The sequence below is a fragment of the Mytilus californianus genome, unplaced genomic scaffold (assembly GCF_021869535.1).
Source record: "Mytilus californianus isolate M0D057914Y unplaced genomic scaffold, xbMytCali1.0.p SCAF_3, whole genome shotgun sequence".
In the NCBI taxonomy this organism is placed as follows: domain Eukaryota; kingdom Metazoa; phylum Mollusca; class Bivalvia; order Mytilida; family Mytilidae; genus Mytilus; species Mytilus californianus.
In genome coordinates this window covers 14107162-14179250 of record NW_026262679.1, presented here as the reverse complement: position 1 = coordinate 14179250, position 72089 = coordinate 14107162, and the positions used below count along the sequence as shown (strand labels likewise).

Here is a 72089-nt window from a genome sequence, read left to right as displayed (position 1 = left end):
TTGTTCATCCCAAGCGCAATCAAGTCCTCATTATACAAAACTTATTAATTGTGAAATTGAAATCTTTACAAACAGTGTTAGCTTAATTTTTTCTCTCCGGTTTAATGTCCAGTCTTTATTTATATGTTCATGTTTTCTCAATACTTTTCAATATATAATTATAGGTATACTAACATCTTATCGAAAATGGCCGTAATCTTATGCATATCCGTACCGGTTACGGAACACGGTTTCGTAAATCGTCAACTTTATACCGATTTAACTTGAGTATTTTAATAAAAATTAATATTTTTTTAGGGAGAAATGCCTTTCCCCCATTTAATAAACAATTTCAGGTCCTTTGTGCACTTATCATACTCCTGTGTGGTCCTTTGTGCTCCTTTGTGCACAAAGGAGGTCCTGTGCGGTGTTTTTAGAGACCGATACAAAACATTTATTGGAGGCGGTTGTTTTAGTGATCAAGTGTTGACACCTATAGCATACTTGACCAGGTGAAAGGTAAGAAGGCACCTGTAGTGTGATTTAGTCACGTGTTATGTTATTTACCTTTAAAAATCACACATTTCTAGAAAAACTATCTTATGTTGAAATAATTAATATAGTTATACTACACGTCTAAAGTTTGCTATTCCATCCAGACCCTTATAAATCTAACTTCAAATTTAAGGAATTACACAAAATAAATTCAAATTCACTTATTTCCACCCTCTCTTCCAAATATCATTTAGCAATCAATTTGTTTATTGCTACCAGCAAAACGCTTGAGTCCAGGAAAATATTCGCAACACATAATGTTCTTTTCCAAAATATTTTTTCTAAAAGGGGTCATTTGAATAAATGTTAGATTTTCAATCGGACTGAGCAGGAATATGCTTACATGTAACATACTTCAGTCTTCCAGAACATGAGTTGTGTATTAGCTGTACTTGGCTTTGATCTAGCTAACAGTATTTATGCGTTGTCTCTATTGTTTTAACGTTAGTGGTTTCTCTACTTCGTACCGATCTTTTGCGTTAGACTGGCTTTTATAGTTCTTATGTACTGCTGTAATACCACTGTCACACGTTAGGAGGGGGAGAGGGTACCGTGGGCGCTCACAAACATATACCACCGACACATTTTGAATGTGCCTGTCTTAAATCAGGAGCATATAGATCAGTTGTTGTCGTTGATTCATGTCTGTCAATTTTTTTCTACGGAAATTATTTTTTTATAAATAAGTTAGTTTTCTCGTAAAAATTGTTTCACATTTTCACGTTGAGAACTTTTATAGCCGAATATACGGTATGGGGTTTTCTCATTATTGGAGGCCGTACGGTAAACGACAATTTCTTCATTTATTATAAAGTTTCCATTTTAAAAAGAAATGTTTTTCATCATCTGAATCTTTACCAACTAAATAGTTGTCAATAATTATATTCGAGGTTCAATATAATAAAATTGAGAATGGAAATAGGGAATGTGTCAGAAAAAGTCTGTAAAAGACTTATGATTCACATTCTCGTATCATTTCCTTGTTTGCTTTTTATGCTTTATGTCTAACAATTTCTAATGAAGTTATAGACTTGCAAGCATACAAGAATATTACTTTTCCATCTCAAGAAGTCAATTAAAAAATGCATCTGTTATAAACCTTTTTACATCTGCATATTCTTAAAAGCCATAAAAATAAGATCTATATACAGGTTGTCTATTAGTTATCAACACGGGTTAGGGTATTTAATTGGTGGTTCATAGGGTATTGTATGGTCGTACTACAGGTATTCATTAAACATATATGATCAGGTAGTTGTACCCGCTTTCTGTACATAACAATAATATATTACAATCTCACTTGTGCCCTCGGCAAAACCAACATCCAGGATGTACACAAAGAGCTTATGAAGTAATATTGCGTAATTACTATATGTCTTTATCAATCCCCCATTTGGAGTGACACTTGAAGTTTGCAAATTCAAACGAGACCTGAAATTGCGAAACTCAATCATCTGTACCGTACACCTGTGACCTATGATGAACTCATGGCATGGCACCCGAGACCCCAACTCTGGAATCCTAATGAAAGTGGGCGAAAAGAAGTGTATTTTGGGCTTGTTAAAAAGTCCCATCTTTACACCTTCTAAGTCTGCGTGTCATTCAAAAATTTGAAAATATCATGTCAATATTCTTTTTAATTATATTGTTGAATCCATCGGCATCACACATAATCATTGTTTATCACTGTCATGCGTTTTGTTGGATAATAATCGAAACTAAATTTGTGCTGTAACCATATGTCAATATGAATGAATGTAACCACTGACGTAGTATTCTCGTTCTGAGTGACTTCCGGGATGGAAATATGCATATTTGACAGGTCGATAAATCGTTGCACTAAAATCTCATTAAAATACATATTTTCCTAAATAGTTGACACTTATATTGCTATCGATGTATTTTTGGGGAAAGTTAAGTATAAATAAACATTTTGAAACACAAATTGAAAATCGTGTCATGTCTCCTTTAAAATATATATAAAATAGCATATAAAAAAAATGACACCTTTGTTTTGTTAAACCAAGAATTTAATATAATCATGATAATAGAATTTCCATAGTAATCCTGTAATAAACTTTTAAAAAAGGAAATGTGTTCCAAAGTTACAGTGAAAATTTATTTCAATTAAATTTAAATAATTTTTGTCAAAATTAAAGACATGGCATACAAGAAGCACTTTAATAAGTTTTAAATACCACAGTACATGTGTGTTTTACAGGTAAAAGGAAAGCCATATTTTTCTTAAACTCGTGTATTACTTATCTAGTGAATTCAAAAGGCCTTGCGATTTAAGTTTCACAGGATGTTGCAATTTTGAATGAATGTTATTTAGAATTTAATACTCTCTGACCAGGTGTGATCGTTTCATGAGTTTGCCCCAAGCAGGAGGTATTACTTTATACTTCACCACTAATCAGAAGAACAATTTTATTAATTTCTTTAATTTTTATCCCTTTTTGATATATATTGGATATAATATATCCCAAATTATAATAATAGATATATTTCTAAAATAAGGTTAAACAATTTCAGTGATTTTGTTGGCTGTTGTTACCTCATTAAAAAGATAATTATATAACTATTGTACATTTTTTGTATGTAACCATGAAACCTATGTAGTTTTTATTTAGGAATTTAGAAAATTATTTAAAAAAAAAACACATGCCAAACAAGAAGCACCTTAATAAGGTTTAATTACCCTCAGTATAGGTGTGGTTTTTTAGGTAAAAGAAAATCTTTTTTCAACAAAACTCTAAAACTTTAAAATTAATTTAATTAAATTATTAGATAAGATAATTTGATTTAACTATCTCTATTCGATAAATCTGAGAATCATGTAAGAATGTAAAAAAAATCTGTTTTTATAATATATCTTTATTTTATTGTGGCTGTTGTCATGTCAGTTAAAAAGAAATTTATTTTAACAGTTAAAATTCAGAAAAAGTAGAGGTTATTTGGTCAAGTATGGTTCAGACTGGTCGAGTATTGTTCAGACCTTTGGTCGAATATGGTTTAGACTGAAAAAAAATAGGTCGAGTACAGGTCGAGAATGGGTTAAGACTGTTTCAGACTGGTCGAGTAATAGTTCAGACTATTTTCAATGGCAAAGATAAGGGTCAAGTACAAATCAGTACAGTCGAGTATGGTTAAGACTGGGGTCGAGTAATTATGTCGAGTAAAATTTAGACCAATTCAGACTGGTCGAGTAAAAATCAGTACAGTCGAGTACAGATATAGGCCATTTCGGACTTTTACTGGTTTGTAGTGATATCAAATTCACAGTTCAAGTTCCAAGGAAACTTCAAGTTAATATTCGAAATAATTGTATATTACAATTACGTATTTTCAATGTGATTCTAATATGACGCTCTTCTTTCGCGTTGGAAACAAAGCCATGTTTTAATTCCAATAGAACATGGGCTGCACATGATTGACGTCACAATTGAAATTGCAACGCCAATATCTACGTCTTATTCAAAACAAAAAAAGTGGCCATTTACTTAACCCGTGAAAAATGCTAATGAGAAAACTTTCCATCAGACACCAAAATGACTTAAAAGTTATCAAAAGTGGTATAACAACACCACATAAGAACAAACTATAAAATCAGTTGAAAAAGACTTAACTCATTTGATTACAGAGCCTGTATAGTAAATGCGCGATTGGCACTCAAAGTTGGCGGATGTCTCTGTTTTTTCTTTAATTTTATGATGTTATACGATATAATTATATTATATCAGTGGCGGATCCAGGGGTAGTAGAATAATTTTTTAGCATAAAATCGTCCAAAAAAATAATCTCCTCGCTATACTCGGCGGTATATAATCCGTTTTATGGAATTACGCCTCCCTTTCAAAAGTCCTCGGTCCGCCCTTGCATATTGACAATTATAAACTTGACCAACTTCACTAAAATGTACAACATTTGTCAATGTACGATAATCATTACACAGGGAAGTGATAAAAGAACCGTTTATTCATAACAGTTGAACGGCAAACGCCTGAATCTGACAGATAGAGGTCAATTTGTCGACAAAAAAAGTACCCGTATGTAAAATGTTTACGCCCACAAACAGCGCCACCTATAATTTTTTCTACGGCGTCTTTGAGAACGATGTTCCGTTCTGTAGTAAATTAAAACATTAAATTAACTAAAACATAGAAAAGTAAGTGTATAAAACTAATTAAAAGATATATTTGCACATGACTGGTTATGCATGATACGCTGGCAATGTGCGCAATGTCCTTTAATCCAAGATTCAAAATTAGTTTGTTTCCTATGTCAAAATGGCGGATTCCAATGTTTACATTTTTTCATCGATTTGAGAGCTGACACAAATTCGTATCCAATCATTAATTTGCATATTATGTACTGTGTAGGGTAGCTTATCCAATGGGATTTACTGTTATAAAGTGGCTATACGTTACCATCCATCGTTACAAAAGTGCCATGTGTTTTGTGTGTATAGCTCAGGAATGATGTGTATTCAATATTTACGGTAAATAATCAATGTTATGTTCATTATATTTCCATGCATACACGAGTCATAACAGCAAATGCATTTTTTATAGAACTTATTAGGTAAACAGACATGTTGAACTGTCTGCTTTAGCAAAAATTCGTGTAAATAAACCCGATGGGTCGTTTTGAATATTCAAGCACAGCAGACAAACACGTGGTAGATTATTGATGTTTATTTACCTAAATTGCACGCTGTTGTTACTAAATACTTAGATATAACCATTATCGTGTTATTATTGTTTAACAGCAGATAAAACTAATTTTACAATTGCATTTAACTACTTTCAAGAGTTATATAATACACCTTGCCTAAGAAATAGGTCTAGCTAGGTCCAGGGACCTCCTTTACTAGGTCCTTAAAAAAAGAGGCTGTAATAATGTACATGATGTAAATTACCATATTTACATTCCAGCATTTTTTTGCATTTGATATATTTCATATAAATGTACATGTATGTACATAGAGTAAATGAACATACATGGGTTTAATTCCCACCCTAGGTATTAATTTTAATACTCATTAGAGGTTGGAGCAAATAGGGCAGATTGCAATTGACCATAATGTAGTGTCTAAAAATGCTGATTGATGTGGCCAAGTCCTCAACATCCTTTTTTCTAAGTATACAGCAGCTCCTTTAATGATTAGTAAGGGAACACTTTACATATAGTCCAGTGGCTAAGTCCTGTCTTTTTTGTCTCTATAATTTTCTTATTTATATTATTATATTTCTTATATTCTCTTGTACATGTAGTAAGCTAGAAAGCTATCATTACTCTTTTTCCTCATCTGCCTGATAACAATGAAATGTATTCATTGTTGATGTCTGTAAAGTGACTTATAATTTAACTGCTAACAGACATTTGGACTCTGGTGGATAGTGTCTATACTGTTATCTCATTGGCAATCATACCACATCTCTTTATTTTAGTACAGGTTAAGTATTTAAAGTAAGTGACTAACAAACATTAAATCATTTGAAAGAAAAATTCTGCAATGATTTCAGTTTACATATATCAACAATAAAATTTGGTTGTATAAATTGTGTCATTATGTTTATAATGACCACTGTAATTGTGAACTGCCATGACTATCTTGTACAAAATATATTTGAATAAGTTCCCTAATGAATAGTATATAGATGTTTAAAAAAACAAATGTATGTACTAGTTCCAGATCTATCAATTCAAAAATAATTGATGTTTTTTTTAATTAATTGAATAATAACAACTTATTGCAATAATCATGATAATCATGATATTAAAATACAAACTAGCATTCTTATATGTGATACATATATAACTTAATGCAGCTTATTCTGAAATTGTAAGGTATGTCATAAAAAAGAGATTTTTTGTAAAAGTTACCAAAATTGTCTGTATTTCAACCACATTTAGGCCTAGGAACCTTAAATTTTTAAGTGTAGAGGTTGACAAGCTAAGTCATGACTGTAAATTCAGATATTATCATGAGGTTTTTATTAAAGTAAATAATGCGATTAAATTGATTATCTCAATAAAAAGAACTCTCATTCTGATTTGATACTATGAGATTTTTTCTGATATCAGAAAAATAAATATCTCATTGTTGTCCATTCTTCAAAAAATTTCTGAACATACTGTACATGTATTTAAGTCAGCTTTGTTTTTGTCTGAGACTACTATAACATGGGAAGTGACCAATCTCTATGTTAATTGTTATAGTAGTCTCAGGTTTTTGTTTTGTAGTTCAATTGACTATGCATTTTAGAGCAGTTAAATATGAATTTGGATTAAATTTGAAGTTGATTCAGTATATTTTATGACATAATAACACTCTTTTATTTAAACAAAGCATTTTCAGACTTTATTTACAGACCAGCTTAGCTAATCATTCATTATTCAATCAATAATTTAATTAAAGGACTCAACAGTTGTTTGTAAGACTTATGAATTCAAATATAAGGAAAAAAAATCAAAACTTGAAGTAATACATGTAATAGGAATTATGAGAACTGCATGATATCAGATTGCAATACAGCTTTTTGTTCAGTTTTCTTTGTGTTGATTATAATGTTTTAAATCCCTTTCTGGCTTTTTGGATGTTCAGATTTTTTCTCTTGATTAAGAGCGAGCAACGGAACTTGTACATCTTATATAGTTTCTTATCTCGGGGGTGGATCAAGCCAATTTTCAAAGAGGAGGGGGGCATGTATTGTCTACATTTTCTTTTTTTCCATATTGTATTTTAATGTAATGCGAAGTTAAATTCTATTGTAACACAAGTTCTGCTGACAAATGGCTGATAAACCCCTCTTGTATGTAATTATTTGGCATGAAATGAAATATGTTTTTTCTGTATATGGAAATTAGGAATAATCCACCCTCTCTTTATAAAAGACCTGGATCTGCTTAAAAGTTCTTGCTTTTCTCAGAATTTTCCATTGTTACATCAGGAATAAAGGCTACCAATAATCATGCTTGACGATCATTGAGGTCACACATAAAGAACCCATCTCTTTGCAGATCATAGTAGAAAAACAAAGATACAATGTAGTTGGTAACATAAATGTATTTAAAAATATCAAGAGAAACATTCCCATACAGAATCTCTGTCAATAAGTTATTTTTCCACTCTTAACAGTGAAATCTTAAATATGTAAATTGATCGGCAAGCCTCGCATCTTGAAAAATAAAATGTCTGTAGGAAAGAACTATTGTTTCACAATTGATGCTGTGTTAGAATTTATAATATCACTCTTTTTTCCCCATATGATCAGCATAAAAAGTGACAAGTTCTTCAGTCTAAATAACTTTGTTAAATCTCATTTCTGATGGAACATTTTCAGTGCACCAGATTAACAACTTTCTATGTTAGATACTTATTTAAATATAAAAATTCAAGTCTAATTTTAGAGTGAAATTTTAATATATTAAACAAACTGTTCTAAACAACCAACATGTACAAACACTGAGTTTATTTTCATATCCTTTCTAAGAATATTGATACAAAGAAATATAAAGACTTGTATCATTCCATCTACCAAAAGGGTGTTTGAGAATATATAAATAAGTCCAAGTTTCAGAGAAAAGTCAGTTATCTATAATTTTCTTCTTTGGAAGTTTTCAAAAATCTGTTTTAGGGTACTTGAAAAAATGCCATATTCAAACATTCCATGACTATTTTAATGTTACAAGAGTAGAGGAACATTAATTATTGAATAGTTATTCAAGAAAGTGTCGAAATATAACTACAATCATTAATTTTACTCGAATTTACTGTTGTGAACTTGCAGTTTCCTACGACGCGTGTACGGAGTTATCTCCCGTTGATCTCCGCTTCGCCACGAATAAGCTGACACAATTGCGTATCCGGTGAATTTATGATCTATAATTAATATATAAGATCCAGAAAATGGTTTTACTTCATATTTTATACCCCTCCATACGTTACCAAACCCATTTAAGAAATGATTTGGGATTTTCCGTAGACCTACGCAAATTTTCCAAAAAAAATTTCAACTTCCATCGTTGTTTTAGAATACTTTTTTAACACCTTTCATAAATAAGTATACATAATAATGAAGCTTATTTACTCAAGATTTGGACCCTACAAGTTTTATTTATGTACGAGTTACAATTAGACGATACGAGGTAAAAAACCAAGAGGTGTACACGTTCACAAGAAAACGGTAAACTCTGACCTTTTATCACGTGACCAATGTCTTGAACTTAGACGCCATTAAATCGTTTGCCGTTCAACTAATAAAATTATTAATAAAATAATCATTATAGCAATTCTGGATGGCCTGAGATTTATACTTTATACTTAGTATTATAGTTACCAGGAGGGGTAAAAAGATTTTTAATGCATTACTATTGTGATCATTTGCGCCGTATGGAAATTCATTTTCTAGAACGATTCTGCATGCATATACATTTGTCTTATTCTCAGATGATGAACATTTAGTGTTCAGAATATTTATTTTCAAACGATCATACTGCCCCTCCCCTTTTCTAGGTAGAGTGGAATATTCAATAAGATAACCATCCTGTTGTCACAGAAAATCATATTTCAAATGTGCGTCCTTCACTTTTCAAGGCCGAACACTATCAAAGTTAGAACACTTACATAACTGATATAAAAAAAATCAAGTTTCTTTACAAAACCTTCATTTCTTTATATTTCCCCGTTAAAGTATTCGTTTTTATACAAAGCAAAAAAGAAATTATTTTTGTTCCAATAAAGCAGGAATTTTAGTGTTTATGGATTCAAATAGATAATAAGTTATCTTCTGAAAGAAATCGTTTTCCAACGAGCCCTCAAACTCCTGTTGAACGCCAGATTTTAATTTACGTCATGCGATTATGCATTATTTTCTATGACAAAACCGGGTTTGTTTTGTACATTTTAAGACGAAACAAAGTCGTACACCTTTTTCAAAACCGGGTCCTTCCATTTTTACATGACCCATTTCTTTCGTTCCGTGCACAGAAATACAAATAGTGAGGTGCTCATAGTGACTAGTCTTGCAATCTCCGTGTTAATATCTTTCTTTCCGTACAATGTGCACAATTTAAAAAGAAATTAAACAAATTCGATGCAAGGTTCACTCAATTCACCATTTTGATGTGCCTTTTTACTTATTTCTCCGTTAATCTAGAACGGTTGTAGAAAATATTACATCTCACAATCGAAAATAGTTATATGTGTATGTATATCCTTCAATATCATTAAAACAACAAATAAAAAAAACCCAGAAATCATACCTTTTCTCTGTCTGTTAATTCTCCGTCACCGTACCGGATATTAGATACTATTGAGTCCAAACATTTTTTGCCGGAGTAGTTTAGACACAGTGGATAACGCTACCAATTTTACTGAACCAGATGCATATTTTGACAATCAATATCACTTCAGTGATATTCTTGGCAAAAATATTTCAAATCTAAAACTTAACTCAAACGATGAAGAGCTGATAAAACAAAATAATCAGAGGTATGCATAAGGGAGATATATTTCCATGTATTATATTAAAGAACTGAATCATTTAAATTACTTAACGTTTCGAACATTTCATTCCTTGGCGAGTACTTCATATCCAGTTATATCATTAGTACTATGATTTATTTGACCATTAAGTAACTTAAAAGTTTTTTTTTAAGTTTCCCGGGTTCCTAATTGTCGAGAAATTCAAATCTATAACTAACCAGTTCGACTGATTTATTTACATTATATTATTTTTCCCTTTGTCATAACATTAGATCACCAGTTATTAAAAAACTTCATTACTTTCTTACAATTGAGCAGTTTGATGTTGATATCGTCTTCATTTATGGGTCTTTAAGTGTTCATTCAGAAATATTTTTATTTCAAATTAGCATAGCGAAAGGCAAACACGTATTGGCATAGCTTCCCTTCATTAACGGGCGATAAACACCTTTGTAAAGTCATATACATGTACATGTATGTAGAAAATTTATTTATGAAAATTCACGTTGACAATTCTGGTGTTTGAATATATGTATTCCTCTTCGTTGAATTGACTCAAAATGGATAGTATCGATGTAGATAGTATTTGGAAGAAGTTAGGGCCACTTAAACGTTATAGTGCGTTACAACTATTTTATCTATTTTTTGTATGTTTCCAAGTGACAGGTTATTCACTGATAGAATATGTTTTTGTTGGTATGTATGTCTCTAAAGGATATAAGATATATTGCTTTTTTCATGTAAGTTTATTTAGAGATATTCCGCTGGACAACTTTGTCATATGTTTAACTTTGGTACTAGACGAACCATAAGTATTAATATCAAATTGCATATAACTCTACATATCTGTGTATATAGTTTGTTGTGACGTTTAATTCTCTGCGAGTGCTAATACATGTAAGAAATCAAGCCGTCCAAATTCTTAGCTTGCAAGTCCGTTTGTAGAGTAAAAGACTATTTTTTTTTGGAATATAACTTGAAGGCTAGTTCATTTATTAAATTCCGTATACCTAGTATTATTAGTTACATAGAATGAGATCGAAGCTCAAATCCCCATATGGAATTTACTGACCCCATATATATCGTATTAGGTCACTAGCACACTGTGTAACGAATTTATCTTACCAACTATCTTAACATGTGGTATTTAGACTAGTGGCCTATCAAGGTGACCGTATTAAGAACCTACTTCCATTGGTCTATACAAAAACAAAAAGCACAAAATTAACAACTTGTTAGCTTTAAATGTGTTTTATGAATTTATTTCAATCGTTCATCATCAATTTCTTCGTCTGTTGAAACCTTTCAGATTTTTCCTCAACACCGTGTTGTTTTTATAAAGGGACGTAACACCACTACTAACCGTGTATTGAAATAAGGCACGCCTGCTAACCCCATATGAAATATACACGGTCTCCACGCGGTTGCTTTTAACCAGTCATATTCCTAGAAATGTATAGAAGGTAAGATAAGATGATTTTACAACTTAAGTATCTTTTAATGGAAACTATATGAATGAATTCTAGAAATTGTTTTGAAGGATACGGACCACCATATAAATGTGCACCTCTAACGAACAAGACAGATTTGTATAGATACGGAATGTTAAATAACATCAGCGCTTCGAGAATTACTTACGACAAATGCAATATCGAGATTCAGAGTAACACATCTAATACAACATCTGGTACCTACAAACTGACGTGTCCAGAAGGTTACCAGTATGACAGTAAACAGGAAACAATAGTCACAGAGGTGTGTTTGTCTTATTGAAAACACTTTGCATATTGTATTTATTCATTACCAATTATCTGTTTTGGACAACATGCTGATCTTCGAGTTAGGAAAACGTACTGTGATATCCAAGTGAACTGAAGCATATAGAATCGTGTGCATAACAGCGTAGACGAGACCATTGATTGGCGCGCTAAAATATCCCATTGACTGGGTCAGATTAGGTGAACGTTCGTCTGTAACGCCCACTACTCATGACGTATTTATTATAGACATTTAAACTGTGGGATCACCAAAGGGTCTCAACGCCTAAATAAAATAATTCGAAAAACTAATCAGGAATAACCTTTGTGTTTTGATTTATATTGAATACTTAAACGTTCTTTACTTGTGTTTTTGTTATGTTTTGATAATCAATTCTTATGATATCGCACGTTCTTTTAGCAAAAAAGGGATTTATCTGGCTTTTAAAGTTACAATGCATGTGTTGATTATTATCTTTTTTTCGAACGTCAATGTTGAAGCGATTTAACAATTGCGGTTGTCCAATTATGTCATCTTTTAACTTTTATCTGGTCAAAATTTTATTTTAGAACGAATGCGTGATCAACTTTAAAAAGTGTGCAAACACAAAACATATAGACAAAATATACTTCTGTCCTGTCTTTTTCGTACTTGCAAGTTATTAGACAGTAAAAAAGATATTTGGATCAAGCCTTGTGAAATTTGCATTTACGTTTTTGAATAGGTAAAATGTATAGTTTGGTGAACTTTTTTGCTAACTACTATACTTGTGAAATAACCCTTGGCAACAGAAACATATTCAGTTTTTTTTAATCGACCCAATTTACATAGTAATGGACGACTTTGCACATTTTATGATCGCAAATAAAATATGTATATAATATGCAGTGCTCTGTAGTTCGTATATTCATTTTTTTTTTGTTAATGGATTTTCCCGTCTTTCTGGGAGTGGTTATTTGTTATTGACTCCTTAAGCTTACTCGTAAATAATTTAAAACCAAGACTTGCATTATAAAAATGTCCAAACAAACCTTGATTTTCCTTTTTTTTAACCATACATCTCAGCCATAGATAAGGACTTAAATTCGCCAGGTCTTTAATTTCAAGTTAGTGAGTTGACCAAAGTAATATTGCGGACCATTTGCCAGTTTCCATGCGGTATCCATGTTTTTTTTTCACTCGCTCTGTTCTGCATCCACTCAACTTTCGTGTTTTTCATAATAAGGCCATTTGAAGCTTTCATGCTATACAGAGTGTGTTTTGCTTATTGTTGAAGGTCGCACGGTGACCTATATTGCTAACATCTGTTGACCACTGGAAGGGATTTGTCTGATTGTCTATCACACCACATATTATTATTTTTATATGCAGTTATATCTATAATAAAATTGAGAATTGAAACGGGGAATGTATCAAAGAGACAACAATCCGACCAAAGAGCAGAATATTTGTTTTTCGTTAATTGTTTTGTTGTAGATTAGGCCGTTGGTTTTCTCAATTGAATTGTTTCATATTTTTCAGATCAGGGACTGTTGTAGCCGACTATACGGTATGGGTTTTTCTCATTGTTGAAGGCCGTACGGTTGCCTATAATTGCTTACATTTAGGACTTTTATCTTATTTAGGAACACTCCCAAACGTGTCCATTCCCCCAAACGTGTCCGATTCCCCCAAACGTGTCTATTTCCCCCAAACGTGTCCTTAAAAATTGTGATATCGCCCAAACGTGTCCGATTTCAAAGCCCTAAACGTGTCCGATAATTGTTATTTGGCAAAATGTTTCCACTTTAAAACGCCGGAACGTCTGAAAACTTTAAGCGCTATTATATTCTCAGTGACGTCTATAACATTTACGGCAATTCCATAATAGGGGACATTGAAGATGTCGGGTTATTGTTGGATCCTAAATAAGATAACAGCCGCATTCAAAAAAACATAAATCCTGAAGTATTTTGGACACAATTACGGAAACTAAAAAAGGAACACTGTTGAAAGAAGTAAATTATTTTGTACTAATAAACTGCCGTAATGCCTTACTATATTAATCATGAATGAGGATATTGCAGGCCGGCTTCCTGCAGAAGTGTTTTCTATTTTTTTCAACAGTTCTGTTTTTTTAAAAGCTCTTGAAATTATAAACTGGTATTCTTTTTTTTTTTTACATCACTTAACAATGCTTAAAGACACACAAACAAGAGACATTGCGTTCAGTGGAAAATATTTCATGCATTATCATGACGACAACATATTACAACAAATACTATAGGTAGGTTCTATAAGAATAATTTCCGGGACTTTGGGATTGTGCCATTATTATTCCGAGAATTTGGGATTCGGTCTAAATTTGTAAGGTTATAATAGGCACTTGCACTAATCGGGACTCGGAATTAAATAATAATTTTTGAGAGCGGGGAAAGACCGCTTTATTTTTTTCGGGACTTCAGTATGATACTCCTTCATTCCCCCTTATATAATAGAGGCCGTTTGAAATAAAAGTTGGGGAAATTCTAACTGCCACTAGATAATATGGGTATATGGATAGGGCCAAAAATGTTTCCTTGCAGCATATCACCGACGACATCCTTAAAGCGTTGTTACAAGGATTTTAATGTGCAGAGATAGGGCATTCTCCCTACACGAGGTATCCGATTTAATATCAACATTATAACATGACATGGCTGCGTACTTTATATCCCGCACAGCCAAACGAAGGCCCCACTTCGGCACGGGTTATACTGTTAGTTTGATAAAGACTTAAAGGACTATATTTCAATTTGCAATGAAATAGTAAAAGGAGTATTTTTATGATATGAACACGATTGAGCTTTCACGTTTGTGAGATTGGACATGTTTGGGCGTTAGTATAAAAATGGACACGATTGGACGTTGATAAAAATGACACGCTTTGGCGCCCTTTTACATTTAGACATGTTTTGCAGTTCAGTGACGTCATGTTGACACGTTTGGGGGAATCGGACACGTTTGGGGGTAAGGACACGTTTCTGAGGGTTACAAATATATTGCACATAGTTTCGTAATTAACAGTTGGAAAGCAGGTCACGGTTTGACCCCAATTCTATCAGCAACAATAGAGTCACGTGATCGTGAAAATTCAGTAAAACTACGGATGAGACAAACCTCACTTTTACTCACTAAAATACCACTGTCATGGTAAAAACTTATTCATCAAAATAATCTTGAATATACATAGTTTTAACTCGTCAAAGCTTACACATCAACTCAAAGTCCTTTATTCTTTATTTTATATTCAAACTTGAAGTTTGTGTGAAAATTTTCCATGCTCCTGATCGAAAAATCTAAATATTTTCGAGGAACTAAAAATGATGGGCTGAATTTAAATTTAATAAAGCATCTCATTAAGACAAACACTCGATATGAATATCTAGGCAATACAGTTTTGGATACGCAAACGTCAAGTGGTGGTTTTTTGCCGATTTGTGCAAGTGGTTATCTCCCCTTGATACCACCAGTCAAAAATTAAAAAAAAACACCAAAATGAATAAAAAGGAGTTTATTTTACAAAAATCAAGAAGAAAATAAAAGAAAGTCGATTAACAACTATGTTATTATAATATTAAGAAGAGATACTTCCCTACTTTTCAGAGAAGGATTACAGGTAAAAATTAAAAGACAAAAAAATGGTAAAAATAAGATCTAGAAACCTAGCTGAACTGATATAAATTAGCTCTGGCTGATGACATTTACTTTCAGCTTGCAATTTTTATAATGGGATATGGGATCACTCCTAATGGATTTTTTTAACTACTTCTAACAATGTTTAATGCAATAAAACATACTGCATACAATTTAAATAATCTTTCTGAAAAAAAATAGTACTGACCATTTTATATATTTTATATTTTAACATAGTGGGACCAAGAGTCAAAATTTAGTTTCTTCAAAGTAAAAAAGCCTTTTAACTCAAGCCTATGTTTCTTAGTTGAACAGTACAGTACAGCCTAGAAAAAATCCTACAGAAAAAGGAAAAGTTTACCAAAAAAATGACAAAAATTCTGTAAAAAAAAATGCTTAAAATTATAAGTGAAAGTGACATTAAAAATCATTATTATTGTAAAATTCAGCTATTAGATTAGCTAGCACAGTAGCCTTTGTCCAATTTCTCAGGGTATTTTAAAGATTATGAAAGTAAACTCTTTGAAAAAAAATGGGGCTTCTTCTCTTCAGGTTGCTGTATCTGCTGCTTTACATATTTATTAACAAAGTATTGTATATTTTATCTGAATAATTGGATATTAATCTCAGAAATGAAAGTTGGTATGATAAATCTTGTGCATTTTACTTTAATAATGATCAATGATGATTAAATTTGACAAGAATTTGCCATTTGAATAAATTCAATTTTGTAAGAACACATCTCTATGAATTAATTTCTTGTTTGACTTGAAAAGCTAGTGTTTGCTCTTATAAATGTAGCTTACTTAGTAAAGAGATAATTAATAAGCAAGGTTTTTAACTTATAAAATATAAATATAATTAACTGACCTTCATTTCCTTTTTTCATATGTTTTTTCCTCCAGAAATTTTCTTTGCAATGCATTTTCTATTGCTATTTTTGTGCTTTTGTTTATCCATAGATAGGCCATCATTAATTTGTCATATTTGCTTCCAGTATAAATGAAATTTTCTTAGACCTATACTATAGTTTCAAACGCCATAAAGATGAACTTTGTTTGTTGTTTCACTTGTCCAATGTGTAAATTTTCACTATGCACATGACCCTGACACATATTTTGTAAACGTTATATGACGTATGTTGAAAAAGAAAACAATGTCACCGTCAATTTGTGTAGGGGATCAAAAAGGGTTTTAATTACTTTAAAATGGAGGTATCGTATGGAATTGTGAAAAACAACAATTTTTAATCACAATTTCATTCATACCTATAATGAAATCAGTATTTTAGAGTACTTTGGAAACAGGTACAATGAAAAGAAGTTGAACTTTACTGTTTTGAAGTAGAAACGCAGCCAGAACCAGGTACAAATTGACATGACTGGTGGTCACCAAAATTGATGTATAATAGTAAAAAATGATGGCTTCAAAATTGTGTAGAAATTTGAAATAGTTTACTCGGTTTTATTTAAGATTATTACCGTTCTCTTCCGTATTTGGATACGCAAACGTCAAGTTATGAAAAATCGATGTTTTTGGCGAACAAAAAAGATGGCTGAAATTTTTTAGAACGGACAGGATAAAGAAAAAGCAATAACAAGCTATTTTTGATAATGTTTGTATGACTTATTTAATCTATATTGGTCGCAAAACCTACAAATTTTAAAATTCAATTATAATAAAAGCATGACAAGTTGAAATAAATACTTTAAACGTCAATCTTTTAGCCGATTGATTTGGCTGACTTTTTGACGTCACGGACGACTGTAGCGCCACCTAATTAATTCCCCCTGCTATTGTTGCTGATAGAGCTTGACGACAACGGACGTTTCCAAGGACTTGCTTTCCAACTGTAAACGGCTTTAGATCTGTTATACAACAATAATACATAAAAAGATAAAAGGTAGGAAAATTAAGAGACCACAACAACAAAAACCATCGAGTCCTGTCCATAAATATAAAGTAAAATAGACGTTTAATCAACAATGAACAATTTAACACAAAACCCGGATAGCCGGACGTTTGGCTCAAAATTTAGTGGGCTAATGCAGTTTAACATGCAACCCCTCCCTGGCTAAAATTGGTTTAGGCACACAATCCAGTGGATTAAATCAGTATAACATGCACCCTCCCCAGCCCGACTTTGGCACAATATGTAGCGGTGTATTGCTGTGTGTTTGTTTAATCTGCATTGGCTAGAGGTAAAGGGTGAGGGTTGCGATCTCACTAAACATGTTTAACCCCGCCGCATTTTTTGCTCCTGTCCCAACTCAGGAGTCTCTGGTCTTTGTTAGTCTTCATTTTGTATGTTTTTTAATTTTAGTTCATTTATTTGTTTAGGAGTTCAGTGTGATGTACATATTTTTGTTAAAGGGCCAGCTGAAGTGCGCCTTCGGGTGCGGGATTTTCTCGCTGTGTTGAAGACCCATTGGTGGCCTTCGGCTTTATTGTTTACTCTTTGGTCGGGTTGTTGTCTCTTTGAAACATTTCCCATTTCCATTCACTATTTTAACATGTAACCTTTCAAACTTTGTATGTCTGTCTTGACTATATTTGGTAATAAACAATAAACGAAAAATAAACTACACAGCGCAGCTTCCAACAGGATTACAGCAAGAAAACTAATTTTAAAAATGCGGTCAAAAGTCAAAATTTGCTCGCAGCGGAAAAATGCAACAGCTTGATATTCATTTGGAATAAAAATAATTGTAATGATTTACACAACGTTACTTTTTCCAATATAAATATTCAAATTATTTGGTTTTTGTTGTTTTTGATTAATTACAACATCTTTGCAAAGACCACATTCTGACTTCGATATTAAGTAGACCATAAAATGTTCATTATCTTTCTTCTGTTGTAAGTTTAACTTAGTTATTTTCTGTCATGAATTGGTATTGATGTCACTCGTATGTTTTTTAAATATGAAGAAAGGGGTAGTCCGGGTGTCATATATGTCAATGAGACACAAAAAATAACCGACAAAAAATAAAAAAGGGGCAACATTCATTCTTCAACAAAAGAATACATCACAAGAATATAATTTTTGTAAGAAAAAGACCAAATTCGTGAGACGTTGTGTAGGACTTGAATAGCCAAGACAAACTGATAAATATCTGAATGAATGAATCGATATATGTAAAAAAAAAATCAAGGTATTAAAAAAAAAATGATATTTTAATTATCCTGAACTCTTCACAAACAAAACCTACATGTATGCATTGAATAAATAGTAGGCCACTCTTTTAAAATGATTACAACGTAGAAGTACTTCTTCTCGTAATCAATAAGATATTTTGTGAATTAACCCCATGAACTTAAGTTTTTTACAATGAATAAACGTATTTTTGGATTATTTAATGATATCAGCTCTGAACATTATTATTCTTTAAAATGAAACTGTTGTATGTGATGGTATAAACAAATATTTAAAACAAATCTTTTAAAGTTTTGTGAAAAGAAAGTTTCATTTTATGTATCGAAATGTGTAACAAGTGATCATTATTTAAATCCCCACTGGAAGGCCTCTGACAGACTGAGTGAGCGTAAAATCATTGTTATCGTTAGCCAATGACAAACAAGTTAAAGGTAACTCATTCAGTATTATAATCAACAAAAGTTTTACGGTTGTCTACGCTGTTATGAAAACGATTCTAAGAGGTATAACGAATTTTTCCTGTTCTTGTTTCCCTCGCGATGTCAAAATCAGAAAGATCTTGAAACCATTTAGAATTTCAATATTAAGGTATGGGAATCTGGTTTATGTACATATATTTTCTTATAAATGTATACAATTTCCTAGCAATAAAAGGTTTTACAGCGGTATTAATTTATGTTTAAGGCAATTTTGAAAATAATATTGCCTATTGTTCAGTTCGTCTTTTTTAATAGCATAAAAGGTCACCGTTAACCAAAGTTAGATAATCTGTACCTTGCATCAAACAAATAGCTTAACCACGGATAGGATATTGGTTATGGTTAAGTTTTCTTTTTTTCTTTTTATAATTTTCTTACTCAATATTTTTCAGGATTGCAGTACTAAGCCATTTTTGGATTTTTTTATTTGGTCAAAAGTTATGAAATACATTATATTATTAAAATCTATAAATACACGTATGGAGCACTGATAGTTTAATTTTAGTATTGACTAAAAGACTGTTTAAAAAATGGTATGATGGGAAATTGGTTATGCCTTTTTAAAAACATTTACAAAAAAGGTGTCATACCAAAGAAAACGAGAAATGCACATGATCGTGTTTCTCTGTTCAACGTATCGCACAAAGCAAGGATTAAGCAAAGATCTCATACAAATAAAATATAATTATAACTTGTGTTTGGATCATTTGGTTGAACAAACAGAAACACCGCTTGAAAATGATTGAATATGTTTATGAACCAGGCCAGTATGAATTCTAAGTGTCGTGTGTTGTAGTGTTGACGCCTCATTGACGTTTATCTCTTAATTTTTTCATACAAGTTCAGGTACAATAAAAAACGGAAAACAAATCCAATTTACCTTGTTGAAACTATCGATAAGATTTTAGTCGATCAAATACGGACCACAATGTGAGTATATCACATGGATCGGACAGTGCGTTCAAACATAATATGACTTATGGATATATTTTAAGATCATAGTAGACTCAAACCCTTTTTAAATGAAAATGAATAAGCATTACCCAAGTATGCATACATGTACTAGAAGCTAGTATGTGAAAAATAGAAACCCATTTTAATTAATTTTAAAAACAGCAGCTTATAATTTAAAAGCTAACATCCATCGAATAAAACGGAAATTTCCCATGTCTAAGTTCACATTTTTTCATTGTATAATATAACCCATTGATAGAGGTATTATGATTTGGCTAAAATATACAGGATTGGGGTAAGACTAAATGAAATAAAAGAAGAAACATCGTATTGTTATACAAGTTTATATTTATATTTCATTTGATAAAGCGTGTTCTTTAGAAAAAAAGCCCCCTTTATAGAAGGTAACGCTTTTTTTATAGTGGGACCTAGTTTGTAGCCGTGCGGGACTCGGACCAATGACACAGATGTTCGTAACTATAGGCCAAGGGGTTGGCGCTTTGTTATTTCCATCTATATCAGATCGTTATGGCAGGAAACCAGTGTTGACATTCAGTCTTGTCATGTGTACATTAACATCCGTTGCTGCTGGCTTTGCTCCTGGTTACATCATTTATACTATCTTAAGATTTGCCTTCGGGGCGGTACAGCAGGTAAGTTTGTCTAAATTGTGAATACACCAATTAAGATGTGAACACACACACAAGAATATACTGAAATGATTTAAATCAATTATACTCAAAATTAGCACTTTATTGTTTAAAATGATTTCACTTAATAAATAAGTAGAAATTCTGGTTTATTCTATGTAATCTGTATTCTTATCATTTATGATTTAGGTTATTCAACCCGATTGGTTTCTTCCGGATCCTCGTTTTTCGTGTTTATTGTCATTACATTATCAGTTTGATTTTGACTTTTGAGCTTAAATATCCCTTTTGGTATCTTTCGATCGCCTCTCTTCTGCCTCACCTATATTGCTAGTATTAAGGTTCCTGCAAAACACTAGCATATGGCGTGTGTTTAACTTTTAACGTTTATATTCATTAGGTTCGCTAACAATTCAGTAGTTATGACCTTGAATAAGAAAAAAATCTTTTGACGAAATGATGATGTTGTTTTCTGTGTAGAAGGTTGACTTCTCAAAACGCTGAGTCTTTCAACTGCGTTTTTGAGCTGTCAACTTTCTACACAGAAAACAACATAATCATTTCGTCAAAATATTTGTATTTCTTATTCAAGGTCATATCTACTGAATTGTTAGCGAACCTAATGGATATAAACAGTTTAACAAGCGCCAGTTAGCGGTACGGTTGATAGAATATACGACATTAATGAAGCAAAGATAATGACTATAATACATGTAACGTTTTTGACACAATTAATATTTTATGAAAATTAAAACTGACATAAACATCAATTTTAGAAGAACTTTCTGAGCACCAGAGACAGGATAATATAACATTGATAAGATATGTTATTTGTAATCATTTAGACTTGATGCAACTTTTTTTTCCAGAAGTGGATATTTTTCTCGGAAAATTACTTCCATCTACCAAATCGCATGCACCTTTTCATCTTTCAATTAACGATATCAAAACACACATACTAGTCGTAATTATCATATATTATGATAGGCTGATTGAACACTAACAGGCGTAATCAATCCTGCTCGTTATGATAGTATTTACATTTCAGGGTTTTGTGTTGACTGCTCAAGTGTACGTAACTGAATTATTTCCCAAGGAACAAAGAGGTACAGTATCTGGTTTCGGAGGTCTCGGATGGTCTTTCACGATGGTCCTTTTATCTTTGTGGGGATATCTGATGAGAAATACTTCTTGGAGATACATACACCTCTTTTTCGGCTTATTTGGTGTACCTGTCCTGTTCACTTACTGGTAAACACTTTATACGAGTTACTATGTTCTTTGTATGAACGAAAAGACAATTGGTGTAAAAAAGCAAGAGACATTTATCGCTATATAATAATGTTGTTTACACGAACGATACATAATTATATACTATTTCAAAATTGCTTGCAGTTATTGTAAGCAAATACAAAATACTCAATTTGATAACATGTTTTATAACATGTTTGCTTATCATTTAACATTTTAATAGCGTGTGTAAGTTACATGTAATAAAAGATAACAGGAACTGTCTGAAAAACAAATTGAACACAACAACAAAGATAACAAACCGTTAATAATAAACTTGTGCATAAAAAAGAGACAACGATGAAGAACACAATAGGGATTTTCATACATGTGTGCTTGATACATTGAATTGTAACAGGTATAACATATTTGGGATAGCTTGTCTTCTTAGTACCACCAAGCTTTATCTAATCGAACTTTACAAATGTAAAAAAGTAAAATACTAATACCTCGTTACAAGTGCTGTTGGAATGTGGCAGAATAGTATACCAGTTGACAGTGGCTGCTTACCGGAAGATGATTGATGCATATATATTTTTGTCCCATTCTAGGATCATAGATGAATCTTTGAGATGGCTGATTGCAAACAAACGAGCAGACGAAGCAAAGACACTTGTACGGAAAATAGCAAAATTCAATAAGATCGACTTAAATGATATTCTGCCATTATTACAACATGATGGTAAAATTGTTCCTTTTCCTATTCATCAAAACCCTAAGGAGGAAAAACGAGAAAACATACTAACTATAGCCAGACATAAAATCCTACTGAAGACATCTTTCATAATGGCTTTCACATGGTATGTTCATATCTTTGCATGCATGACATGTATTTAGGTTTTTGCAACAGAATATAATTGGCTTTTATTTGTTGCACTCATCAGCAGTAAAATCTGGCTTTATATACAATATTTTACTTGTATAAAATTACACTTTGACATTTTGGTATGTAATAATATGCACACATGCGTCCAGTTTTTTTCATAAGTACAGTTTTCAATTGTATAATCTTCAAAATAACACATTATAATTAAAAAGTACCTGTATTCCTTTGATTTATGATAAACTTTTGAAAGCGTTTTGTCTACACAAGACTCATTAGGGAAGTTCGAATAAATAAATTGAAAGCCAGATCAATTTCCAAATAAAGATCATTGAAAAGCAAATATTCCAAAATCTATGCCTTATGACAGTCCTATACCATATGACTTCGCATTTTAATGTTTATCTTTATGGTTTATTATATATGGTCATTTTCCTATGGCACTTTTGTGAATAAAACATGAATGGTAGTCCCTTTTTGGATTCTATGTCCGCATCGATTTTCTGATTTTCCTTTAAAGGTAAGGTATTTTCAAAATTTAAACGGATTCATGAAGGAAAATATGTCTTCATTTTAATTCTTAACTGGTTCAGATGTATGGAATGGTGATGAAAGCATAAAAGGCATCTGTTCGAGGTGAAGTAGCTTGTAAAATAAATCTTGAAAAGAGTTAATTGGGCGTTGAATAAGTTATAAGATATCACTGACCTGCGTTGCCATCGTGTTTTATATTGATAACGCACATGCATGTTGGTTTTTTTTTATTGGAAAGCTGTTAGACTATTTATACTTACTGCATCAAGTATTTAACACTCAAAATATAAAATTAACATCGAGACCTAATGAGTAACTTTTTAATAACAGACCAAAACTTATGAAATTTATAGTCAGAATTCGTATATATCATATATTAATAAGTCTAAATTGAAAACAACGTTCAAACCTATGATTGCGTTGGATAAAAGCCGCAATTTTTATACGTGTGCATGCAAAACAAATTTCTAGGTAAAAAGGTCTAAATAAAGCACAAACAACATTTTCCAGAAGACCAAAATAGTGAAAAAAGTAAATTTAAACAAAACGCATTTGACTAACAGGTCGAACAACGGATGTTCTTAAACACTGCTGACTGCCATTGACGATTGCCAGATAAACGGATCACAAGATGTAACAAAATGGATCTTTATTATTGATTTAATACCAAACAGAAAACAATAAACTTGCGGAAAAGATGGTATACCGCAAACATGAGGTGCACAAATAAGTACAACATATCCGGATTTCGACAATAAATGTCTCTTCAGTGATGTTAGGAATCGAAACGGTATTTAAAAGGCCATATAATTTACCTCAATTTAGGATAGACTCTTATATATTAACATACATATAAAAAAAATGCTGATTAAAAAAAATGAATTTTTAAGAATTGTTTTCTGAAAATTTAAAGAAGTCTAACCAACTATAATATACTAAATGTGATAATTCTATCTATTTTGTTTTCATAACGATACTTTTTGTAGGATGACCAATGCTATGACGTATTTTGGACTGACTTTGAATTCTGCCCAACTGGCTGGGAACAGATTCCTCAACCTGTTTTTATATCAAGTTGTAGAAATATTTGCAATGTTGACGTTTCTGCTTATTATCAACAGGTACGTCAAAATATTTTATATTTAGAATAAAACACCAGCAATCATGTAAGTACATTTACATCCCAGCTCCTTTGTTCTACCAGAGGTGATCTGAGCCGGATCAGCCCTACCAGATCACCCCAGCTTGAGTTTCTTTGTTTTGCATGCTTTCCTTTGTTTTGTAACATTTTGGCGGGAATGCCTAATCCACAATAAAACTATTGAGAAAAGACACACTTTCAAACTTTATGTAGAAGAAATCCATTGTCTATGCTGGGATTCGAACTTGAGACCTTTAGCATATCAACCGACGACACATATCCCTAGACCAGGACGACTGGATACCAACTCTCAGTAATTTAACATATTTAAAGGAAGCAAGATATTTTCATAAGTGGGGCGAGTTGGCAGACCTTTATTCAGTGGGATTTTAACCCTTTTCACAAATAAGGCGAGTTGTCAGACTCATTGTTCAATGGGATTTTACCCTTATTCATAAGTGGGGTGAGTTGTTAAACAAGAGTGGGGCATTTTTTTTAAAGTGGCGATTTAGTGTGGGCCGATTGGCCAGTGAGGCGAGTTGACATGGTTTCATATTTAAACATCGTGTTCGGGGGACATAAAGGGTATATATTATATAGTAATATATAAAGTATATTATAATAGTTGTGTGGCGTTCTAAACTAGATTTTATGAATTGTAAATGGTTTTTCGTCTAATCTAAAACAGCTGGGATGTAAAACAGTTATCCCATTCGGACTTGGTGTGTCAGTGTAAGATCACCCTCTGGCCTCCGGCCATCGGGATCATCTTACACTGACACACCGCGTCCTCATGGGATAACTATTACTTAAACCATTGTCGTGACGTCAGCCTATTCATTTACCGTGGATTCTTTTTCCAGAATCAACGCTTTCTAAATCTGTCGCTGAAATGGATTCACCAAATTATATTCAATTATTTCCTTTGTGTGCCTAATTTCATTAAGTTTGAATTAGCTAATTAACTGATTTCTGTTCACTTATGGAATTAATTTAAAAACTTACCTTTAATTTTTGTAATTTTTATCTACCTACCTGAGTCTACCTAAGTGTTTCCAAACGCAGGAGATCAGTTTGCTCCTCTATATTTGGCTCTGATTCATCATCACTAACTACACTTGTGCTACTTCCGGTGTTATCGGTGTATTCAATGTCAAAGTTATATATCATTGGGTGTTCTTTCCAATGCTTGTCTAGACGATTTCCAAAAATCTTCACATTCTTTGCTGTCATTACGATGTCCGGTAGTCTATTCAATACTTCCACTACTCTGTTAGTAAAGTAGTATATTCTTATGTCTAATCTGCTTCTGTTTTTTACCAATTTCATCGAGTTGCCTCTTGTTGTCGAGCTTGTGTTACGAGTGAATAAACCTTCAGTTACTTTTGAGTCATATACCCCTGTTGTTATCTTTTATTTTTCTATCATGTCGCCTCTTAGTCTTTTAAATTTTAAGGTAGGAATTTTCAAAATTTTTAATCGTTCTTCGTATGACAGATCTTTGAGGTTGGGTAACATTTTTGTTGCTCTACGTTGGACGTTTTCAATTGTCTCGATATCTTTCTTTTTGTGCGGGTTCCATACACTACTAGCATATTCAAGATGAGGACGGGCTAATGCCTTAAATAGTAGACAGAAGCTTTTGTAATCTAAATATTTAAAAGTTCTTCTAATAATTCCAACTAGTTGGTTTGCTTTGTTGACTTGTGTCTGTATATGTTTATCAAATTTTAGCTTTGAATCTGTAGTTACTCCTACATCTTTCTCTGATTGAACTGTTTCTAGTGTGATTTCAGATCCATCGTATGTCGACATTTTATACATGCTATCTTGCCCATAATTGGATTTGGTAGAAATTGGAAGTACTTTACATTTGTCTGGATGGAAACGTAATAGCCATTTTTCACTCCATTTGAACATACTATTTATGTCATTTTGCATTATAGTATTGTCAATTTCGTTGTTTATAGCTCTATATAGTTTAGTGCCATCTGCAAACATGTATACATCAGACTCTGCACATGACGGCAAATCGTTAATAAAGATAACAATTATCGGTCCTAAAACTGATCCTTGTGGAATACCACTAGTAACATCGTGCCATTTTGAAAAATTTCCATTAATTTGTACTCTTTGTTGGCGGTCGCTCAGAAAGTTCTTGATCCAATTACATGTTTGCAAGCTCATACCATATGATCTAAGTTTGTTGATAAGTCGTCTATGCGGGACTTTGTCAAACGCCTTCATAAAATCAGTATAAACTGCATCAATTGATCCACCACTATGTAAAATACTGGTCCAGTGATCTAAGACTTTTAATAATTGTAATGAAGTTGATCTTCCTCCAATAAAACCAAATTGTCTATCACTAAAAAGGTTATAACGGTTCATATGGTCTACGATTTTCTTTCTTATTAGTTTCTCCATCAGTTTGCATATAATACTAGTCAGGCTTACGGGTCTGTAATTTGAAGTTAGTTTTTTGTCACCTTTCTTAAAGAGAGCTGTAATTTGGTCAATTTTCCAATCTACCGTACCTGTTTTAAATGAGCTGTTGAAAATCATGCATTGTGGGGCATCTATTATATCAGCTAGTTCAAATAATACTTTTGGATGTACCTGGTCTGGTCCTGGTGATTTTGAAGTATTTAAATTTTTTAGTAGTTTGTTGATTTCTTTAGTTTTAATGTTATAATTGCTAATTCTTCAATAGATAGAATATTTTCGATAAATGTATCATCATTATCATTTTCTACAGTAAAAACACTAGTGACAAATTCAGCAAATACCTCAGCCTTTTCTGTATCTGTACTTGCAATAAAGTTTTTACCATCTCTTTTTACATGAAGTTCTGATACGCCACTTTTAGATTTTCGCTTTGCATTAACATAAGACCAAAAATTTTTACAGTTTGTTTTCGCAGATTCTGCTATAGACTTCTCCCGATTTTTTCTTTTTTTAGTAACTGTTGCTTTTGCTTTACTTCGAGCTTTAGTGTACCCCCCTGTAGCTTTCGTTATCTCTGTTATTTCTATACTTTTCCCATGCTCTATGCTTTTTTCTGATTGATAATCTAGCCTCAGCACTAAGAGGTGTTTTAAATTTCTTCTTTGATATATGTTTTTTTAGGTATATGTAAATTCATAGCATTAGACAATTTGTCCATGAACATGCTAACCATATTTTCTGTATCTTTATTAGCTAGTAATTCTTCCCAGTTAACATTCGTATGTTCCTTTAACTTGTCGTTATTAGCCTTAAAATAATTAAATTTTACGCTTTTCGAGTTTTCATATGTTAGGTAACATTTAATGTTAAAAACCAAAACATTATGTTGCCTTTATTTATGGTCACTGTGCCCAATCGGGTCTTGATATTCAATATTCTGGATAAAGTTCTTATCATTTACTAATACAAGATCAAGTAATGATGGTTCTAGGTTAATACGATATCGTTGGTTTATCTACCATCTGTTGATAATAACAGTCACGTAAACATTCTAAAAAGTTTGTACTAATATTATCTTTAGCAGACCACGTTTCCCAGTTTATGTCAGGAAAATTGAAATCGCCTGTCAAAAGCACATGTGAATATGAGTCTTCTAATTTGCTAATTTTCACAAGTAAATCATTTAATGCCTTGTGTTGTTCTTCAGAAGAAGATGGGCTCTTATAAATACAACCTATTATTAGCTTATCGTTATTCACTAGGTTTACCTTTACGCAAAAATATTCCTTAAATTCATGCTTAATATCTATCTCAACTGGTCACCAATAACTTTAAACGAATTTACATTATGTACACTGTCATCTTTTGGTATTACTCTTCCTTTAATACCCTTACTATTCTTCTTGCCCAGGAGGGCCCCCGAACTATGAAGTGGTATTTCCCCGATTTATCATTTTCTGTTTTCTCTTTCGCCTCGTTTAGTTTTGTTTTGTTTTGTTCCCTCTATGTTTTAGTCGTATCATGGGTCACACTTATGTTATAAAATGGACTACCAGTTTCTGTGTTTTTTAATCTTGAAAGGTTTTTCATTACACTCTCTTTACTTTCAGTATTGTTCAATGTTACCTTCATAGGCCTAGATTTCTCATTATCATCTGTTTTCTTTCAAATTCTAACCACATTGCTAAAACAGTTACTATCTGCATGCAGTTACTCTAAAAATTCTGAGAAGAAGTGTGTATCTGCTTTCTTACGAACAGAAGGAAGTTTTTCTGTGCTTTCTTTTACTCCATGGATAATAATGTTTTTTTGTCTACTTGAGCTGTCTCTTATTTCTGAAAGTTTCATTTCAACTGATTTTTCGATATTAACATTAACAGCCTCATTGCCTGTACCACATGTACCTATCAACGATTTTACAATGTCATTTACTTCCTCAGTGTTTACCTAAGATTTATTTCCGTTTCTAGATTTACTAATCTGCATTCCATTTTTTGCATAAATTCAGCGCATCTTACTTCAATTTCTCGATCTGATTTCAAATTTTTCATAACTTTTCCTCACAATTCGGACAAAACCAATGTAAGGCTGGGTTTTTAAACGTATCATACTCGTTTTTGGACAAACTCAAACATTTGCTGCTGAAGCATTCATTACAATACTCGCATTGGACAATTTTATCAGTGTTCTCTGTAAAACTATTTTTGCATATGTTTCCAAACTTCGTTTTCATTGTTTGACATACTTGAGGTCGAGTTTTTTTGTGATCTAGTTGCTATATTATTCTTCTTACCTGCTAGTGACATAATTTGCAAATGTTCAAAATGGCGGCGATGTAAACAAAAGTATCACCTATCTGTACGATCCACTTCAATCTTGTTAATTTACCACACATAAAGTTCAATCACTATATTCTTTATAAAGTTAAGATATTATCTCAGCTATTTAAAATGTTTTTAAAGATTCTCCATACTTTTTCAAAGGAAAAAATCACTAATTTATCGGCTCCTCAAAGAAACCCTTATTGATTCTCCAACCGGAAGTAATTTTTTTATATGCCTCCACTGGGAATCGAACCCGTCCTTGAAATCTGTTATGTGTGACTGACATCAACATATCGACGAAACCTCTCGGCTACCAATTGGTTACAATTTAAATGTCTATTTTTTATATATAAATGAACATATGACATACAACGGACACACAGAGCTTGTACTTTTATATATACATAATAGGCAATCGTAAAGTATAAGTTGGTAGCCGCGAGGTTAGCATGGTTAAGATCAATGAGTTAAAGAGTCAAATTAAAGGTAGGGACTTGTCGGTTTAGGTTCGAATCCCTGTATTCTCTTTGTTGTCCCTATTTTTTAGTTTTCTGTTTTTTTTTCTTATGTTGTATGTAATTGTGGATTTTTTTGTAATAATAGCGTGTTTAACCGTTTATTTTTTGGATTATTATTGGCTATTTCACATATTTGAAACGAAAATGATTACATTCAATTTGTCCATTTTTGTTTTATAAATATAGTAAGATTTCATCTGTTTTACTACATAATTTTATAAATGTTTATTCGCAAATTCCTATGCGAGTAAATCGTGATGTGCCTAGAATTTGGCTTCTTGCTAGACATTTCGGTAACATACTTATACTTTATATATGCTCTTTGGTCAGGTTGTTTTCTCGTTGACACATTCCTCATTTCCATTCTCAATTTTATTAGAAATAAGTTCGAATATGTCTTATTTTGTAAACACAGATAATATTCAGATGCCTGATAATTTAAAGGCAGACGTGTTGTGTTATATTTGTATTTTCTAACCAGTTACATAGTTGTGATCTTATGTTTAGTAATGCATCGTTGAACATGCTACCATGGTTATTTAAACTCACTTACCATACCTTCTAATTTAGAAAAGGCTTTAATTTTGAAAAGACATTAACACAATAGTTTAAGTTATAGAAACAATGGATAAGCGTTGATTCATGAAAAACAAACCATTCGCCCACCAGTATCATGCAGGTACATTTAAACTTGCAGATAAACAATGTCCAAAGAAACACTATTTAAAATGGAACGAGAGGCCGGCAATATTGAGAAACAGGGTTCCAGTTCGCCCAGATTACATTTACATTCTTATTAATGCCAATGTGTTGACCACGTGTTTTCTCCAGATTACATTTACATTCTTATTAATGCCAATGTATTGACCACGTGTTTCTGACTACGTCCGATTTTATTGGTTAAGTTTACATCTAACGAATCGAAACGCTCCATTGAGAATGTATGGCTCATCTGTCAATTTTGTTTACAAATGACAATGCAACAAGGATACTCGGGTTGAAAGGAAAATTTTGTGCAAAATCTTGTCTTGCTGATCATTTTAGCTGGACATAATGTTTGAACAAATCCTCCGAAGGAGTCGATTACTTTTTGTGTGTTGATGTTCAGTATTTCAATGTATATCTCTTATAGTTTTCGAGACATTAGGTAAAAACACTAAAATCGGTCATAAATCAAAAGGCAGCAACTATAATGAGCAAACTAACGACTTATACCATTAGACGTTGACTAAATCTTATCTTGCTTATCATTTTTATGCTATCTCAAATTTCCTTACATTTGCCACATCTTCGTAAAAATCGGCATTGAAGTGCAATTATTCCCAGAAGAGAAGATTAACGATTTCTGCGATGTTGACCCATTTATCGTGCTTATAATTTTTGCTGTCAAAAGTAATCTCTATTCAAGATTTAAAGACACCTACAAATCATCATTTAAGGACAATTACTCCAATGTTGAGTCGAACGTTTTGTCTATGTTGGGGTATTTCCAGATTGTTACTTGATGATCAACTTTGCTGTTTTAACTGTCGATTTTTTGTTTATTTTCTAGATAAATGTCAAAAATAGAAATATGGGTAAAATCGTCATTTAAGGGCAATACTACTTACAACACGAAAAACGCAGAAGTTTATAAAAATGATCTTTGAAGGGCAATACATGTAAATGAACGCATCAAAGATACCAGGCTTATAATGTTGTACATAAAGGCAACAGTAGTATACCCCTGTTCGAAACTCATAAATCGATAGAGATAAAAACAAATCCGGGTAACAAACTAAGACTGAGGGAAACGCATCAAATATAAGAGGAGAACAACGACACAACAAAAACCAGGCGCACGTTTCGTGTGCAAATAACTAACTAAACAATGTACTTGCTATTGACGAAACTCACATTCGTGGAATTTCCTTTACATTTTCGATGACATAATGCTTGTATTCTTACATTTCACTTAGAGTCGATTGTTCAATTTTAACCTATGAAAAAACTGAACTAGCTCAAAACTTAAAACATAAATATACATATCAGACATACATACATGTATTAGACATGGGCGAATGCTTGTCCCAATGATGAGTCAGAGGTATGTATCTTTTTCCTTTCCATATTTGGTAGAAATACGTCTATGAGACTTTGATTATATTAACGTTAGATAAGTGTACATATAAAAACAAATCTTAAACCGTCCGAATGAAATAGAACTACAGTTTGAAATACAAGATAAAAACAAACATGGCAATATCACAAAATAAGGGGTAAAATGAAATGCATCCGTTTCATTTGTATGAATAAAGGTAATTATTATAAAAACCCAATCACCCAATGAATTGTCAAGAAGGGTGGTGGTCCATAAACACGGCAAAGTTGCGAGAAATAACCAACAAATAAAAATTGTAAATAATTATGTCAAGTAACGACATTTTCAAGATAAAATGTTAAGTTGAACATTTTTTGCGTTGCGAATATACGTATTGATTAGATTTACAAACCTCTTGGTTCTTCATTAATACGTTATCCAGTCTGAGGGTTTATCCATTCACATCCAATCGGCTCCTCTGTCATATGTCACATCTTACTCTGACATATGGCTTTCATCTTATGACCGAAGATGTCCTTCTGTGTGGCTCAACCACTCGCTAATATTTCCATTGAAATAACTTCGGGACAGTTTTATTCTGTACAAAGAGTCTGTAATTTACACACTGTGTGATGTGGAAGTGGCTCATATCCCAAGGGTATTTCGTATTATTTCTATTCATTTTGCACGTAATTTGCGGGTTTTTTTTTGTGCTTGGAAAAGGGAGAAATGTTACATTTTCCGTCCATGGATATTTAAAGACATTAGTTTTCTTTCTGTTGTACGATTCACAGCCTGGATTTACTAGAGTGTTTTGGTTTTCGACTAGACATTTGCTATTTCCGCCTCTGAAACTTCCATTGAATGTCACATGATCACGAGCACTTTATTTTTCCTCCAAAGAGCTACCCGGACAAACGCGTATAGGTCACGCTGATCTTATTTGGGTCAGGTGACCTAAACACTGTGTTACAAAACCTTTTAGAATTTTGGGTCCTCAATACTCTTCAACTTTGTACTTTATTTGGCCTTTTTAACTTTTTCATACGAGCGTCACTGATAAAGTATTTTTTTGTAGGCGCAATAAACGCGCGTCTGCGTACAAAATTGTAATCCTGGTATCTATGATGAGTTCTTTTTACACTGTAAAATATCTAAAAAGTAATAATCATAATGGGGAAAAAATCAATAAATATTTCGGGTAATAATTGTCATTCGTCACTATTAAACCATTCCGTGTAAACTTAGTATCAATCATATTATAATAGAAATCCTGAATATCATACAAATAAACATAGGCTGGCGAAATAGTAAAAACCTTTGACTTCCGTATTAGGAAGAAAAACAATAACCACATAATCAGTACTAAAGTACTATTTATATTATATAACAATATCCTATAATTAAAAACAGATCGATAGGTACCACACTACGAACCGGTGCATATTACGCCTACATTCCGTACATCTAAAGACACACCCACGTTCATTTTGATCTATAAAGAGGTTAACTCCTAACTATCCTACTGCCTGTCGATACATTTATTTTAAGCACTGCACAAGTCATGTCTTCTTTGACTGTTCATGATGTTAAAATACTAAATCTTTGGGATGTGTTTTAGTTGATTTTAGTCTCTGATGCATGATTTTTTATTATTGATTGTCTTTGGCTTTTAACTAGCTGTCAGTAACTGCGAGTACTCTCAAATCGTACTTTCTTGTTCATTTGACCTGTTGATACTAATTGTAAAGCTTTTTTTGTTATTAAATGTTTACTTCTTCAGGGTTATATCTGGTCTATATACCAGCTTTGATAAGTGTTTGGTATTACTATAAATTTTCACTTCTTCGTACTATGAACATCAAAATTATTTATTTTGTAAACATATTTCCTTTCTCCATTTGAACTGTTCACGTATACCTAACAACAAAATTATTTTTATTTACCTTTGTTTAAAGTTATTGCAAATGGCTGACATTTTTCTTCAAGCATATTGTTTTTCTTAAATTGTTTAACATTTCACAGCGGTATAACATGTTACTTTAATTATTCTTCCCTTAGTTTATTTATTTTGTATTTACATTGTATCGTAGATCAAATTTATTTGTTCAGTGTATGTTCACTGGTGTTAATATGTCTTTTGATTGAGTTAAGCCATTTCAATTGATATTTTAAAGTGTGTCTTTCTATGTTGTGATGTTACACTATTGTTTCAGATAAGTGTGAAGGTTTGGTACCATTAAAACGTTTAAACCCGCTGCAATTGTTTGCACCTGTCCTAAGTCAGGAATCTGATGTTCTGTAGTTGTCGTTTGTTGATGTGGTTCATAAGTGTTTCTCGTTTCTAGTTTTTTATATAGACTAAACCATTGATATTCCTGTTTGAATGGTTTTTCACTAGTAATTTTTGGGGCCCTTTATAGCTTGCTGATCGATGTGAGCCAAGGCTCCGTGTTGAAGACCGTACTTTGACCTATAATGGTTTACTTTTATAAATTTTGACTTGGATGGAGAGTTGTCTCATTGGCACTCATACCACATCTTCTTATATCTCCTTATAAAAATAGTAAACATATTTGCTTTTCAGATTTCGTAAGCAATGTTGGAACAATTTAACACAATAGTTTGTTTCTAGAGTGGGTTGATCGAGATGGACGGCGAGAATTTACCATGGCTTTGAATAGAAAGATATGCCGGTTGTACGTTAAAAATTGTTGAGATCACAACCCATAAATTCTAAAACGACATCTTAATGGAAGCATACATATAATATATATCTGATTTTTTTTTCGGGGAATTCGGATATTGAGGGTTCCTGTGGTCTGTCGTAGTGGTTATTTATATTTTCAACAATAAACAATGCAAGTGTCTGTAAAATTTCAAATTCTAAATGCTCTTAGAATACTTTTAAGTAGAAAAAATTTGACAATTTTTTTCTCTACAAACATTTTAAATCAAAACTTCTCTAATAATCATTCCTCCTACTTTTTCATATTAAAATACCTGCACTTTTAAAAGTTTCAAACCGATGTAGTGTTACGTTTTGAGTTGTTATTGAATTAACGTCTAATGTATAACCTAAGAGACAAGTAGCTCAACATTCTTGTGTTTTTGTTCTTTTATTAACAGTTATCTGGTTAAAAGGTGATTAATGTCCCATGGTTCTATGTATCGTCTTCCTAGTTTAATTCAGTACTGTCTTTGATTCACCATATGGAGGAATTCCGTCGGAGTTGTGGGGTATCCGTTAAGTAGACAGTATCCAAACAACACTAACAAAATAAGCCATATATGCTGATGAAATGGGTTATAATATGAGTTAAAGGTTTATATTCGATTTTGTTAGAAAGAAAATAATTACAGCTGGCATATATCATATTTCAATCTTCTAAAAGAAAGTTTATATAATTCAAATTTATATTTCATGTTTGAGTTGTTTTTCTTGTGTATTGTCTATATTGCAATTGTTTAATATAAAAAAAATCACTGTACTGATTATGCCCATAATGGGTCTCTATTGGAAATAAAATTTATCTTATCTTATTTTATCTTATAACGTGAGTGATTTCTTATTTTTCTTTCTTTTTTTTAGATTAAAACGAAGACATGTATCAATGTTGTTCCATGGAATTGCTGGTGTTTCGCTTGTCATTTCTGCTCTGCTGGGGTCGTTTAAAAGTAAATTTTTCATGAAACGATTTACTGGTGATAATAGTAGTCAGAAAATTATTGGATCAATGCATGCCTATATACTAAATTAAGGTCTGTGCACTTTATTATACATTTACCTCGAATCCATAACGTACAACCGAAAAACAAATTTGGTGATTGTTGATCGAAAACTTAAGCTGCTTTTTAGTGAGTAAGATGTGAGATAATAATAGAGCTATATAAAAATAAGGAGATGTGGTATGATTGCCAATGAGACGACTATCCACCAAAGTTCAAATGAAGTGGATGTAAACAATTATAGGCAAGAATTTAGATAAATAGAACCATGTGACATTAACAGTCAGAGAAAAACATGACCTTGTGCAATGCCAAAATATAATTATCTACAGATTGTAGGACCATGTATGTACATATGTGTATAACAATAATGTTTAGTATGGTTTTATTTTACTAATAACAAAATCAATATGTATACCATGTTTACTTGATTGGTTTTTTTTTCATATTTGCCGTGCATTCCCATTTGTTTATTTAACTTTAATTGATTTGGTATGTTTACAAAAGACTTTTTTCAGGATCGGTTTTCTAGTGTTATCAAATTGAACAGTTTTGCCAAACCGGTTAATCGGATAATCTTTCGACCGATTAACCGGTAGTTAAGTTGATGTTTGAGGGCATACGATACAGTCTTGATCTCATGGTGAATTTATGACGAAAGTTTGCATACAAGCTATTTTTCACTTAGTCAATTCAAATATGAAATCAAAAATATACGTTCATGTGCTAACTTTAGAGATGAAAGGTCTTAAATTTTGGACATTTACTGGAAATTTCGGTTCTTGGACATTTCTATCCTTTGGAAAGACATACCTAGGTCTTTGTTTTAAAGATAAACCAAGCGGATATTTGTAAAAACATTTGGAATATCTTCTCTACATATGATTGCTTTGAATTTGTGTAATAATTCTTTGGAAATAATTCATTTTTATCACAATTCCTGGTTTTAGTCAAAAAACGGCATTTCTTGCTGTATATCTATATAATTTTAAAAAATTTCATCGGTGACTTTTTCATAAAAATTGGCACCAATAATCTTCACACATAATCAAGCCAAACGTCATTTTTAAAAAGAGGGGTCTATGAACTCGTTTTCAAGTTAAATCAGTCTGAATGATAAAAATCAGTCGAAAAATGCATTTTTTTCCCGGTATATCACAGTTTGACGTAGCGAAAAATAACATTTTACGTTAGCGACGTCCTTACATCCCCTGTAACTGTATCGTATGCCCTTAAAGGCTTTACTGAGAATTTACAGTACACTACAAATGCACGGCTTCGTGATGCGATGAATTGAAGTTTATTCTTGGGCTTTATATGGCTTGATTTTGAGAATTTCTTGTGAAGTTTGTGTTTTAGAAATCCAATAATACCATATCTACAGTGCCGTTTGTTTAATATTTTCAGATTGAGAAGTTTAAAATCTTCTTGATCTCGGCGAATTGACAAAGTATGAAAATTCTGTGGGATGTTTCAATTTGAGATGATTAAGCGTGTTACTCGTACTACACAGTATTTATTATATGTTAATTCCATTCACATAAGTTGGATTTCACAATTTTTGAGTCGGGATTTCGTTAAAAGTATGAAAAAGTCTTGGACGATGAAGTAGGCATATTTACGCAATATTAAATCAAAAGTGAAATAATGAAGTAAATATTAGTAAAATTTAATCAGCTTAGAATAATTCAAAATACATGTATAATAATTATTGTTTACTTTAGATTTTGCCCAAAGCTGATAGATAAGTTGTCTTTGCGCTGATTAATTTTGTAAAATTAGAATGTTTTCAAGGTACTGTGGATTCATAATTATTCGTTGGATACCAATTTTCGTGGGTTTCGTGGGTACAGATGAACCACGAATTTAAATGTTCAACGAATAACAAATTTTCTATAGGCTTTGCATGCAGTGATTGGCAAAACCACGAAATCAAATATCCACGAAAACGCAAGTTTTCCTCAATCAACGAAAATTGATACCCACGAAAATAAATGAATCCACAGTAATTGAATAGCAATCAATATCCTGGACAGTTGATGTATCAAATTAAGTAGCAAGACGATCATTTAAAAATTCAAACAAAATTCAAATTCAATGACTGCAATACACATTTATATCTATTTGCATTGAAAAAAGGGGCCGGTTAGCGTTAATGGTATTCGATATTCGGTCCTTCCGACGGATAACCGTTGACAACACTAGAACGTAATACTATATAGTATCGTTTTCATAACAGTGTGGACAAGACCATATCTTGTCGCACTCAGATCACCGATTGACTGGGTCAGATTTGGTGAACGTTCGTCTGTAACGCCCACTTATCACGTCGTACTTATCATAGCCATTTAAACTGTGGGGTCACCAAGGTTCTCAACGCCTGAATCCAATTATTCTAAAATACTAGAACAGGAATAAACCTTGTGTTTTGATTAATACTGAATACTTAAACATTCTTTACTGGTGTGTAATTTTTTTATGATATCGCACGTTCTTTAAACATTAAAATCAATTTAACTAGCTTTAAAAGTTACAATGCCGTGTTAGCTATTATCTTTTTCGGACGTCAAAGCGATTTAATAATTGCGGTTGTCTAATTTTTTCACTTAGTATCTTTTAACTTTTATCTTGTCTAAAATTTATTTTAGAACAATGCAGGATCAACTTGCAATTGCAAAACATAGACAAAATCTACTTTCGTACGGTCTTTTTTGTACTTGCAAGATATTGGACAGTAAAAAGCTATTTAGACCAAGCCTTATGAAATTTGCATTTACTTTATGATATAGGTAAAATGTACTGGTCCGAGTACACAGTTATTGTCCCTTGAGTTTCGTTGTCCACAAATATAGTCCCTAGTGTGTTACTTGTTATTTTTAATACCTCTTTCAAATGTATTTTTTAATGTTTTATGCCTCAAATAGCAAGTAAGGGGATGAAATTACACTGTAAAAAAACTTGGGTTATGAATTTTAAAGTAAAGTAGTGATTTGGTCCAGCTGAAAAAAGGTTAAAAATTAGTATTTTGTAAGCTGTCAAAAGATTTCAAGACCCCCTTAACATGAAATTGTCCATATTTTGAGTTAGAGCCGATGAAGTTTTCTATAATTTTGATATAATTTGTCCCAAAAGTAGTACAACACACTGTAAAAATATTAAAATTGAGATAGCCCAGGTGGGATTTGTTTTATTTTCATTTATTGTCTAAAAGAAATGCACTACGAAATAACGGTGTACTCGGACCTAAGAGGTGAAATAAGTAAATATAGAATCTGTACTTTGGCAACTTCCCTGAATGATTTAATGGTGCCAATTTGTCAAATAGCATGAAACTAAAGAGTATAAACTTTTATTTGATAAAAATTCTGCAAAAATGACCCATTTTGACATTATATGGTCAAAATAAGCATTTCAAAGCTTTTTCAGTTTTGATGCATAAGTGGCATTCTTACTTTCTATGTGACAGGTTTTCATGTGTCAATATTTGTGTTTCTATGCTTTAATCCAGTTGTATAACTTATTTGTTAACTCTGAATCTACAGAAAAGAAGATTATCTCAGACAAAATGTGCAAAATGTGTTGTATAAATGACCCTCGTCTAACGCCCTGTTTGGATCAAGTTAAATGTGAGGAGCTTGGTACATAAAAGTTGAAGTCCATAATAAAGATTTCACTAAATTTGTATAAAAAGCACTTTACAATGTCTTTTGTACCTGTTTCATTTCACATAATATCTTTCTTTTCTTCTGTAGAATAGCAAGTGGTTCAAATATAAGTTAAGCCTATTGAGCCTAAAATTGCATGCAAGTTTTTCACTAAAAAGTGAAAAATCTTTGTATCAGACCATACTGTCTTCAAAAAAAGTTGAATGCAAGAATCCTTTTGTGCTCAGATTTATTGCATCATATAACCTGAGTATAGAGATTATAAAAACAGACACACATTTTTATTTCCTATAGCTTTAGTATGCATTTTTAAATGTAAATGTGTGCTACGGCCTAAATTCACCCTAAATTATTTTCAGTCCTACTTGGCTTAAGACCCTTTTATACTAATATGGTATACTATTAGTAATTTTTCTTTCTATTTAAAGTACATTAAATACATATGTAAGGATTATTTATTACCGAAAAACTTCACAAATTTAAAAATACTGGAAAATATTACATCGATCTTCATGTAAGGCCCCCCGTCTGATAAATCAAATGAGAATTCTATTGCTTTTAATACATGATATATTACATATTAAGGCATTTAAAAAGTAATTTTTTGCAATATTTTAATTTTTAAAGCCCCAAATGTTGAAAGTTGATTTTTTTCAATTTTAACATCAAAATTAAACACTCAAAGTTGAATATAGAATTTATCATATTGTCTATAATATATATCTTATTGCCATGAAACTTTGTCAGCAGTCTCATAATATATTAAGCTTTTGTCATACCAAGTTTTATTAGGATTGATCAAGTTTTTCTATCCTATTAGGTCCGAGTACACAGTTATCGTCCCTTGATTTTCGTTGTCCACAAATATAGTCCCTAGTGTGGACAGTGTGTTACTTGTCATTTTTTTTTATACCTCTTCCAAATGTATTTCTTCATGTTTTATGCCTCAAATAGCAAGTAGGGGGATGAAATTAAACTGTAATAAAATTGGGTCATGAATTTTAAAGTAAAGTAGTGATTTAAAAATTAGCACTTTGGAAGCTGTCAAAAGATTTCAAGACCCCCTTAACATGAAATTGTCCATATTTTGAGTTAGAGCCGATGAAGTTTTCTACAATTTTGATATAATTTGTCCCAAAAGTAGTACACCACACTGTAAAAATATTATTGAGAAAGCGCAGGAGGGATTTTTTTTATTTTCATTTATTGTCTAAAAGAAATGCACTACGAAATAACTGTGTGCCCGGACCTACTGTTTGGTGTATATAAGAAACTGGAAATTATCTGTACTTGTCATGATTATGTTCATTCTATTCCTCCTGTGTGTGTGTGTGTGTGTGTGGTTTTTTTTTTTTGGGGGGGGGGGGGGGGTGTCATGCACATGCACATACGTGCACATTACTTTTTTAATCTCAGGGTCGAAAATTACGTCCCTATTTTTGAATGTTAATCGACAATTAGATCTTTTTTTTCACTCTTTTTTTCTGAAATAAAGTATTTTTTTTCCTTTTACAAATTTTTTAAGAATCAATTTTTTTTTAAATCAACCCAACTTACACACACACACACAGTAATGGACGGCAGTTTATAGAAATTCATAACAGCGTGGACGTTCATAATATGAGGGGATTCAAAACACTCTCTTCAAAGAAAATATCGTGTTCTGTAAATATAAATACGAATGAAGAAAAAGTAAGAAAAATGTATATAGTCGAATCATTCAGTGGATTGGTCAATCGCCAAAAACAAAAATGCTATATTTGTAAATAAAGGCAACAATAGTATACCGCTGTTCAATAGTCATAAATCGATTAACCAACAATAAACAAACACTAATACATGCATTGAAGGCAGCATAAGTATGCTAAATAATATAAGGAAATGTGTCCGACCTGTTAAATGCAGCTATTTTGTTGATTTGAAAAACGAATTGACGGATCACAGTGATTAAATTTAGAATTGAACTTACTTTTTTCAATTTGTGTTTCAGTATCTATCCAGGAATTGAATATGTTCACAATACCTTTTATTTTAGAATAATTATACGAGAGCACCCAGTTTAAAGGTTATGGCAAGTTCCTTTCTTTAAAAAAAATGCAATCGTGAACCCAAATGCCTGTTGTATACGAAAGATCAGATAATTGTTGAATAAAGATCCATGGTTGTACCTTATTTTTGTTTTATTAATAAAGGCAATGTTGTAGTATACCGTTGTTCAATAGCTTTCATTCGATTAAGCAAAAAAAAAAACGGTTAATAAACTAAAACCGAGAGAAGCACTATAAGATATATAAACTGACATGGATAGTCAATGTAACCGCTATTCAATGTGAGGGCAAAATATTCTTGTTAAAAGAATCCTTTGTCTACCTCCGCTCCCTCTCTTTGGACCGAAAGATAACATGACACCATTCTCTGGATGTTCATTATGAGGTGCTGTTTTTTTAAAAATTAAAGTTGGTTTTCTGGCTAAAGTCGAAATGCAAATGAGAAGAAATTTAATGAAATTAATCATAATTATTTGTTTGTGAAGCCAGTTTAAAAATAGTTCAAAATTATAAGCTGTATTCTTATTTGACTATCCCGAACGAACTCTTTTTTTGGAAAATCAATCAAACTAGTTTATATGGTTTGGTCATTGGCTATCATATTCAAGATATGTTTGACCTCAATCTATTTATACCACAGACAACAAACTCTAACCAAACTTTTGGAGTGAAAGATTTTGAAACCACAACTTTATACTTGTTCAAACAAATATCACTTTTCGTTTCTAGCTCTTCCTTTTGAAATATGCAAAAATGAAATGAAGTTGTTGTTTTGTTGCTGTTATACAGTTGTGAATAAGAATGCGAATAAAAATACGAATTGTATAAGTCTAAAATCCAAACAATAGGATTGTAACTAAATAAAAAAAAACAACAACAATATATAAATACCCAAACGATAGACAGAAGACAATACAAACATGTAGCATTGAAAAAGATAAAAAATTATAAATATTTATTACAATACTATTTTTGACAACATGTCTCCTCTATAAAGTTATCATTTCAAATATCTTGATTTTATATTACATTATAATATTAGTCATGAATCAATCACAGTTCATATATTGACCTTAAAGATGTTTCTCTCATTATACATTTCACTTATACTGTTAACAATATTATTAATATATTACATTCTTCACAAGAAAAATATAAAATCAAATTTGTTTCATTGCTCATTGAATTAAAACGGGGACAATGTTAGAAATTTCATTAAACATTTTGATCCTAGGTTTATTCGGTGATGTACATATCATGATAAAATGGAATTCATCTTCCACCATTTTGTGTAACAGACAGAAGGAAGCGGAAAAAAAGGGACAGTATAGTTCATGTCCAGTACGCAATAAAAAATGCTGTTTTTGCAATCGCCTGTCCGTTGAATATATATGGATGTTGATTCAAAGAAAAATATTATGTACTTTTCGTCATATTTTGCAAAGCACGCTTCATGAATCTGTGAACTAGACCCTCTAACCGTGGCTTGGCCTATGAATACAGATTGTCGCGAAAATTAATTGATGGAATTCCCAGAAACTTGCAATGATGGATGGGACATAAAGTTGTGCACCTGCTCATTTAAATTTAATCTTATTTATTACGGGGAGGTTTATACATCCATGCACCAAAAAAAAAGATTGGACTTTGCCATTTTTAAATATATTTATTGGAAAGGGAAGGTGACACATATGTCCCTTGGACAACTCGCACATTTCCCCCACAAAAAAAGACAAACGGATCTCTAGTTTGATAAAATAGTCGTAACTAAATAATTGTAATTGTTTATTACTAGTACTGAAACAATTGCTAATCTATTCTCGAAAATCACATATCAGTAGTCAGTTATGATAATTGTGATGCCAAACATCGAGGAATATATCAGACCTTTTAGAATCATTTTGTTTTTAAATCGACCCAACTTACACACACACACAGTAATTGACGTCAGTTTATAGAAATTCATAACAGCGTGGACGTTCATAATATGAGGGGATTCAAAACACTCTTTTCAAAGAAAATATCGTGTTCCGTGACTGTAAATATGAATGAAGAAAAAGTAAGAAAAATGTATATAGTCGTATCATTCAGTGGATTGGTCAATCGCCAAAAAAAATTCTTTATTTGTAAATAAAGGCAACAGTAGTATACCGCTGTTCAATAGTCATAAATCGATTAAGCAATAATCAACAAACACTAATACATACATTGAAGGCAGCATAAGTATGCTAAATAATATAAAGAAATGTGTCCGACCTGTTAAACGCAGATATTTTGTTGATTTGAAAAACGAATTGACGGATCACAGTAATTAAATTTCGAATTGTACTTACTTTTTTCAATTTGTGTTTCAGTATCTATCCAGGAATTGAATATGTTCACAATACTTTTTATTTTAGAATAATTATACGAGAGCACCCAGTTTAAAGGTTATGAAAAGTTCCTTTCTAAAAAAAAAGAAACGCAATCGTGAACCCAAATGCCTGTTTGATACGAAAGATCAGAAGCAGGAAAAAAGGGACAGTATAGTTCATGTCCACTACGCAATTAAAAATGCTGTTTTTTGCAATCGCCTGTCCGTTGAATATATATATTGATGTTGATTCAAAGAAAAATATTATGTACTATTCGTCATATTTTGCAAAGCACGCTTCATGCATCTGTGAACTAGACCCTCTAACCGTGGCTTGGCCTATGAATACAGATTGCCGCGAAAATTAATTGATGGAATTCCCAGAAACTTGCAATGATTGATGGGACATGAAGTTGTGCACCTGCTCATTTAAATTTAATCTTATATTTTACGGGGATGGTTATACATCCATGCACCAAAAGAAAAGATTGGACTTTGCCATTTTTAAATATATTTATTGGAAAGGGAAGTTGACACATATGTCCCTTGGAAAACTTGCACATTTCCCCCACAAAAAAAGACAAACGGATCTCTAGTTTGATAAAATAGTCGTAACTAAATAATTGTAATCTTCCTGGTATTGCTAGTACTTAAAAAATTGCTAATCTATTCTCGAAAATCACATATCAGTAGTAAGTTATGATAATTGTGATGCCAAACATCGAGAAATATATCAGACCTCATTAATTTTATTTTATTGCAATGACCAAAAGTTTTAAATAAATAGAAGTCATCGCCTCACGCCAAAGAATATCATTAATGGATGTGGTTGTTATATTTGATAGATGCTTTTTGTGCTTCTTTGTTAAATGTTTTTTTTTTTTTTTGAGATTGTGACACAGTGATGAATGCCGTACCCATAGTTTGACAATGTTACCTATTATGTCTGTTTTGTTCACGCATCGTAAATATAATGGAATTTGATGCGACTGTCATACAAGTGAGAGGTTTAGCGCTTTAAAACCAGGTTCAATCCAACATTTTCTACATTTGAAAATGCCTGTACCAAGTCAAGAATATGACAGTTGTTGTCCATTCGTTTGATGTCTTTTATCATTTGATTTTGCCATTTGATTAGGGACTTTCCGTTTTGAATTTTCCTCCGAGTTCAATATTTTTGTGATTTTACTTTTTTTCAGTGTACGTGAATCGTTTTATATCGTTTTTTTAAATATTGTATGGTATGATTGTCAATGAGACGATCCACTAGAATTCAAATGAAGAGGATATAAGCAATTATAGGCAACCGTATGGCTTTCATGGCCGTATTTTATTCTTTTTTTGTTTCTACTTTGATGACGGTAAAGCATTTATATTTTCCTAACATATTCTTCTTGAAACAAAAAATAAAAAGTAACCCCACTTATGTAATTTCAGTTTACCTGAGAAGTGTAATTGTAGATATCATTTTTCTATTATATGCATTTGCCCTGGACATAGAATTTTCATAGCTACAGAAATGGACTGCGCTCTACTTTAATTTTACTAAGATGGATAGATTTTAAAATTCTAAACACGCCCTTTCCATTGACGATAACTTTTTTTCCTTAAAATCTCATCTCCAATGTGAACACAGCTTGGGTTTTAGAAACTTTTACTCATGCATCTCTAATTGATTAACTACTGATGTAAGATATCATTCAATGTCGATTAACACTTATCTCTATAGTAACTGCCAAACGCTAATGAATATTCAATAGATCAATTAAGTACCTATTACGCAGTTGGCCATAGAAAAGAACAGATGTATTCCGAAAAGACTTCCGGTGTTCCAAAAGACTACAGAGGTCGTCCAATATATACTGCGTGAACCCTCAGGGGTTCACGAAATTACACTTACTGTTATGTTGACATAAAAACCTGTACATTATCACGTGTTACAGTTGACTTGTTTAGTCTTTTGCACTTGATTTATTATTCCAAAACAGATGTTTTGTGAACATATCATTAAATTCATGGATAGATATTGAAATACAAAACAAAAAGAGGTGAGTACAACTTTAAATTTTAAGGGGTGGATCATTCCTGACTCAGTTAAAATAAGCGAGGTGTTTGATGTGCAAAAATTTGAAATCAGCATGAAAAAAAAATAAACATTTTTGCAGAATTATCTCAAATATGCGTCCACATTTAACAAAAAGATAGTTGAGTAAGACCAAATTAATTGAAATTACCTTCTTCATTTTTACTTAAATAAAAAGAATGTAGATCCCGTAACTTTTATTATACGTTTTCAGGTAAAAACAAAATCTAAAATAAATATCATTGTTTCAACAAAAGCTACTCTGAGTAACTTATTGAAAATAAAGAAGATTTTTCACAATAGAAATGCTAATGGACGGTCCTCTAAAATGTTTAGGTCAACCCAGCAACACGTATCTGTAATAAACACGATATTTGTATGGTCATAGATGTATAAACCCATACATCTATGTTATGGTGTGTTTGATATCTTACCAGATTCAAATGCTTATTTATATTTCCGAGGTTGGAATTAAAATTTGTTCCGTGCAAAAAATTATGTAGCCCAGAGGATTAAAATGATTTTTTTATGAAGGTCCGGGGTTCTTATTACCAAAAATAATAATCTTAGTATGAAAATTGATCGTATGTTACTCTACATCAACTCGTACGAATAAGTGTTTTCATATTTTTTTTAATGAGCCACAGAAGGTTTGTGCAAGAAAAAAACATAACGTTTTTTTCTCTCGATTACTTGGTGATTTCACCTATGAATATACTCATTCTTTCAAAAGAAACTATTTGCTGTGAGTATGTAAATATATTCAAAACAAATTCCTATAAACTTTTATGCAAAAATTTTATTTTATTAATGGGCATGTGTAAAGATAGTAATTACGTACATCCCCATTGAGAGTCCCCTGACATACTTTAATTGCGTGAAGACTTTGTTGTCGACAGCCAATGACCGACACGATAACATTTAGATACCCGGTGTCCATGTCTACACTGTTATGAAAATCATTCTTATATTCCCTTTACGATTGTTTTCTTTTTCTTTCATAACGGGGTTCCCTTTGTACTTGCGCTGTGCGATTTTCGGATTTCTAACGAAGGTGTCTTAGTTAAGGTCGCTGTTGGCGAATTACAGTACGGGAAGACCATAATTCAATAACAGTACATTTCTGAAGATTTTGATAACATGAAGAATTTTCTTTTTAAAAAAAGTCTTTGTACAGGTGTTATAAAGTAAAACTTAACCATTCAAATATTAAAAACATATTGATATATTTTGTTAGATTTGAAATATCACGTGACTTTAAGAGTTTTCAAGTTATCGTTACATTCTTACTAAATAGAATTCTGTCTATACATATAGCTAGTCTCCTTGAGAACTGGCTGTGTATACCATAAACATGTAGACATGTCAATCTTTTGGAGTTTGAAAAGCCAGACCATATATAAGCAGAACGCATAAAAGCAATCATTTGTAATTTCTTTGAATATTATTATTATTCCATTGTAGATTATAGTGACAAATTTACAACGGCGTCAGTCGCTCTAAGCTTTTTAGGCAAATTTGGTATCAGTGCGTCATTTTCTACAATATTTCTATATACGCCTGAGTTGTACCCTACAAATTTAAGGTAACTAACATTATTTATACATCATTACAATGTGGAAATGTAGAGAACATATTGATTGATCATTTGTTGTTGTAGGCCAACACAGAAAACTGTTTGTTGTAGAAAGAGATACATTGTAGAACCTTAATACAATTGCCTTATTTGATACGAGGCAGGTGCTTTCTGTGAAAGAAGACATAATCTGTTAGCTAGCAATTTAAAACAGTCTTACTTTTGGTTTACAAAATTGAATTAATAAAATAATTGTAATTCGATTTACTGAGGAAGTCATTGTTTTTTGTTTTACATTGTGCAATGACGGTTCAATAATCATATACACTAACCAGAAAAATAAAGAGGAAATACCATAAATTATTGTGTTCATAATTGAGACTTGAAACAATAAAATAACCAGGTTCTCCGAATTTCTTGCATAATTTCTGTTGAAAAATAAGCTGCAGTACGGAATCGCCACTGATGTTGGCCATGTTATTATGCATTTTATTTATGACGTCATTATATATGTAAATAAAGAAAAACTGTCGATTCTGCTTGTTTCAATTAACGTTATACAATCGTATTTGAAATGAGCAGACTTATTTCTATTCAAACAAACATAATATACAACCTCTTTGACAGGAAACACCTGCCTCATATTACATGTTGGTTCGTACGGTCTCTAGATATTCTTTCTCTACGGAACTAGCGTCTCAAGAATAAAATTTGCAACGCTGCAGTCATTTGTAAATGAAAAAAGTTAATCGTAAGAGTGTTCGTAAGTATATCTTGGACACTTAATTAAGTTTACGATCAAAGTTGGTCGTAAGTTATGTCAGAAGTTTTTTTGTGAAATTAGATTTTGACTTAAGATTAAGTGTGATCTTACACTTACGGATTTTTGTGAAATTGCTCACAGATATGTAAAATTGCTGTAAATTGTATGCTACTTTATTATGTTATCAGATGAAAAATTGCGGGAAATCCTATTCCTCTTTATGATTTTTTTTTCGTCAAGTCCAGAGAGAAACAATACCGGAAAAGATTTCTGCGTAATGCTCAAGTCTGAAAAAAAAGTCAACAATTTTGGATGCTTTCTCATTTATGGTTTTTTTATTCTTACTGATTTTTCTACAAAGAAATAGATGGAGAATCTGTCCATGAGACACAGATGATGCCCCCGATTGCATATAACGTTATAAAGGGTCATATAACTAGCAGCTTTAGAGAACTGTAAATTTGACGCCACCCAAAACCGAACTTTACCTGTGTTTAATGGTAATAAGCATAATTTGTGTATTAGTTTCATAACATTTGGTAGAGACAAAATAAAGTTAGAGAACGGAAACGAAAAATTCAGCAATTTTTCCATTTATAGAGGAGCATAACTCCAGAACGGTAAAAGTGACGCCATCCAAATTCGAATTTGATCTGAGTTTTGTGGTAATAAGCATTGTGTGTAAGTTTCGTAACATTTGGTTGAGGGCAAAACTAAAGTAAGGGAACGAAAACTTATTTTGGGACGTACAGACGGACAAGAGTAACACTTACAATGTAGTGCTCCCTCTGCCGCGGTGGGGGCATATACATGTACAGACATAAAATATCATATAAATCATGCCAGTACCTATAAGCACTGCTTTTTTTAGGAATATTAAAAGCGATGATCTTTATATATCATAAGTGCATATTGGAATTTTCTTGGTGCACTCTGGACCATTGGAGACGAAAATATGTGCGACGTGTTTTCCAAACTGTTGTTCTAAAATGTGCGGGAACACAGTCGACAATGTACGTATATTTTTTTATCCTCAAATTTCAGATTTACTGGAATATTTTCGTTTTAAAATTCCGAATCGTTGTTTTTGCTTTTTAAATTAATTGATATGGGATTAAACGCGGACTACAAAGAGGACTCCGAAATGAACTGCCGCAATTGGAAATCTCTTTGATCTTATCAGATATTTGTTTATAAAGTTTATAAAAACTATTATAATTTGAAGAGCTATCTCCCTTTTGTAATATGCTTTTTTTTTGTGTTCATATTACTTTTCAAAAACAATATCATATCGCTTAGTACTGGAATGTGTGTTTTCTCTAACTATGTATCACCCCTGCTTGGATTTTATAAATAATTGTACTTTTAAAACAGTAGTTACCATTTCACCGGAGACGGTATTAAGAATTGAGCGATGCATAGTCTTTGGAGTGAATGCTGTCTGCTACATGATTGGAAGATATTACTGACCTAAGTAATAGACAAAATTTAAGCATTTTTCCTTAGAATTACACAGCATTTTTGTATATCCACCAAAAGAAGTTTTCAAAGACACATTAGTTTTAGATCCAAGACAGAAAAAGACTGGATTATCCACAAATTCGATATAATTTATATTTTCAATTTACAACTAATGGAAATATTTTAATCAAAAGGGCCAAAGTCACGTGGTGCAAATCATATGAATAAAGTACCTAGGATTTTGCCATATGGTCCGAACTCCACTTTAGAACATTCACGTATTACACATTACATTCTTTCTCTGTATCATCTTTTCATAAATTCAGAATAATTTTTAAGTTAATAGACACAACGTGCAAAGAGCATTTTAACTCATACAAAAGCAGCGACTTGTGTACAAATGTTCAATAATAATGTCTGTGCTATATCAGAGACATATTTAGTTCCCTATATGTCTCTGGCTATATAAATGTATCAATGAAGTAAATACTTATCATTTAATACCGCAAAGAAACGAATAGCTTTTACACTTGAATATATCCTTTTTCTCAGAATAAAGCAAGATATCATAATACGATAATTGTACACTACAGCAATGTCGCATACGTTTATTTTTACACCTGTTTTAATATACTATCGTAAAAACTTTCCGGTTTTTTAAACCGGACTTTTACATGAACATGTTATATCTCTACTTTTCTCATTCAGTTTGTGCATGGTTTTTATGCATGCATCGTGCGAGTGTGATTCACCGTGCATTTACAAGGATCGTGCGTTCATCTCACACGAAATCGCTAGAGGTATATAACACTTGCAGCGGTCCTTATTGTACTAGCTAATAAAGACAAGATTAACCCATTTTTAAAATAATAAATATGATTTGGTTAATAAAATATTAAAATAAGCGGACTGTGTAATGTTTTCTTCATATGTTTCAGGAACATCGGTATAGGCATTGCGTCTTCGGCGGGAAGAATAGGTGGTCTTTTAGCACCCTTTTCTACACTGTTGGTAAGAACAATTAAGTAATTATGATGTAGAATGATAAAACGTAAGATTCTACGAATATGTTTACCTTGTGATTGTAATGTGGATAAGCAGTACAGCCTTCAAAAAGCTGATAAAATGATATTAATAGTGGAGACTTGTATGTTTATTTATAAATATTACGGAATTAAGTAAGGGCATAAAGACATATACAAAAAAAACGGAAAGAACTGCAAACAAGATGTCACAGAATCGTATAATCAAATCAAAATAGGAAAAATAAAATCAATTGCTACGGTAAATATCTTATAGAATATTAAGCACATGAGAATTGTTGTGTTTAGCCTGTATACCCCATCCCAAGTATGAGTAAAGTGATGACAGTTTTAACATGTTTGTGAAGTCACAGTGATTCACAATGACAAGTCATTATTATGCTATTAAACTAATTTCGACAAATAGAGAAATCAAGTTTATTTAAAAGGAAATTATCTATCAATACACATTCAACGAATTTTGTGTAAAAATTTCATTAACAGGCAGAAAAGCATGATATTGTGTAATGATAAAACTTAAGAAACGACATACCATATACTATCATTACTGTATTAAGATCATAGGTAGATGAATAATTCATTGTAATCTGTTGCTATGCATGCATATTTTTTTTTTGCAACCATTTAAACAAACAAAAATCTTTTCACTTTTGTACACAGTTCTTTCTAGTATTTTGTGTTGCAGATGGAATCTTCATTTTCATCGTGTTTTATGCAAGGTGATTTTTTCAACTCCAACCATACAGGATATGCATTTACAAAATCCTCCTAACCCCCTCCCCCAGAATATGAAGTGGTCATCCTCCCCTAGGAGGGATATCAAAATCATAAGGAAAATAAGAGGAACTAAAATTGATTGTAAGATATATATACTGAATTGTATAAGAATGTGGTATTGTTTTTGACTAAGCTAAGATATATATGTAGTGAAAAATTGAAAAGTTTATAATGTGATCAAACATAAATCAAAGAACATAACTTACCTGCAGCAATGACTGACTTGCCACATGAAGTGCAAAACTTAGCTATTGGGGGAAGATTTTCACCACAATGCTTGCAATACATTATAACTGCAATAAATATTAAAAGAGATAGTTCAGATATCAATTTTGGACACTCATTTTTGTATTTAATCGATATATGTTTGTACATTGCAATGAGAACAAGTTTGTTGAAATTCAGTCACCATTTGGCCCAAAATTATCATGATTATGTATGTATGTATACCTGATAATTTTTGACTGGACAGCGTTTTTTTTTAATATCTTTTGCAACATTTCAATATACGTACAAAATATTAACATTGAAATTTAGTGACATTATGACTACATTAAACATGATAAGATTGAAAATTTACATTTTTTACATCACATGTTCAAATTTGTAAATATTGTGTAATTGCTGATCATTTTCTGACTTCCAAAGTTATATAGACAATAGACAATAGACAATAAACAATATTTTTTTGCATGTACACATTTACATTAAATGGTTGTGACATACAGTATAGAGCAATTTTGGACACTCATTATTGTATTTAATCGATATATGTTTGTACATTGCGGTCGTTCATACAAATCCGAATTGAGAAACTAGATGGGTCTATCAATACCCACGCTACGTCAATTTTTAAAGACCCAAATGTTGCAAAACACTTGTCCTACCTCCATGACAAATATGTTGTTGTCCCCGCAGATAAAGCCCCCAAACAACATCGTTTTTGTGTGTAAATATCAGTACATAAACTGCTTGATAAATGAATTAGGTATTGACAATTCATTTGGAAACTCAACATATACCCTCACGACACTTACCAAAGAGGAAATCCTGGACCATCATAGGTCTGTTCTATGTTCCTTTGGAATTTCAACCAAAGATGAAGAACTGGATCTTCCATCACTGTATTGGATACCTAAACTACATAAGTGTCCTTACAAACAACGGTATATTGCTGGGTCTTCCAAGTGCTCCACGAAACCTCTTTCTAAATTATTAACATCTATTTTATCAGCAATCAAAGCCGGGCTCCAAAGTTATTGTGAAACTGCCTATTCTAGAGGTGGCGTGAATCAGATGTGGATACTATAAAATCCAAAGATCTTTTAGCGTACATACAATTTAAGACTCTCTCATCTTGCAATAGTATTAAAACATTTGACTTTTCTACACTTTACACAAGTATTCCCCATTCCAAACTAGAAGACAAATTGAAAGAGTTGGTATTACTTTGTTTCATTAAAAAGAATGGCGAACGTAGATACAAGTATCTTGTCTTGGGGAGAGATAAATCCTACTTTGTAAAGATTCACTCTGATTGAAACAAAAAATTCTCTGAAACTGACATTATCAAGATGCTTGATTTTCTTGATTGACAACATTTTTGTTACGTTTGGATGACGTGTTTTTCAACAGACTGTCGGAATTCCAATGGGAACCAATTGTGCCCCTCTTCATGCCGACTTGTTTCTTTATTATTATGAAGCTGACTTCATACAGAAACATCTTAGGAAGAAAGATAAGAAGTTAGCAATATCCTTTAACTTTACGTTCCGCTATGTAGATGATGTTCTCTCACTAAATAATAAAAAATTTGGTGACTATGTTAAACGAATCTATCCCATCGAACTAGAGATAAAGGATACTACAGATACAGTTACGTCTGCCTCATATCTTGACTTACAACTAGAAATTGACAATGAGGGTCGGTTGAAAACAAAACTTTACGACAAAAGAGATGATTTCAGCTTCCCAATTGTGAACTTTCCATTTCTATGTAGCAACATTCCAGCAGATCCTGCATACGGAGTATATATCTCCCAATTGATACGATATTCCCGGGCTTGTATTTTCTATCATGATTTCCTTGATAGAGGATTGCTGCTCACAAGGAAGCAATTAAACCAAGAGTTCCAAATGGTGAAGTTGAAATCATCCCTTCGTAAATTTTACGGACACCATCACGAGTTGGTTGACCGTTATGGAATAACTGTTTCACAGATGATATCGGATATGTTCCTTATGTCGTAACTACAATACCCTTCCCTTTTCACGAATGTGACCTACCGAATTAGGCTATTTACCGGATTTGTAATAACATAAGCAACACGACGGGTGCCACATGTGGAGCAGGATCTGCTTACCCTTCCGGAGAACCTGAGATCACCCCCAGTTTTTGGTGGGGTTCGTGTTGCTTAGTCTTTAGTTTTCTATGTTGTGTCATCTGTACTATTATTTGTCTGTTTGTTTTTTTATTTTTGGCCATGGCGTTGTCAGTTTGTTTTCGATCTATGAGTTTGACTGTCCCTCTGGTATCTTTCGTCCCTCTTTTGAAACAATAAACTGACAATAATTAAATGAGATTAGAGTGACAGTGGTATTCACACGAAAAGAAGACTACAAATACGTGTGTATTGACAGTTAACCCATTATTAATGTCCATGAACAAAATAGGATACATATCAAAAAATAAAAATTATACAGGTGTTCTCAATAAAAGACAATCATTAATATATTTTGTGGTGATTTTTATAATGACTGGCAAACTGCTATTTAAAAGTGTGGTCATATGCCTCAGTGTTATAGCTGACTGCAATTTAATAAAATTGAAATTAAGATTAGTATTAATTTTTTCCCTGGTATAACGACCCTTTCAATTATACTTAGTTATACTTAAATATATATATTTATATAGCTTTCAACATGATTAAGAACAAGCATTATGAGAGTATTCCATAGCAACACATACATGTAGTCCCCAGTTTAAAATTCATTGTACTGAAACAAAATACTAATTTGATCTATAACTTGTCATGGTGTAACAATATAAATAAAAGAACAGAGTTCCAATGTCCCCCACGTAGCACATATCTTATATTTCCAAGGGGCATAATTCTTTTAAAATAAGTCGATCATCCACCATTATAGAACTTGTCCGAGATATTGCTGATATTAATCTATAGTTTGAGTTTTATAGACATTTGGCAAGAATTGTACCTGTGAGAGCGCTAACAAGCCATTGTCCATAAATTTAATATTTCCAAGGGCATAACTCTTTTGAAAATGTCGATCGTCCACCATTATAGAACTTGTCCCAGATATTGCTGATATTAACCTTTAGTATAAGTTTCATAAAAACCTGGCAACAATTGTAACAGTGAGAGCGCTAACCAGGCCATTTTCCATCAATCTAATATTTCCAAGGGGCATATCTCTTTTCAAAAAAGTTGATCGGCCACCATTATAGACCTTGTCCGAGATATTGCTGATATCAACCTATAGTTTAAGTTTCATAAAAGAAATTGTACCTGTGAGACCTGTACGTGAGAGCGCTAACAAGACTGGACGGACGGACTGACGCCCGGTATTTCCATGTCCCCCGCAACGCGTTACACGGGGGACAAAAATATCAAGTCAATATCTTCAAGCATGACAAAAAAAAGTGTTTAAAACTGATTATTTATACATTCAAGACTAACAAGCCAGCCAGCTAACCCAAAACATTCAGTGATACATGAACATACAGTTCATTTCAGAGTGTGTTGCTTACTTCCATGTACTAAGTACTTATAAGTTTCAAGTAGGCGAGTTGGCTGGAGTAAATTTAACGTGATTTAACCCTTTTCATTAGCTGGTAAATTTTTTTTCGAAAATTAGATGAGTTGACAAACAAGAGTGTGGCGATTTTTTAGAAAGTGAAAGTTGGTAAACAAGACTGGATCGTTTTTTTTTAAGTGGGGCGAGTTGGTGAAAAAGTGGGGCGATTAGAGAGTTGGGCAAGTTGTCTTGCTTCTGTTACTGATCATGCTGATTACAAAACTTTAAAAAATACATTCAAGAATTATTCAACCTTAAGTTGACCACGCTAGGAGGGACAGAATGTGTCACGTGTAGGGATATGGCAATTGAAAATCGACTTGCAACAAAATAAATCTCAACTTTTCAAACACATCTGCTTTTTTGTTTTCAAAGTGGGTTTCCTACAAATCCCAACCCCTGGCTATGGGCCTGCATAATTATAATGTATGACGTTCGAAAATACTGTTTATAGATCAAGTTTTCTAAAGCAAAATTACACAAACCAAATGATATATTACTTCACAGCATACTATACGACATTCATTCTAAAAACACTGCCGTCAAAGTATTTCAAATAATTATAATGTCTCGAAAAGAAGGCGTCACAGAAAAATAGTAAAGTAGCCTTTCAAGACATCATAAAAGGCCACTTCACAGTTAGTTCTGCCATATTGAATAGAGGGAAGATTTTTGGATAGATGTGGAAATAGTAATAGTATGAAAGTAAAGGAAATCCTATTCATGTTTCCATGCAACTGTTCTGTTTAAATGATGTTTTCCCGTATTTTTCAAACTATTTTTGTCTCCATTACGAAAATCTGCCCCTATTCAATATGGCCGAACTAACCATGCTAACCGTGAAGGGGCCTTTTATTTTGACTACCGTCAAAGGGTCATACATGACAACAAACAAAATTACAAATTCCACCTTTAAATGACTTAATGTTTGCAACGCAAGAAAATAATGATATATTAAACACTGGAATCATGAAGACACTACCATTTGATATTCAGGGGTGGGCGGTGATTGGGCAACTATTATGAAAGTCTACTGGCCTCCCCTAAATATGAATACTCAAAATAGTTTGTCCACTTTGGTATTTGTGGTATTGTCGTTTTACTTATTAATTGTTTGAGCAATGTTAACCCACACAATTATTGTCTGCCAGTCGCCATACATATACCTGTTACAATCTTACAAAAAAAATCCTGCCTGTTCTACATACTTCTGCTGCTGTGCAGTTAAAATGAGTCTCGTTATTTAATAAATGTGAAAACCGGATGTGCAAGGTCAGAGAGTCTCGAATGTATTGTTCGTTTCGCCTCTGCAAAGGAGGCAATTTAAGTAATGAAAAGCAGATTTTCTGTTTAGAAGCTTCCCTTCGCAGATTTTTGGTGGTAAGAAAAGATATGATTTTCACAAATCTGCGGCCCGCCGCAAGCTTTTGCTTTAGAGAATTCCCGCCGCAAGCTTTTGCTTTAGAGGATTCCTGCCGCAAGCTTTTTGTTTAGAGGATTCCTGGCCGAAGATTTTTTGTTGGTAGATTTAATAAAATCTTCAAAATTGGCGGCCCGCCTCAAGCTTTTGCTTTAGAGGATTCCTGCCCGAAGATTTTTGATTGGCTAGAATGCTAGAAATGATGGCCTTGTGTAAAAAAAAAATCTGCGGCCGCCACAAAACGATTCGATTAATAATAATCTTCGGGCAGGAATAATAATTATCTGCGGGCGGGATAATAATAATTTGCGGGCGGGAATAATAATAATCTGCGGGCGGGAATAATGATTATTTGCGGGCGGGATTTTTAAGGTGATTATTTTTTTTAAACGCATTTCTCATGGGAAAAATAAAAATAATAGGGGGGTTCACTGCGGCTTTCCATATTTAGTTATGTTTGAATTTATTGAAAACAATATCAATGTATATACTGATAAAAGCAATATTCACAGAAATTACTACAGCGCCTTAAGTATCAGTTTAGTCTTAGGATTAATGGGTTTACATAGACCTATCTGAATTGAAGAGCTCTACTAACAACATCACCGAAAAATATAGGATGTGATATTCCTTTTGTAATCATGATTCTACAGCTACATCCACACTTTAAACCCAAATCTTTGTATTTTAAAAGGTTTTAAGTAATTTGTGGTAACACAATCCTTGAATTAATAATTTACCAGTTATACATAGATTACATTTATTAAAAACCTGAAACGCCACTAAGACACAGTCACAGACATAGCAAACGATTTGATAGAAAGGAATATTGTCGTACAATTATCAAAAATTGAAAATAGTCCACGAAAAATCGTCTCTTCTGTCGTAAATATTTACATATTGTTCCTGTGTAAAACTCTAGAAAATGACACTTGTTGCTGTTTATATTAGACTTATTTCAAGTCAGTTCCCTAAGGTACAGCTTCGCATTAATCGACGCCCATAGGAAAAGCTACAAACTGGTGAACCGTAAACAGATGTTGACAAGGTGAAAATTAACTTTTATATATTATATGGTAATGAGATATACTAGTATTCAACCAAAGGTGTCAATCAGTTGATAGTTTAAATTTTTTTAAAAGATCTTAGTAATATCAAAACCTTTGATTTTTCTATGCTTTACACTTCTATTCCCCATGCTAAATTGAAAGATCGACTACATCTTCTTATCAAACAGAGCTTTTTCTACAAAAATGAGTAACGTGGATACAAATTCCATGCTTTTGGTCATGCAAGTCTTTCTTTTTTAAAGAACCACACTGTTTCTCACAAAAATATCCACCGAAGATGATATCCCCACAATGCTGGGCTTTTTATTGACAAAATATTTGTAAACTTTGGTGAAATGATATTTTAGCAAGCAGCCGGACTACAAATAGGTACAAATTGTGCACCGCTAGTGGTCGATTTGTGTGTGTACTTACAAGAAGCAATATTCACACAGAACCTTCACAAAGACACGACGATAAACATCTTGAAAAGTTTAATTTCACTATCAGATATATAGATGATGTCCTGTCACTCAATAACTCACATTTCAATGAGTGCTTACATCTTATATATCCAGATAACGTAATATTACAGATACTATACAAAGGCAAAAAGAAACTTTTATTACAGATGGACTGTGTTCAGTGTAAAGTCCTGAGTCCAAATCTTGCTTATCAAAATTATAAACAAGTATTTATACACAATTGAAATGACAAGAATAAACATAACAAATAACAATTGATTTGAGTAATATTGTTCACTGTCAAGGATTAAACTATTTTTAGAACTTGAAGAATAAAGTTAATTTACTAATCTGATTATGACAATTAAGAACATACATTATGAATAAGGTAAATGGTCACTAATTAGTTAACGGATTAAAACAAGTCACTCAATGTCCAAACTGAGAATTTCAAATTAACAACACAACATGTCAATTAAAAGATATAGATAAGAAATGTAAATAGAAACCAAAATATAAAATGAATAATTAAACACAATGAATTTAAGTCCAAAAATGTCAGAATTGTAAATTTTTAGTATAAGTCCAAAACAATATGAGAAGCGACTTTTAGCTTGGTCACACAGTCTTAGATCTTTTGATATCAGTCGTCTGATATATAACTGTACCGATTCTGTCCAATTCCCGATAATGATGTTCAGATGACACCTTGAGCTGAGATAAGGTAATGGTATCTTTGTTTTCAAGACGACTTTACGTAAAGCGCACGGTCTAGGACAAAGAAACAAATATAATTTCTTTCTTCAGAACTTCTGTGTAGTATCGGCGTTATACCACCATTTAGTTGGCTGCTTTGTCGGCCGGTACGAACAAAAAACGTCATTTAAATACTTGAGTGTATATCTAATCCTAGAAAATAGGCACATGTTTAACCTTGTATTACCTCCCCTGTCCCGAACGGCCAAGTTCGCTATTCTCATCTCATGGCGTTCTTTGTGGTTTCTAGTTTTACAAATGTGCGCAATGACCCCGCCTGTCCACCAGCATGGCTAAAAGTTGAACAGAGGGGTCAAATACAAGTTTTGTCAATTATTGTAACCGCCTTTGATAGAAAAAATCTGACCTGGGCAGAGTTGTTCTGAAAACTTAGAAAATGCGACTGTTCCATTGCAATGACAAATATGTTGTCAATTTTTTATTATGTCAGTTTCAGAAATTTTTTGTTTGAATCGGAGTGATTGATATAAACAATTTAATCATCGAAATGTATATTATAGCATTTTGAAAATAATCAACTTTTTTTCCAGACTGAATACCTAGAATGGGGTCCTGGTGTAGTATTTGGTGTGTGTTGTATATCTGTAACAGTTCTTCAGCATTTTCTTCCTGAAAGCAGCGGTAAAGAGATGCCACAAACTGTACAAGAACTTAAGGCATGGAAACGAGACAAAACTACCATTATTCGTTGATCAAGCTCGTTTACTGTGTTAAGTCCGATTCTTATTTTAATTACAAATATGTATCAAGTATTTACAAATATGTAATTACAAATATTTAATTACAAATATGTACTGCACTTTTTTCGACTTTAAATTTTCTATTTTTCATTTTCCCATAATAATGGTACCTCATGCTGCTCATATATTTACATCATAATGTCTGCTAGTTGTAGTTCTCAGCCTTGTCTCAAAAAAAAACCTGTAATTGATTCCTTGCAAGCAAGCTAAGAGTTTAACAGCTATGTCATAGTTTGCAGCATGATGTTATGAAAGGATTTAGGACATTATTGGAAATAATTAAAATTTGAAATAGAATAGATTTTATTAAAATAAAAATGTATATTTCTAGTTTTATTAAGATATTCAAAAACAAAAGGTGAATGTATATTTCTAATTTAAGTCGTTAAAAGAGGAAAATACAATAATGAAAAAAAATACTCATTGTAATAGATATGATTCATACGAATAACAAACATTTTCTTTGGTACACGTCAATTAACAATAGTACAAGTCAAGAACCTCATTAAAGTAGTTATTTAGCACGCGTACGAAAGTTGACTAGAGGTTGCAGGACAGATGTATGGCGAATTGCTATTACATCCAAGGTTATATATAGCATAGATGTATAAACCGAGTTTTATACATCTATGGTTATAGCCATATTCACAGAATTATAGATGTGCTTCAGACTCATGAATATTCAGTAATACAGTAAGCCACACAAGAATGTTGATAATAACTAACCAAAAAGCTGAGATACAATGATTGATATATAACTAAATAAATAAAATAGCAATTATAAATGAACAAATTTTAAATATCTTTTATTGTAAAGATCAGAAGTTCAAATTCTTTTTCGAAATATAATTTTATTTAATTTTAGGAATAAGTATCTTGATGCTTTTTAAATATAAATAAATACATCTTGCATATTATGAAGCAATAAATATTTTGGCAACTAATTCCATCGTTTGCAAATGAAGCTCGATTTCGGCTGGGGAAAGAGAATGTCGGGTATTCAGTGGTGACTATAAAAAGCAAATATAAGTCTACTTCTCGTCATCCTTGTTCCTACCAGCAAATTGAGTTGTCTTATTTATTTCATTAAAAATGAAAGTTAGATTTATTTATTTAATGTTTAGGTACATATTTTTGAATTATTTAATGTTTAGGTGCATATTTTTGAATTATTTAAAGAAGGAAATTAATTGCAAATTAATAAGAAAATATTTTGTATTATATAATTCAATAAATACAATTTATCAATTTAATTTTTATAATTGAATAACAAATATCTTTTTTATTCAAGTAATTAAATTATATTCAGATATAACATTATAGTAAATGTGTTTCATTAAGTTATTCACTTCATATATAATAAATATGATGAACGTAATTAAATTAAAAGCAGGTGCTTCGTGCATATTGCATTGATGTATATAAATATCCTGGTTATTAGTATACCGTTCACATGTTAATTTAGAACTTTATAACTTTATTAAACAAACTCAGAAGCAGTAACTGCGCTACAGGAGCATCACAGTTGAACGGCAAACGATTTAATGGCGTCTAAGTTCAAGACATTGGTCACGTGATAAAAGGTCAGAGTTTACCGTTTTCTTGTGAACGTGTACACCTCTTGGTTTTTTACCTCGTATCGTCTAATTGTAACTCGTACATAAATAAAACTTGTAGGGTCCAAATCTTGAGTGAATAAGCTTCATTATTATGTATACTTATTTATGAAAGGTGTTATAAAAGTATTCTAAAACAACGATGGAAGTTGAAATTTTTTTTGGAAAATTTGCGTAGGTCTACGGAAAATCCCAAATCATTTCTTAAATGGGTTTGGTAACGTATGGAGGGGTATAAAATATGAAGTAAAACCATTTTCTGGATCTTATATATTAATTATAGATCATAAATTCCCCGGATACGCAATTGTGTCAGCATATTCGTGGCGAAGCGGAGATCAACGGGAGATAACTCCGTACACGCGTCGTAGGAAACTGCAAGTTCACAACAGTAAATTCGAGTAAAATTAATGATTGTAGTTATATTTCGACCCTTTCTTGAATAACCATTCAATATTTAATGTTCCTCTACTCTTGTAACATTAAAATAGTCATGGAATGTTTGAATATGGCATTTTTTCAAGTACCCTAAAACAGGTTTTTGAAAACTTCCAAAGAAGAAATTATAGATAACTGACTTTTCTCTGAAACTTGGACTTATTTGTATATTCTCAAACACCCTTTTGGTAGATGGAATGATACAAGTCTTTGTTTTACTTTCTTTGTATCAATATTCTTAGAAAGGATATGAAAATAAACTCAGTGTTTGTACATGTTGGTTGTTTAGAACAGTATGTTTAAATATATTAAAATTTCACTCTAAAATTAGACTTGAATTTTTATATTCAAATAAGTATCTAACATAGAAAGTTGTTAATCTGGTGCACTGAAAATGTTCCATCGGAAATGAGATTTAACAAAGTTATTTAGACTGAAGAACTTGTCACTTTTTATGCTGATCATATGGGGAAAAAAGAGTGATATTATAAATTCTAACACAGCATCAATTGTGAAACAATAGTTCTTTCCTACAGACATTTTATTTTTCGAGATGCGAGGCTTGCCGATCAATTTACATATTTAAGATTTCACTGTTAAGAGTGGAAAAATAACTTATTGACAGAGATTCTGTATGGGAATGTTTCTCTTGATATTTTTAAATACATTTATGTTACCAACTACATTGTATATTTGTTTTTCTACTATGATCTGCAAAGAGAAGGGTTCTTTATGTGTGACCTCAATGATCGTCAAGCATGATTATTGGTAGCCTTTATTCCTGATGTAACAATGGAAAATTCTGAGAAAAGCAAGAACTTTTAAGCAGATCCAGGTCTTTTATAAAGAGAGGGTGGATTATTCCTAATTTCCATATACAGAAAAAACATATTTCATTTCATGCCAAATAATTACATACAAGAGGGGTTTATCAGCCATTTGTCAGCAGAACTTGTGTTACAATAGAATTTAACTTTGCATTACATTAAAATACAATATGGAAAAAAAGAAAATGTAGACAATACATGCCCCCCTCCTCTTTGAAAATTGGCTTGATCCACCCCCGAGATAAGAAACCATATAAGATGTACAAGTTCCGTTGCTCGCTCTTAATCAAGAGAAAAAATCTGAACATCCAAAAAGCCAGAAAGGGATTTAAAACATTATAATCAACACAAAGAAAACTGAACAAAAAGCTGTATTGCAATCTGATATCATGCAGTTCTCATAATTCCTATTACATGTATTACTTCAAGTTTTGATTTTTTTCCCTTATATTTGAATTCATAAGTCCTACAAACAACTGTTGAATCCTTTAATTAAATTATCGATTGAATAATGAATGATTAGCTAAGCTGGTCTGTAAATAAAGTCTGAAAATGCTTTGTTTAAATAAAAGAGTGTTATTATGTCATAAAATATACTGAATCAACTTCAAATTTAATCCAAATTCATATTTAACTGCTCTAAAATGTATAGTCAATTGAACTACAAAACAAAAACCTGAGACTACTATAACAATTAACATAGAGATTGGTCACTTCCCATGTTATAGTAGTCTCAGACAAAAACAAAGCTGACTTAAATACATGTGCAGTATGTTCAGAAATTTTTTGAAGAATGGACAACAATGAGATATTTATTTTTCTGATATCAGAAAAAATCTCATAGTATCAAATCAGAATGAGAGTTCTTTTTATTGAGATAATCAATTTAATCGCATTATTTACTTTAATAAAAACCTCATGATATATAATATCTGAATTTACAGTCATGACTTAGCTTGTCAACCTCTACACTTAAAAATTTAAGGTTCCTAGGCCTCAATGTGGTTGAAATACAGACAATTTTGGTAACTTTTACAAAAAATCTCTTTTTTATGACATACCTTACAATTTCAGAATAAGCTGCATTAAGTTATATATGTATCACATATAAGAATGCTAGTTTGTATTTTAATATCATGATTATTGCAATAAGTTGTTATTATTCAATTAATTAAAAAAACATCAATTATTTTTGAATTGATAGATCTGGAACTAGTACATACATTTGTTTTTTTAAACATCTATATACTATTCATTAGGGAACTTATTCAAATATATTTTGTACAAGACAGCCATGGCAGTTCACAATTACAGTGGTCATTATAAACATAATGACACAATTTATTCAACCAAATTTTATTGTTGATATATGTAAACTGAAATCATTGCAGAACTTTAAATACTTAACCTGTACTAAAATAAAGAGATGTGGTATGATTGCCAATGAGATAACAGTATAGAAACTATCCACCAGAGTCCAAATGTCTGTTAGCAGTTAAATTATAAGTCACTTTACAGACATCAACAATGAATACATTTCATTGTTATCAGGCAGATGAGGAAAAAGAGTAATGATAGCTTTTTAGCTTACTTCATGTACAAGAGAATATAAGAAATATAATAATATAAATAAGGAAATAATAGAGACAAAAAAGACAGGACTTAGCCACTGGACTATATGTAAAGTGTTCCCTTACTAATCCTTAAAGGAGCTGCTGTATACTTAGAAAAAAGGATGTTGAGGACTTGGCCACATCAATCAGCATTTTTAGACACTACATTATGGTCAATTGCAATCTGCCCTATTTGCTCCAACCTCTAATGAGTATTAAAATTAATACCTAAGGTGGGAATTAAACCCATGTATGTTCATTTACTCTATTGTTCTCTATGTACATACATGTACATGTATATGAAATATATATATATATATCAAATGCAAAAAAATGCTAGAATGTAAATATGGTAATTTACATCATGTACATTATTACAGCCTCTTTTTTTAAGGACCTAGTAAAGGAGGTCCCTGGACCTAGCTAGACCTATTTCTTAGGCAAGGTGTATTATATAACTCTTGAAAGTAGTTAAATGTAATTGTAAAATTAATTTTATCTGCTGTTAAACAATAATAATACGATAATGGTTATTTCTAAGTATTTAGTAACAACAGCGTGCAATTTAGGTAAACAAACATCAATAATCTACCACGTGTTTGTCTGCTGTGCTTGAATATTCAAAACGACCCATCGGGTTTATTTACACGAATTTTTGCTAAAGCAGACAGTTAAACATGTCTGTTTACCTAATAAGTTCTATAAAAAATGCATTTGCTGTTATGACTTGTGTATGCATGGAAATATAATGAACATAACATTGATTATTTACCGTAAATATTGAATACACATCATTCCTGAGCTATACACACAAAACACATGGCACTTTTGTAACAATGGATGGTAACGTATAGCCACTTTATAACAGTAAATCCCATTGGATAAGCTACCCTACACAGTACATGTACATAATATGCAAATTAATGATTGGATACGAATTTGTGTCAGCTCTCAAATCGATGGAAAAATGTAAACATTGGAATCCGCCATTTTGACATAGGAAACAAACTAATTTTGAATCTTGGATTAAAGGACATTGCGCACATTGCCAGCGTATCATGCATAACCAGTCATGTGCAAATATATCTTTTAATTAGTTTTATACACTTACTTTTCTATGTTTTATTTAATTTAATGTTTTAATTTACTACAGAACGGAACATCGTTCTCAAAGACGCCGTAGAAAAAAATATAGGGGGCGCTGTTTGTGGGCGTAAACACTTTACATACGGGTACTTTTTTTGTCGACAAATTGACCTCTATCTGTCAGATTCAGGCGTTTGCCGTTCAACTGATCAATTATACATAATACATTGTAATTACAGATTACAAAATGAGTAGAAATTATCTAATATATAGAACTATAAAACTTCAAGTTATTAAAACATATATAGATAAAGCAGGAACATATATATTGACGTTAGATACGTTAGATATACTGTTCCCAGGATAAAGTGACTATAAATAATCGTAGTACTGTGAATATATTATAACGTATATTTTCTAAACACTCTAAGACATAAGCCCGGATTTACTAATATATTTCTACAAATTTATCTCAGCATGTTATCATTAATCTGTAATAGATAAATTATTTGGTCACACTTTCTCAATGGTTCACTAATTATAACCAGATGTTGACCACCAAATTTATATGAAAGAATTTTGTTCCTCAACTTTAGTTTTCTATTCCTTGTATTTCTTAAACTAAAAAAAAACATATGATATAAAATTTATAAAAGGAGTAGGGCCACGAAGGGTTAAAAACGGCCCTGTCTCAGAAATTGACAAAATTACTGCAGAAGGATCACTAACTAGTATAGTTCATACAATGATAACCATTAGACTTGTAACTGTGTTTGTATAATTTTCCAGGGCGTCAGAAAAGACAAGGTACAATGATATTTTAGCCATTTGCGCGTAACGTTAAAATTGTTTTCAATAACGTTCTACTAACTTTATAATCATTTTACCACAAGAATTTTTTTACAAAATATTTCTTAAATCTCGTCCATATATATTGTTTTTTCAACTCTATTAACAAAAACTTAGTAATATTAAGGTTTAAGCTGCACATAAGCGCTTCAGTTAAATTTTGTATAAGTGGCCCGAATACTCGTTTTCTGCATTGATATTCACAAAATAGAAATTGCAGATACCATGTTAACAAACAAAATTCTGTAGCGTTGATTAAATTAAAAGTCATAAAGGATTTTAAAACATAAGCAATGAATGTCTTGAAGTTCTATTGGGCAGAAGGAATCTGAAGATTGAAAGCTGTAAAATAGCTTGGCGAGCGAATTACAGTCGTAAAAAATGTATGAGGATAGTTGATCACACCACATCATCTTATTTGTATATGGAAAGAAAACCCGTGATTCCTTAAACACAGAAAGTTTTTTTTCTAGTAAAGAAGTAAAAGATGAAATCACAGATAAAGATAAACAATGTATATAGACAGTACATAGCATTACATGTACTTCAATAATCATAGAACACATTATAATTGTACAAAAGTCATCAGACACCAGAACCACACGTGCACTCTTAAACATCAATCTCATTCCGGAGGATTACATGCTAACTCTCAAATCAACATTCAGAATTAAACATTTGAATGAACGATAGTTTCATATAATACTGCCATTCATACGTCACTGGCCACATACTGCTCTCTGTAATTGTACCTAAAGCGCATGAAATGTGTAGTCACCTGTAAAAATTGAAATATAATTTTACTCAGATGGTTCATTGAATACTTTTTATATTTTCCCAGAACTTTTATACTAGACAAAGTAATAGTTTAAAGGCAGTGGCTATTTTGCCGGCGCCGCCAAAATTGAAAATATGCTATTTTGCCAGCTCTCGGTAAGCGGAAGCCAGCATGCCAGTAAATACGAATTTTGTTTACAGATGTGCAATTCAAAACTGACTATTATTTCAAAAGCAAATTTAATTTAAACTTTTTTTATTTTGAAACTATGTGATTGATTTTTTTAGACTGTATAACGTTTTTATCAAATCTATATGCTATGAGATTTTCATCTTTCATCATTTTTACAGAATAGTTTAAAATCTGATATTCTATTCTTATGCATGCATGTAGCATTAGACTGATTTTAGAAGTGTTTCAACTACATGTTTTGATATGATTTCATTGCTACAAATGGATGCCCAATAGTTTTATTTTTATTCCTTTTTTCAAATTCTTATTTTCACTTGGACTCATAAATGTTTTTAAACGATTATATGTATCTCAACTAGTGTGACACTTTTCTTATCCAACTATATGTCGAATACCAATTTGATTCTTTTATGTTGACAATGCACATTTTCGTAGTATTTTTCAAAAGTAAATATTAAAATTCACTCTTTACAAAGAACCGGTAAAATAACAAATTCACAAAATAGTCTGGGCCCGCAAAAAAGACATTGTTATCGAAATATGCTTTTTTTGCTAGTTTTAATTCAGATATTTTAATCAAAGACGACGTCAAAATAGCCACTGCCTATAGTTTAAAAAACTCAAAAATTTGACAGAATACTGATTCTCATTCTCAGTTGTCAATTGTGGACGAATTCATTTAGCGATTTAGTTATATTCAGCTAAATTTATCCGACTTTTGCATGTGACTATCAATTATGTTTTAAAAGAACAAATAGTTTTATTATTATATGATCCGTGTTCTCGTGTACGGGCATTAGCTATGATATATAGAAGAAAAAAATATTTTTTTTTTGTTCAATCATTGCTGAAAGTGAAATAATAATTCGCTTTTAGCAGCCAGTTTGGTGGTTTTGTCAAAAAAAAACCCAAAGAAACATCGCTTATGAAATATTCACTTGCAAGTGAATAATTTGACCTCATTAGATCCGTATTCATGTGAACTTCAATTGGACCCCTTAGCTAGAGATGGGTTACGCATGAACTAGGCATGCTCAGCTATTAAAAGAAAAAGAATGTCAGCATTTGAAGTGAAACAAGGGTAAACCATTTGGTTGACTGAATCGATCTACAAAAGCACATTCTTATACAGGTAAAAACGATTATTAACATATTGATGTAACCTATAATATGAAATCAAACAGACCTAGAATCTAATTGCACGAGTTAACTATGTGTGATGTCCAGATTATGTCTTGTATACCCTAGATACCAGATTATAAAGGCAATGTGAGCAAATTAACATGTTCTCGTCAGGAATATGCATCTAACTTGCCGCTGGACGTTAAACAGTCATCCATCATCATGAGACAAACAACTCATGTAGTAAAATGGATTGTGTTTCTTTGATTTTCAATATTCTTTTTTTTTTTTCTATTTCCCCAAAAAAAAATAGATGCGTACATATCTGCTCAAAAGATTTTAAAATATTTTACCATTTATTAAATTATGTTTAAATCATCATGTACTGTAACTTTAGAGGAGATATGATTGATAGTTGTTTGACGAACGCCCAGTGGCAAATACTTCATACATATTTATGACGGAGAGCAATTTAGAGAATTTATTTCAACAAGGAAACAAGACATTGCATGTGTTGTCATTGAAAATGAGAGAAAAGTCTCCAAGGGGGGGATAAATAATCATAAGATCAACTAGATATCATTGAGATGAGAGCCATCTCTGTGGGCCCCGCTGTGAATAATGTGTGGTAAAAACTTTGTATCTTTATCATTGGACATGGGGTTGTCAACTGAAACCGAAGTTTATGACCTTGACCTTTGACCTAGGAAGTTGTACATAAAATATGACACACCCTCTGGTGTTGGTTTATATACATGTCAAGTATAAACTTTGAAATCATAACGGTTCTCAAGATATAGAGCGGACACGATCTTTACCATAGGACATGGGGTTGTCAACTAAAACCAAAGTATTTGACCTTGACCTTTGACCTAGGAAGTTGTTCATACATTATGACACACCCTCTGGTGTTGGTTTATATACATGTCATGTATAAACTTTGAAATCATAACGGTTCTCAAGATAAAGAGCGGACACGATCTTTACCATAGGACATGGGGTTGTCAACTAAAATCAAAGTTTTTGACCTTGCCCTTTGAGCTAGGAAGTTGTACATACATTATGACACACCTTCTGGTGTTGGTTAATATACATGTCAAGTATAAACTTTGAAATCATAACGGTTCTCTAGATATAGAGCTGACACAATTTGTTACGGACGGACGGACGAATAGACGGACAGACTGATCACTATAGGGCGTCCGACATTCAGCAGGGCCCTAATAAAATCATACAAAACCATGAACATAAAGAGGCGACAAAAAGAAAAACAGCACTAACAAAATATAAAAACAGGTAACTACAGATTGAACACGAACCTCGGGCCACCACAAAAACCGAAAAAAAAATAAGAAATATAAAGATATCTCATAGATATTTTATTCATAGTAAGCAGCCATTTTTGTTGGTCGCTTGTAGCATAGTCTCACCCAAATTTAAAAGAGATCACCAAAAAGGAACCAAATAAACAATTGCTCCTTGTATATGCATTCTGACAAATTATGCACGCTATCCCGCGTGAATATCAGATATTTATTTGAAGTCACCCAAGCTATATCATTGTGCCGGATAATTTTGTTTCATCTTTATTTCAGTTTGCATTGCAAACAAATATTTGTTATGGTTGAATGTCACGGACAGTATACACCATGTCCTCTTAAGTCGTCGTAATTTTTATTTTAATCAAAAAAATATTGAAAAGCTTTTTAACCACAGTGCAATGTAATATCAAAATTCACACCTGGTTTCTTCTTATGTCCAACGATTTTCAATGTATGTTATTGTTCATAGTTCTGAAATTTATTTATTCCATCCGCAGTAATTATTTTTAATGTTACCTTGGCATGCCATACTTGATAGAAAATGCGGACGTGAAAGAAAGCACTTCACCAAAGCGTAAACATGAGATTACATTCCACGGAGGTTACATTTCCGTCTTTATAAAACAAAATACGTGTATCCCAAAGGAATGCTGTATTAAATTTTGAAGTTGACACCCATATCGATCTGCTGAATGTAGAATTTTACGAAGAAAAACTACGGCTCTAATTTAAAACTGTCCCATTTTTGTTTGTAGCAAATCGGGCTAATTATTACAAAATGACGTGGAAATGACCTTTAAAATAATTTGGAGATTAACAATTTTATTTCCACCAATTTGTCTTGATTTCTGATAAAGGACACATCTATCCGTGTTTAAAAACCTCGCCGGGTCGGCGTTTAACAAAGCTTCGCTAAAAACAAAATTTGTTATTCCATTTTCTTTCTTTTTTGTTTGTTATAAATCAAAAAATAAATAATTGCAGAATTTATTTCTATTTATAGCATCTGTACAAACTCTTTGTACAGTTATTCGTCACAGAATCTATCGAAACCTCGGAAATGGCGGCTTGAATCAGGATTTGCTTGTTAGCAAAAGTTAAAATTTCGATGTGGCCACAGGCCTCGACCACGCTAAATATTGTTTCAAACTGATGCAAAGTGTAAAACAATCAAAATAAGAGTAAAATTACTTTGGTCGAGGCTTGTGGCCAATGCGAAATTTAACCAGGAAGTGTGAAATTCTTTAAGAATTTGGACATTTTGAGCGTTCCGGTTTGATTCCGGGTATTACGTCACATTAATGACGTCACAAAAATATGATTTTACACTATAATAACAAATAACGATATACGTAGATATGTTTTAGTTATAAAGGATCCACCTTATGTCTCTTTTATTTTTTGTCACTTCACAGGGCCAATATCGGCACTTCGTGGCCATACTCCTTTATGGTACATTTATTTTAAATAAACTTTTTATCAACTTAAATGACTTCTTATTTTTTAATAAAACAACATTTTTTAAACTGTTGTTTAAGTGAATTCAGGGAAAGCAAAAGAAGTACCATAAACAATTATCCAAACCTTGACAAAGGATCTGATCTATGCAAAGATATTTGCTAACAGGAAAACTTTTTTAAGGCCCCCCCCCCCCTTTTTCAAATCAGGTATTTTTGGTTTTTTTTCTATCAATTTCAATTATTTTCGCATTTTTTTGTATCATTTAAGAACAGAAATGCTAAAATTAACTTTTATTTGCCTTTTACTATCAATTCCAAGTTTAATATAAACAGCGTGAAATTAATAGAAAACAAAAACTATTAACAGATTTTGGGAAAAAGGGGGAGGGCTAAACAAAATTGTTGTCCTTGAGTACTATGATCTATGTTGCCATATTCCTAAGTTTGAAATGATTTCCAAAATTCTAGATGATGATTGAATTTAAGATTACTTTGGAGTAGATGGTTGAGGTTTTAGCTTCCCTTTTTTTACTTAAATTGCGGAGTCTTAGGGATTTTTTCTCCCTTTGTGTCTTTAGCAAAGCATTCAGGTCCAAAGTTGCATTCAATTTCCCAAGACTATAATTTTAATATAGACACCCTTGACATTCAACAAGAAAATCCGGCAATAAAATGATATGCAAAAAACCTTGATAGATTGCAAGCAAATAAATAGGCGTAACTATCAGCAACAACCTATCCTGGGATAGACACATTGATAATATTGTAGGCAAAGGAAATAAAACATTGGGATTTATCCGAAGAAATCTGAAAGACTGCACAAAACCAGTAAAAGCAGCAGCATATACAGCCATGGTTAGACCTTCAGTGGAATATGCCTGCACAGTTTGGGATCCATCGAGCCAAAAAAAGATCAAATCATTGGAACAAGTTCAAAAAAGAGCAGCAAGATTTGTTCATAATAACTACTCAGACCGAACACCTGGCTGTGTAACACACATGGTTAAACAATTACAGTGGAAAAGCCTGGAAGAACGTAGGAAAACCAACAGACTATGTATGCTATTAAAATCCAGCACAGGCTAATCGATATAGATAGACAACAATATCTAATACCCAACGACAGCCGGACCAGAGGTATAGGCCGCTTATACCAAGAAAGATCAAAAACTGACACCTATGGAC

At 32.1% G+C, this 72089-nt stretch overlaps 1 protein-coding gene across 1 annotated transcript; it reads left to right on the top strand.

Annotated features, from left to right (window-relative positions):
• The first annotated feature begins 22471 nt into the window (after positions 1-22471).
• On the top strand, positions 22472-60777 carry LOC127733970 (solute carrier family 22 member 5-like). The gene is made up of 6 exons (XM_052243460.1): positions 22472-22769; positions 24313-24447; positions 35430-35515; positions 47180-47300; positions 50454-50526; positions 59392-60777. The coding sequence occupies exons 1-6, from the start codon at positions 22486-22488 to the stop codon at positions 59551-59553; spliced, it is 861 nt and encodes a 286-aa protein (XP_052099420.1). The 5' UTR covers positions 22472-22485; the 3' UTR covers positions 59554-60777.
• Positions 60778-72089: the final 11312 nt, after the last annotated feature.

Coding starts and splice junctions, on each gene's coding strand:
- LOC127733970 (XM_052243460.1), top strand. CDS start 22,486: ATGATTGATGCATATATATTTTTGTCCCATTCTAGGATCATAGATGAA. Junction 35,516..47,179: donor TCTGCTGGGGTCGTTTAAAA/GTAAATTTTTCA, acceptor ATTCCATTGTAG/ATTATAGTGACAAATTTACA. Junction 50,527..59,391: donor CACCCTTTTCTACACTGTTG/GTAAGAACAATT, acceptor CTTTTTTTCCAG/ACTGAATACCTAGAATGGGG.